Below are 72,089 nucleotides of genomic sequence, written 5' to 3'. Positions count from 1 at the left end.
AGGAAGATATGGATATGGAAATAAAACCACTTGCTATTGTATCCAGTTTAGGACTAGAGACAGGCACAGATTTAGCTCTGAGCTTACTGGGCTCAGGAATAACAAACCTGGCTCAGGAGAAATTCCTCCAGTGTATCCAAAGGCAAGGTGCAGGAAAAATGACATTTCTCATCTCTATCCCGGTTAGTTTCATTTAATTACTTCTCATGATGACCCTTGGTACATGGCTTTGGTCACCGTGAAATCTAATGAAATCAATTGTCCAAAGAACTCTCCACCCCCAAAAACAAAGTGTGATCTAAACACGTAGCCTTGTGACAATGGCTTGATTTAAAGAAATGTATGGGAACATTACATTGAAGGCACAGCCTTCAAATCGTCTTCCTTAAATATTGTATTATATACTTTTATTTGTCAAGAGATGGAGAATATACATATATATATACATATATATGTGTGTATATATATATATATGTGTGTGTGTGTGTGTGTGTGTATATATATATATATATACTATATTTATTTCTGGCAAGAGGTGAAATAACAGCTCAGTTTTTATTGAGCACTTACTATGTGCCAGACATTCTAAACACTTGACATATAGTATTCAATCCTCAGGGCAATGCTACGAGGCATTCATTCTTATTTTTACAGATGAGAGAAAGAGGTGTGGGAAGGTAATGGTTGAAGAGCTGCCAAGTATTAGGGCATGAAAACTAGGCAGTCTGATTCCATTGTGTTACACTTTCAGGAATGTGGCTCTCATAGGTCACTGATCTCAATTAGAGTCTAGAGAAGGAAAGATTTGGCTTATGTCTCCCCAAACTCAGAAGCCTGATCAGGCCAAGTGCTTGAATGTGCCCACCCCACCTCTGCACGAGGGCTATTTTGTCCACTTTTTAACAGTCTCAAAAATGGTAGAACATGTCCAGAAAGATATGCGTAAGAAAAAGATGGCCACCCACCTTTTTTACAGGATACCTCTTTAGAATATAGGAAAACACGTTCCTTCCTAATTTGAGGGTCTCCCCTAGATCTATCATCCAGTCTGATGTGTTTTAGAGCATTTTAGGTTAAGTGCAGATTATAGCCTAGTAAATGAACTGACCTTGATAAGTACTTACCTGTATCTTTCTTTCACCAAAAACATTTAAAATCCCAAACCAACAGTTCTCAAAATGTGGTCCCTGGACTAGTAGCATCAACATCACCTGAAAACTCATTAGAATGTAAAGTCAGGGGCCTCACCCCAAACGTACTCTTTCAGAAATTCCAGAAGTGGGGGTGGGCAATCTGAGTTTGCGCATGGCCCCCAGGAGATTCTGACACACCGCTAAGTTTGAGGACCTCTGTCCTAAACCACCGCAGCATAAGGAGCTGAGGCAGGACTTGGCAATATGTCAAGAGGTAATAGTAGGTTGGAACTGGAAGTGATCTTGGCAATGATCTCCCAGGGCTCGATTCCCTTTTTCATAGAGGAGGAAATGGCAGAGAAAAGCGGAGAAATATAGGCTCAGGGAAGTAGAGTGATTTGCCTGAGACACACAGCGAGTTAATAGACAAAATGGGCTTGAACCCAATTTTCCTGACTCCAGGTCTGAGGCTTTTCCTCTACCACCAGTGCTCATTTGTCTTCTGACGGTTATATTTCCTTCAGTGATAAGTTCCCTATAACCTGTCTCTGCAGTCTCTCCATGGACAGAACCTCTTTAAAGTGATTGCTGCACTCGTTCCCCTGAATCCTTCTTCTGAAGACGATACACCTGAGAAGGGGAGTGAACATGTACTGCCATGGGAGAGTTACTCTCTCACATAATCTTGTGCCAAAACTGTCCAGCCCAGTGAACACTTTAGAACTCCTGACATTCAATGTTTTGAGAGCTTGTAGAAGAACTTACAATCCATTCTCTGAAGAACCATAGGGTGAGCTTTCAACTCATTGACTATAAGGATACTCAGGGAATACAAAAATCCTAAATGATGCCTTTTAGTTAGGGTTTCTAGCTTTCTGAGTTTTGCCAAAACTTTTAAATATAATAGAAATCTGAAAAGACAAGTAACTTAACTTTCCTGTGCCTCAGTTTCCTTGTCTACATAATGCCTCACTTAAAGAGTGCTATGCAAATTAAGTAAAATGATACATGCAATGATATTTACTACTTTTGCATAGATGTCTAAGAATGGTTAGTTCATTTTCCCTCCTTTTTTCCTGATCTTGTTGGTGTTAATATCTGATAGTTGATTGAATGTACAGTGCAATTATTAATGACTTTTCAAAGACTAACATAGGAGCAACTCATATTGTTTCAGAAGAAGTTGGTGACTGATGTCTCTTCTTCATTTTTCTCTGTGGTTGCTGTAAGGGATTTGCTCTGTTTTGTATTCATTGGATTCATATGTCCTAATCTTTCCTTGATCATCTTCCTTCATGGGACAAGAAAAAACAGATCATAAACCTTACCAAAGAAGAGGAGGTCATATGTTTGGCTTCAAGAGAGTGGACACAAAGGGACTAACTCTGTGCTATGCTCTTGGGGTACATCAGTAATTTTTAAGCTAATGATTTAGGTCCATGTTGGATTAAAGAAACTTTATCGTATGTGATCTTCCAATGGCATGTTTTGGATGAGCATGAGTGAAATGCAGGAGAAAAAAGCAGTCCCTAGAATTGTGTTATGTTTGCCCACATTCCACAAAGTTCAAGCATGGATTTACATTTCTTTAAAGAATATATATTTAAAAACTGTAGAAATTGGGTAGAAATTGGGTTTTATGCTGCTTTGGCATGCCAAGCTAACCTTTTCTTAAAAATCTGTCTGTGAATCCTCACCTACCATTTCACTTACCTTCTAGCTTTTTGTTTTATTGATATCACACGTATCATTTTCCTTTGAGGCACCCTTGCCCAGTGTGTGTTTTCTAACCACTGGGGCAGCCTGCCTGACCTGCAAACCCAATTCTTTGGCTATCGTCAGAATTGCTGAATATTCACCATTACAATCTGTGGAATTAGGAGATAATAACAGTATTCACAATAAACTACAGTGGTTTGTGGTAACATACTCTGTCCCCCACTGGGTGTCCTAGAACGCTTGTGGAGGACCCAGCCAACGTTCCAACTGCCTTGTAATACATCATGGAAGCATCTGTTTTATTTCATTTTGTTGTTTTAAGAAAAGTATCCTAAACATGTTTTGAAGTATATGTTCCGCTTCCACTTTACTGTGCACTAATTTGGTTATGTAAAAGCTGACATTGCCTACCCAAACACTAGGTCAAACTCTGAAAGTTAGTTTTGACACTTTCCTATGGAAAAGTAAAAACATAATTGACAAAAAGGTAATAGAAATGGGTGGTTATTCAACTCCAGGAGACCGAGGGAAAAGAAAATCACTTTGAGAGGGTTAACTTTCTCAGAATCAGATATTGGTGCAAGCTACGGTTTCATGTCCCCCACCCGCCTGCCAGAAGGGCAGTGAGAGAGGTGAGGGCGATGCTGGAGATAACTGGTGGTTTCTCATGCAGTTCTGTTTACCGCGGAGAATGGCTCAGATTCATGGGGTGGCTCATCTGTTTGTTTCCCAGGAGTGTCCTCCTCATCAGGTACAAATGACTTGTTGTTCCCCCCGTCCCGTCTGCCTCCTTGGTGACGGATAGACGAGAACTGTTCCCTGTGCTCTGGGACTCTAATGTGATCTGGGTCGCGCTGGTGGCAGGAGGGGAGGGAGTGGGGGAGGCATGGAGAGGAACAAGGGGAAGTTAACACTAGGGGAACTACAGCCTTTCTTGGAAAAGAAAGTGTGTTTGTGTTCTAGGGCTGGTGCCCTTCTCTAACAGCTGCTATAATATTGATCTAGCCGTGATTCAGGATTCGATGTTAACATCACCCTCGTCAGTGGGAAAGTGAGCCAGGGAAATGGAGAACTCAGTATTTCTTCTGATGAAGCAACTCAAAGAAACTAAATATTACAAGGAAAGTGGGGGAAAGAACTCCACTTCTTTGAGTTTCACAGCAGATACGGGAACCTTGAAACGAATAGTAATACTTCTAGCTTTTACAGCTCCCCGAAAACCAAGGAGTTGCAGGCGCGACTGTACATTAGTCAAAATCACCATGTCAGGGGACGTGATATCAGGATGCATATTAAGCAGGAGGAAATTAAGGCAAGAAGATTAGAAACTTCCCCAGATTCCCATACTAATACCGCTGGCAGAGCTGGGGACTTAGAACTCCTCATTTATCTCATGACCTGTGGGTTGGATGGATGGCCACCTCACAGATGCTTGTGGGACACTGAAAGCTCATGGCTCTCAGCCCTCAAACATTTCCACTATTTGCTTGTTAGCATGCCTTGAATTTCCACCACTAGCAAGACACGTGTTTGGAAAAGTTATTGTATCTCTACAAGAACCCTGTTTAAAGAATGTATGAATAACCATCATGCTTTGAGTGTCTGCGTGTGTTGCCTAATCATTTTTTATACAATATTTGAAAGACCCCTGCCAGGTAAGTATTAATATCTTAATTTGACAAAAGAAGCAACTGAGGGCCATTAGAGTTCAAGGAACTTGCTGAAGGAGGCAAATGAAGCTCAGAGGATTTAAATAATTTGTTCCAGGTCACAATGATAAGAAGTGCTTACGCCCGATATTGGGAGTTGTCAGGTTCCAAAGCTTGTACTCTTCTGCGGAGCCATGCTTCATTTTTTAGCCTTTTCCACCAGAAACTTAAACCAGCTGTGCTTTTACTTGATAAGTGTTTCGAAGACGAACAGACTAATCACCTTGGAAACTTGAGTGAGATTGAGAGAGAAGGGGAGAGAGGCAGGTGGTGGGCTTCAGGGAGTTGGGTGGAGAAGAAGAGGGGAGGTGGCAAATGTCGAAGAAAGGCTGTGCCTCGTTCATAATCGTGCCTGGCACATGCCCCTTCAGGAGAGAGCCCCCTATGTGGTCCATTCCCTTCATCACAGCCTGCCTATGCAAATGGATGTAGTTGCAACAAACTTCATCACACAGAGCCATCTCTTTAATTCTTGGCCATCACTCCATTGGCATCTAGACTATGAGCTGCCCCAGGGCAAGGACTATGTCCCACTCACATGTGAGCCACCACTACAATGTCCTGGCACATATGAGGTATTCCATAAATGTCTGTGTGACAGAAAAATTACAGAAGTGTTGATAATGACTTCCTTTTACTTGCTAGCTTTATCCCCAGGACCTGGAGAAGATGAAAAATATGATGATATGATGTGGAGGCAAGAAGGAGTAGTGGGACCTTACTTTTTTATTCATTTAATGATATTTATTAAAAGCAAGGTATTGTGGGAAATGGCAAGATTTGGAAAACTCTTTGGTGGCACTTATATCGTAGTTGAAGAAACAGCAAAATAAAGAACAAAATATAACAGAAATTAAGGTGCCTAAGCACAACTCAATGAATACAATGCAGGTAGAGAGACAGCATAGCAGAATAACTGGTTAAGTCAGTATGAGCAATGTTTATAAGAGAACATGACATATACGACCTCGACCTTGAAGGATAAGTAGACAGAGGACAGAGATCGCTGGGGGTAGCTATTCTGGCTGTATAAATAAGGTCAATCAGAGGTGACTTCATTTAGAAGAATGGCAAATAAAAAATACACTAGAGGATAGAATATGTGGGTGATGTAGTGGCAAATGAGAGAGAAAAGTAATTTATGGAGAGCTTTAAACCTTATTTTAGAGGAAGAAGGCAACCAGTAAAGATTTTTGAGGAGGAAAACAATGTGATTAGACTTGTATTTCAGAGCCACCCTATAGATGATATGGAAAGGAAATTGCTCTGTGAAAGCAGGCAGGCTAAGTGATTTCTTGACTATTTTCTTTGATCCTAGGGTGAAAGTCCTTTGCAACATTTACTTTGCAGAGGCCATAAAACCACATCAAAATGAATCATGCACTATCATCCTCTACATTTCTGGTTCCAGTGGGTCTGATGCAACGCTAAGGTTTACTGAAATTTCAGGTAATCAGAACGGGAGGGAAATCATCTCAGCAAACACAGGTCATTTGTGTGGAACACCAGATCAACTCACAATCAAAGTCTGTGTCAAGGAGAGCAAGAAGCATCACCAGGCAGGTTGTGGAGAGCCCTCCTATCTCCAGTGCACTGTGTCACACTGAGCAGGGGTCCGTTTTGTCACACTAAGGATAGCTAAGACTTGAGACACCTTCTGCCGTGAACCTTGGCACCTTGGCCCCAGGAGTACTTCCCCTGGTTTGGGTGGTTTGTGTTTTTGTTCCATCAGGCATAATGCTGCTGAGCACTTAGAGGCACATTTTCTGCACAGTGTGTAGGGATTTAGTGGTACAACTCCCATTCACGTTAATGGAAATCCCGCCAGGAAATCTCCATGCCGGGCCACACTGAAAATTCACCCCTGATTGTTCTGTTTGATTTATTTCACCTGTGTCTTCCTCTAGTCTGCTCTGAGAATGTTTGTGGGCCCATTAGTGTTGGCCTGCACTTGGTGCTGAGTCTTAAGCCTATGTAGAAGTGGGGACACTCAGTGGCATGTTTCTTGCTGAAGGAAAGGGCACACCTGGCTGAGTTTAACTGCGGTTTTACTTGAAGCCATATAGGTTCTCAGAAAGCCAAGGATATTGCTCTCAGGACAGAAATATGCTCACATTCAAAGGTGAATTCTGTCGTGCTCAGCACAGGAGTGAGAAAAAGACAGCAAATCCCCAATATGATGGGGAGACCCTGAAACCACTGACCTGGGGATTCAGGACACAGTGGAGCCCAGTCCCAAGAAGACACAGGCTGGTCAGGTGTCCATGCATGGGAAAGCCTGGTGAGGGGAAATAAATTATCTGACTCCAACGTATGGCACAAAAGAGCGATTACCCTTCTCATACCATGTGCCCTTTTGAGTATAGCAAAGATTATTGCTAAAGGTCCTGAACTGTTATGTATTTTGTCTCTAAGATATACAACTTCTTTAACTTAATATTTTATTTGAGAGTGGCTTGACTTGCTCTTGCTCACTTAGGGACTATGACATGCTGATTACTGGATTTTTCTCTTCATGATATTGGAGCGCGGTTGACAGGTCTGACACCAGGACTCAGCTGACAAGTCATTTCTGTTCTTGGCCACTGTCACGTATCCTGTCTGATATTCGTGCTGATCTGAGCACCCTTTGTCTTTATACCTTTTCCATGTGCTCTTGTGTGCTGACAATGTGACCTAAAGATGTGAGCTCTGACCCTTCTTTGGGAATCAATGCTGAACATTTAGCCAAGACTTTGGAGACCTCTCTTCAAATTCAGTACTGAAATCCTATCTTACAGCCCCCTCATCATGTAAAAGTGTGAATAAGACTATGGAGTCCAGAGTCAAAGTGCCAGGGCTGATATCCTCTGTGTGTCCACGAAAAATTACTCAACCTCTTCAAGCCATGGTTTTCACCTGTGTAAAATATGGATAATAATAGTGTCATGAAGTGGGCACAGTTCAATGAGGTAATCCATGCAAAGAACTTAATGCTTTGTGTCCCTCATAAAAACAACTCAAAAAGTGATCGTTATTATTAATTACCATTACTTCTGCAACTCCAAATAATGCTGTGGGTATTTGCTATGTAGAAGCAGAAACAATTTAAAAGGAATTTTGAGTATGCTACTTTTCATTCTTTGTTTTCATCTTTACATAATGTTTTAAAAAAACTTTAAAGATTAGCTAGAAGAAGAAGGAAGAGAAGGAGGAAAAGGAGGAGCAGGAGGAGGAGGAGGAGAAGGAGAAGAAAAAAGAGGAAGATGAAGAGGAAGGAGGAGAAAGAGGAGCTGGAGAAGAGAAGGCTGTTGCATTGTGCGTGCATAACATTCCATGGTTTACTCTCAACAACCATGAATGATGAACAAAAAGATATACCGTCCTGGGGCGCATGGGTGGCTCAGTCGGTTGAGCGTCCGACTTCAGCTCAGGTCATGATTTCACGGTCTGTGAGTTCGAGCCCTGCGTCAGGCTCTGTGCTGACAGCTCAGAGCCTGGAGCCTCGGATTCTGTGTCTCCCTCTCTGTCAAAAATAAATAAACATTAAAAAAAATTTTTTTAAATGATATACTGTCCTCATTTCACAGGTTAGGAAACTGAGTCACAGAATGGTAAATAGCTTTCTAAATGCACATAGCTAGTGTGTGATGTAACTGAAACTTAATCTCAATTTTTCTTTCTCTAAACACAGTGTATTTTATACTTGCAGGGAAAACACACAATGAAAAGGAAAAAAAGTAAGATTTTCTGAGCGAAGGAAATGGAGGAAAAAAATCTGGAAAAACTGATGTAATTCACTATCAGAAGAAGCCAAACAGCATCGTTCTGATGCCCTTGTAAAACCAATGATCTTGGACCTGTAGATGTTTAATTGGAAATGATTTGGAAAAACACAATTCTCATTATGCAGTAGCAACTTGTTCCCTTAAGGGTAATTTCACTCTTAAATGATCTCACATTCCACCCAAAAGATATAAGCAAGAATACTGTACTGCAGCCTTCTCAAGGAGCAGCAACTCATCTGCATTTTTATCATCATCATGAATTATTTATTAAGAAACAAATTGCCTGTAGGGGCACGCTAAAAAAACTGTCCAAACAGACCTTGAAAATCTCCTACAACTCATCTTTGTCTCTGCAAGTTAATAATCTAATGCAATTCCATAAAAGTAGATACATATACAAACAAACAAGATAACATTAAGCCAAATGGGTCAACAATAAGCAAGTTACACTGTATAATTGAGAGCCTCTGGATCTCTACTAGGGATTTTATTTTTCATGCCAGGTTTGAGTCTGAACGACTTTCTGAACTGAAAGGAAAAGCAGCAAATGGTGTGGAGACTACTTATTTTTTCATCCTCTTGAGGACTGGTCTGAAGTCTTGCGTTGTACTTCCAGCACTTGTCATAGAGTTGACACTTACTAGATGGTGGGTAAATGAAATTGAAAAAATTAATTGGGATAATAGGATAGGTACACAATTAGATGGAGCTATATTGGCAGTGGGAAGATTTCTAAAATATCCTGGAAGACTTCACCAAAGAAGCGACTGCATTAAACAAAGGAACTTGACCATTATGTCATGCCTGGTGAGCTTCTGTGGTGGTCTAGCCACACAATCTCAACTCTAAATTGCTGGGCAAAGAAAAGTATGAATGTCCCTAATACTCATTCTCAAAGGAAGAATAGAGATTTTTAAAATTTATACTAAAAAACCTAATCAAATTTTATCTTTAATAGGATTATTACCTAATGAAATTAGATGTGAAAAGCTCAGTTTATTTTGTTGGAGAAAGTTCAGTTTATAAATTAGTTTACCAACAAACTAGTTCTTTGGCCTCCATTGATCAGTTAGATGTGAGGGGAAGGGCGGTATTGTAGATTGATCCCTAGAGAAGAAAGCTAGAAAGAATTTTTCTTGCATCAATTAGCTACCTCACTTAACTCTTTACCTTCTGGATCAGAATGCCATTCAAATGAAAACTTTAACTGAAATAAACAAAAGACAAACTGTCTCCTTAAAGGTCCCTATAATCTTGAGTTTGAGAGCTCCTCAATGTTCCAGAATCCCACGATTCTTTTCTCTTTATCTACCCTAGAAAGCGTTTTGATTCACTCACAAGAAGCAATATTTTTTCTCCTCCAATAAATGTCTGTGTTTCGTGCCTTCTCTTTGGACATTATGTCTTAACTGCATGTACACTTGAAACCAGTTTGGCCACCCTGACTGATATGGTGGTTACCAGGCAGAAGAGTTCCACTAGCTTGCATGTCAGCTCATACACAGCAGGGAGGTGACTGCAGGGGCCATGGTGGTTCCTAATGAAAGGTGGGATCATTTAAGCATCATCTGGGGTGGAACTAGAATTCTCAGAAAGACTCATGAGAATTAGATGGCCTTCTAGTAGATCTTGAGCTTGTTTTAAAAGCTCTCTGTGACAAGAGAGAGTGTACTTACTAGCAAATGTGTCTACTTTCCCTTTCCTTTATATGGCACCCCACAAAAATGAAGATACTTTGGCCAAGCTCATCATTTTGCACATACACGTGCACCTACCAACGTTCCAGTCCGCCCTCTGTGCCAAAGACATTTCAGTTCTCCCTTGCCCCCCACCTAACAAGGGAAATAGATCCCAAGGAAATTTTGGTATGGACTCCACTGTTGTTATTTGGTTTGCTTAATAAATACTGAATCTACACACAACAGGGGGATGAGGTTCAGGACAGACAGCTAATAAAAGCTCCAGCAGAAACTGACACAAAACATAAAGTGGCAACAGTATTGCAATCATAGAGGGGCCTTATGTTATTCTTCTTCTATCCAATTGCTAATGGTTTGGGAATCTAGCGCCTCTGTACCAACTTTTGAATTGCATTGAATGTGTGTGTGTATGGTATTTTTGGTTTTTGGTTTTATTTACTAAATTTATTTACTAAATTTTTTATTTACTAAATTTACTAAGTTTGGTTTTATTTACTAAATTTACTAAATTTCTGATTAAACAGAAATCAGAACCAATTTAGAGAAATAAGGTTGATAGCATAAATTTCTCTGACATCTCTTGGTATTCCTTATTTCTTCACTTATGACATCACTATCCTTTTATCTCTCTGAATAATGTGGACAGCAAGTCTTAATCGTAGCCAAGAAGATGTAAAACTGAAAGATTGAAAACTTATTCACCAATGCATGTTTCTTCCCCCAATAACTAATCTTAGAGCACTTAACCTGTACTAAGTAACTCCTTTTTACATGTTGTTATTTTATTTAATCCTCATAAGAATCTTAAGAGAAGATACAATTATTATGAATTTAACAGATAATGTAGAGAAATTAAGTAATTTATCCAAGGCCACCCAGTTCATAAGTGACAGATCCAGGATTCAAGTCCAGACAGTCTGAGTCCAGAGCCCCCATGCTTAGCTGCTTTGCTATGCCAATGTTTCATGTTGGTTTTTAATGGTTATTTATTTTTGAGAGAGACAGAGCATGAGCGAGGGAGGGGCAGAGAGAGAGGGAGACCGAGGATCTGAAGCAGGCTCTGTACAGAGCCCAATGCAGGGCTCGAACTCATGAACCGTGAGATCACGACCTGCGCTGAAGTCAAATGCTTAACTGACTGGGCCACCCAGGCGCCCCGCTTCATGTTGGGCTTTCATCTTCCATCCAGCCATTACATACTAGTCTCCACCACACTCACATGTTTATACATCTGTGCCTTCTACCAGATTTTAAATATTTTGAGACTAAGGATTATGTCCCTAACCAAATGTGTAATTCCCACCTTACTTCAAATATATTAGGTGCTCAATAAATTCCTATTAAATCAAATTCATTCTTCATACGGCTCCTCACAATTTACATGTTCTCAACATACTGATCAATTAGCCGTAAGTTCTCTTTTGAGCTTCCGACCAATTCCAAACCAGGTGCCCTCTGGACACCTCTAATTGCGTGTCCTCCAATCCAGCCTAGCACAGGCACCTTTCTCTGGCTTAGTTCTTCTCTGTGTTCTCTCTGTTTATGGTATCCCTATTCACCACGTGGCCAGTTAAAAACTTAGGAGTCGTTTTCCACATCTCCATTTTTAACACCCTTTCCCAGTCATCCAGGAAAAAAAAAATGAAGCCTTTTAGAAAAGGTATCACACATTTTATCACATTTTAATATTCATGCTTCTTTTAAAATACGTGTATTGAGCACCTGCTCTGCTCCAGGTGCGTTTCTAGGGACACAAAGATACAAAGTTGAATTCAATGAGGCCATTCTCTGAGAAGACGTAATCTAATGCTAAGGGAAGAGGTTGGATATAAAGATGGATTATATTCTGTTAACCTTAGAGAGAATATAGCTTCACGAAGTCAGGATTTTAAAAAAGATTCCAAGGGCGCCTGGGTGGCTTGGTGGGTTAAGCGTCCGACTTCAGCTCAGGTCATGATCTCGCGGTCCGCGAGTTCGAGCTCCGCGTCGGGCTCTGTGCTGACAGCTCGGAGCCTGGAGCCTGCTTCAGATCCTGTGTCTCCCTCTCTCTGACCCTCCCCTGTTCATGCTCTGTCTCTCTCTGTCTCAAAAATAAATAAACGTTAAAAAAAAAATTAAAAAAGATTCCAATGTCTGGCACTGTGCCTGACATATAGTAGGTGACATATATGAATTTTATTTTTTTTCTTTTTTTTTGACATATATGAATTTTAAAAATAAATGAATTAGAATACTACCTAGCTGGTGCATTGTGGTACTGATGCCTGTTCCCATGTAATTATTTGACTTTGGTTTTTCTATGGCAGGTTGTTGGATGTCATCTCTCAATCTAAATTATAAGCTGTCTGGGTAAGAGGTTGGATCTGTAAACCCACACGGTTCAAATCAGTGCTTCAGGGTCAATAGATACTCCAGAATTACTGAATGGAGTGGACACATGGGCCTTATTGGTAGAAAATACCAATATAGACGGGAGTCATGGGGCACCATGAACATTTTCACTTTAACTTCCAGTCTGTGCTGTGTTTCAGTAAAGGGTCATTAACATCAGGCTTGTCTTCAGGGTTTCCACCTGGATTATTTTATTATAGGGTTGAGGTTAGGAAACAGCCAGTTTAGGACACGATCACTGACTGAGTTGAGAAGGCCACATGCTTCTTTTGAGGCAGGATTGGAGCCCCATTTAGTTAAGTGGTAGATCGACAGTGAGTGAAACTCAAGGAAAAGCTTGATGGCACCTGCCAAGCCTGCCCCTTCTGTTTGCAACTCAGATTTGTTGCAACTTCACACACGTGTGAGACAGTGGAGAGGAGACTAGTCGTGTTATTTGCTTATTTATTCAGCGCCAGAGGCAGTGAGGTTCTTTTATTCCCTTAAGCAGTTAAAACGAATAGCACATTGGAGAGGGAATTGTGAACACTGGTTCCTATAAAAGAATATGTGAACTGGTTCTAATAACGCCAACGGTTACCTGACATACATTCTTCCTATAGTGTTTTAACAAGCTGGACTATTTTTAGGGAAATTCTTTGCCTTGAACTAAATTTATGGCCTTAAAGTCTTCTCGACTATTTTTCGTGTGTGCGTGCTCCAACGGTCCAATTTATAACTGACACCTTTACTACCTACCAGCATATCGGTTTCATCTCCCAGAGGAAGAGAAAACCAGACCCTGTGACTAGTGAACTGGATTGAAAATCTAGTCTAATGCTGACAGATAAATGCACTAATTTTCTTCTGTGACCGGTTCTGCATTGCAGGGTGAGCCTGCTTCTAACAACTCCCTCAAAAGGCTCTGTAACCCGTCCAAAAGATGATGTCAAGTGCTACAAGGACCCAGGTCAGCCCTGCATCATAGGTAACAGTTACCCCAGTGATAAAGTTACCAGGCAGGTTTTGAATGAGATTGTGTTTTTAAATGAAAGACTGGCTGGAAATGTAGACTTGGACGAAGCATTAATAGAGGAAAATTTGAGACAAACAGAGGTTAGCGTTTGGTTTCTTTGTGGTGTTCAGCAAAGGTCAGAAAAGGTTCTAAAATAGAAGGAACCCAAAGTTTCAATGAGGAGTTGTGGGATTCTATTAATACATGAGCATGTAGCCTAGACAAAGTGAACTCTAGGTTCAGCCAAGAGCTGTTTTGTGACATGGAAGCTCCGGTCATTCAGCTGGAACCGGTCACTTAATTTGGATAAACCCCTGAGTAGTTGAAGACCTGCTGAGTGTCTTGTTTAATTTTATTCTAAGGGCGAAGTGACGCCCTTCTACCCCCATGCCAACTGTTTAGGTCAAATGGGGAGGGAAGACATAAACAGCAGGCACGGAACCTGTCAGATAGCCTTACAGATTAACTTTATGGTTTTCCTCCTTTACTACTGGAGTCCTGGCTGTGGAGGCAGCTCGTGAATCAAGCAGAACCCAAATGGCAGCCATGTTCCCATTATCCATCTGCTGTGTTTCCTCACAAAGGTTTAAGTACAAGATTGATTGTGCGTATCTGACAACGTGAAGTACCCGTGAGTAAAGAAACTAGAAACAGTTTCTCACTCTGGACAAAAGGAAGCAGACATATATCCAGAAGATAAATGGTGAAAATCCAGGCCACAAGTACATAGGAGATACCTGTGTTATTAAAAAGGAAAGGAAGCATCGAGAGATCTGGAATTTGAAATATATGGATTTAAAGTGCCTATATGAAGTTGATATAGGAAAAAAATATATAGCTCTCTTTAAAGCAAACATAACTAGCGAGAAACCACATCCCACTAAAAACAAGCTTTATGTAGAGAAGAGTAAAGAATTTTAAAGGCACAAACCTAAAATTACACTAACTATAACTAAAAGGAAGAACCAGATTGTTTGCTCAAGTGAAGAGTGTATTACTGTTGGCATAAATAAAGCTAAAATATTTTCAATTTTAAAAAGACAACAAAAACTGGGAGCTGTGTAGTGTGGATGGTAATTAACAAGGGGATTAAAAACACAGAAGCATGGAGCATCTGTGCTGCTGGGCTCCTCTCTGTGCAAGGTGGGGAGTAGACTTACGGACACTGGCTCCTGCAAACCCAAGAGGACTCCGTTTCCTGGTGCTCCACCAGCCACTACCCAGCCTGCTCTGACACAAGCCACCTACACAAGCTCGGCCTCACTCAGGACAGCCAGGAGGTCCATGGTGGGAAAGTTGAACTCTGAATCCTTCCTCCGTGCTATGTGTTTCTTTCTCTGTGTTTTTTTTCTTGTTTGGAAAGAAAACTGTTCTGTCAATGATTCTGGATGCCACAGGATTTTAGGAGGGTGCTCTTTCTCTCCCTCTTCATCCTGAAAGTTGATTTTGCTTGAAATCTCCCCAGTAGGAAGACAGAAGAAAAAAGTCAGAAAAATAATACGGTCACATTATAATGCTTTCCCTTCGAAGCTCCTTCCCACATTTTATCTCATCCAATACTACCCTCTAGGTGAAAAGCCTGGAGTTCTTAAGCCCATTTTGCAGATAATGACCCTGAGGCTCAGAGAGGTTAAGTGTCTTGCCCAAGCTCACACAGCTGCTACGTGAAGTCCAGGACAAGAACATGAACTCCCAATCTTGTACTTCTTCCAGATCACGTCGAATTTCATCACAATAAGCATATGCTACTTTCTACAAAGAGCTTTAGAATAATATAGATGGCAAAATGTAGCTTTCAGTTCTTGATTGCTTGTGTAAATCGTTACTGCTGCTTTACTTTCACATTCAAAGTGCTTTATTTATTATCCATCTTCTTGAGAGACAGATAATTATGCTTTTGTATGTTTTTATTTGATAACTAAAGGTTTTAGTTATATGCTATTTATGTGTCCTTGGTATTTCTCGATGGATAGATATATAGATAGACGACAGATAGATATCAAAAAGAGATATATAGGCATAGACTTTTTGGTATTGACAATAATATATTCATTTTGATTTGTTTCCTAAAGAAATAGTTTCACTTGATAGTATTTTGTGTTTTTCTCTGAATCTCATTCAAAACTTATGCAAATTGTTAATGTCCACAGATTTCTGAAGCAAGAGTTTAGAAGGAAATCTTAACCACGGTATACCCAATATCTTCCAATGATTTTAAAGTTTCACTAGAGGGCACTCCCACTTCATGGCCAGGAGGCAGCAAGGACAAAGGATGCTTAACTCCTTGTACCTACTATTTTGTTTTCTTTCTCACTGTCTCTTCTCCTCTTTATGGTATAAAGAACATAGTGAAATTATACAAGTCTTCCTTGAAACATACAAATAGAAATGAACTACATTGAAAAACTAGCAGACATCTACAACTCTGAATATTGTTCACCTTGTGACATAGAGCATGTTCTTGGAAATCTGCATTGAAGTTTTGGGTGATAACCTAAGTAAGAGTACAAGATATAGTATGAGATGTTAGCTCAGTACATCAGGAAATATGTCTTTACTGGGCCACTTGGGGGAAAAAATTGTTGCCCACACTTATTTCCAACTTGTAAGATCTTCATGGTTCACCTTTTCTGGTCACTCTTTGGGTAAACCCAAATTACAAAGGTGTGTGGGGTTAGGAAATTGGGGAATTTAAAGAAAGATCCAAATGGACAGTCAAATGCAATTGCTTTAGAGTAAATTAGACATTGGGCCCTGCTCTGTAGTTCATATACTCTTATGTATCAAAGATCTGAAGATAGTTTAAATCACATATGTTAGCAAAACAATAAATAGAGCATTTCTTGTGGGAGGAAAATAAGATATTTCAAAGTCAGAAGGAAAGTAGCCTATTGCCAAGTGTAGAACCCCACAGAGCCCTGGGGCTTGAAGTTTTAAACTGATCTCAACCCTTTGGGGGTTTGAATTTCTTTACTGTTGGCAAAACACAACTTCCTGCTTCAAAGAGAAATGGCATTAAGAAGGCCTCTTACATAGAGATTCAAAAAACTTCTTGGACGACAAATCACTATTACAAAACACCATTTTGATGAGTTTAGTACAGATTAATCAAAAACATATGGATTAAGTTTTTCTTTACTATTATATTGGTTTATGAAATAAGGAAAAAAGGGAGGACATGGTAAAATATGTTTCAGGCTTTGCAAAGCCCCCAAACATTTAAAAAGTGAGTAAAGGTTCTGATGACCCAGGGAAGCAACCAGATTTTCCCTGTGTCAACTTAACCATCCTTATTTGATTTAAATTTAAAGGCAGAATAAACATTGTGACTTTCTACCATGATTATCCACAGAGAGAAACGCATATTTGCTTCTCAACCAAGGACTTATAAACTTCAATGGAAATGTAGGTTTATGTGTTTATTTCGCAATGATGCAAACGCAATTATTCATATGTCCTAAAACGTTTCCTATTATTTGAATAGAAGGCAGTGCTTCTACAGTCTAAGCTGAGGATTGCTTGAGAAATTTATCTGAAAAAAATAATTACTGGAATTAAATTCTTTTCTGACAGTTCTATAAGTAAAATATATGCGACTTAAAAGACCTACAATGACCATCACTGGGGAAAATTCTCACTGCAATGGGTGATACCAGGACAACTTTACCACCAATCACCAAACCAACCAAGAGTGAATAAGCCTTACACAAGTTGTGCTTTAAAGGAATATCAAATAAAGGGCAACACAAGCATAGGTAATAATGAATCAATAAAAGAAATCACTAGAAATTGATAGACCATCCTGATTTTTTCCCTCTAGTTCAAGTAATCATTTAGAAATGTAGCACAATTTTAAAAAATGAAATAAAAATTGGGGTGCAACTAACAGATTTCATAAGTCATGAAATATAAAAGTGTTCCCTCCTACAAATAAATCAAAGGATATTAGAAGTTGCCTTTATTTCTGGAAAAAATACATATAATAATAGCACATTTTAATATATCTATATTTTTTCCCTGATTAAATGTTTGATAACCATTTGTAGCAAGATTAAGCAAATTTAGGAAGTCCTGTTTCAAAAATATTTCCAGTAAATGTTATCCTTTGACACAACCAAATAAAAAATGTTTTCCCCTGGGAGTGTGGTGATGAACAGTTGGTCTATAATCAAAAGGTACTTGCTAGAAAGCGTGTCCAGCTTTCCTTTTAAACACGCACATGGAAAATAATACCAACTTCTGTCCAGCATTGGATTTAGCCCATTACCATATACGAATGTACCTGCCTACCAACTTCCAGATTGGGCAGGTATTTTACTAAGGTGAGATATTTCTGTCCCAGGTCATAGCTTGAGTGTTCTCCCTTTCAAGGTCCCCAAAGCTTCATCTGTCACTCTTATTGTCAAATGTTCTATTTTTCCCGTCCCTGCCAGCAGTGATTTCAATTTGGGCTTGACTTCAAGACAGGCCACATTGTATCTGTGATGTCAATGGAAAGGGGATAAAAGTCATTAAAGATATTTGTTATTTTGAAAGGTTAAAAGAGTTTTTCTTGGTGGGTAACACTTTCTCTGGAAAGAACCTCAACTAATTGTCTGACCAGGGAATGGGCACCTAAGTGAGAAAAAAATATACTTAATAAAGCATTGGCGTCTATTCTTTTTCTCCTTTTATTGTCCAGTGCCTCTGGGCCTGGTGGGCTTTCTGGAGGCATCTAAGCTCAATATTCCTTCAAACAGCAGAGCAATGATTGCACTGCCGGGCTGATTCTCTTTCTGTCTGCCCTAGGTAAGAGATTCTCGCTTCAAACACCATTCATTGTAGAAATTGTTGTGAGGGTTCCAGAAATTGTGTGTGTGTCCTTAAAAGAGCCCCCAAAAGACAGAATTAGAGGTTCATTTACGTTCTGTTTTGTTGTGCTTAATACCCATCTCACCTAACGTCCACTGTTCCATAGCAATAGTGTAAGAAATTAAGAATGGGACACTTTCTATAGGGACAGTAGAAACCAAATGATTTGGGTTCTTCTCAGAAAGGTAACAATTATAAAAAGCAATGAACTCAAGAACAATAGGCCAAACTCACACCAACATATAAAAGAACCGATTTGTGTTGTTGACTTTTGTCAGCTTATAGGGGAAAAAAACCACAAAACAAAAAGACAACACTTTTAGTTATATTAGATTTTGGTTGGTTTTAAAGGCCACTTGTAGATTAAGAACCATCAAAACAGAATAGGCTTGCACTTGAGTAGGGAAGAGAAGATACTTTGTCTGGATATCGCTCACACGGGGATGGCAATGATTCTCCGACAGTCACCGTTTTCTAAAATGTGGTTACCCGAACACATCTGAATAGCACAAAAGAGAAAGGAAGATTTTGATGTGTTGAGGAAAGTTGTTTTGACAAATGTCAACGCCTGGGTCTTGCTGGCTGAGGCCTGTTGTTAACTTCCCCAGCCTGCATGCATGCTATAGCTTATGCCACTCTGTCAGGGGAAATTGGACATACCCAACACAATTTCATTTCCATTTCTCTACAACATTACAAGCTTCCTTGGCAGCAAAATCACATATTCTTATCACAAAAATAAATGAGAGAAAAGAAGACATACGTTCCTGTCAAGTTATGTCAAGACATATTTGGTATGTATTTCACTTCACTATCACTGACAGCAAAGATGTCACGTATTCTTAATACAAAGTAAAGAAGTATTTGCCTTTTTTTCCCCTGCTAGGCATCAATTTCATTTTATTCACTTACAAGTGCCAGTGACAGGAAGGTGTCTTTTTAAAACAAAGCTTTAAAAAAGGCAAAGAAGAAAAAAGTTTTTGCGTTTTGCTGGATTTCTGAATGGACACATTGTACATGAGTTTAATTTGACAATATCATAACAACCACGATAATAGTCATCTATCACTGCTTTATTTCCCGTTTTCACAGCACGCATTCATCGTTCTGATTTACTTCTCTCCACGCATGTGATGGGATCTAGGTTGAAATAAGTCATGGAGATGTTCATTTTCTGCTAAAGGTGCCAATGGAATAAGAAAGCAAAAATAAAAAAAGGAAGGAAGGGAGGGAAGAAGGGTGGGAGGAAAGAAAATAATCAGTTCACTCAAAAAGAGAAATAGGTTCTTAATACTAAATAAAACAAAAATCTTAAAAGACCTAAGTGTAATAAACTAGGGAAAGTTAACATGGAATTGTCATCTGGACAGTTCATATTAAACGGCATTTTACTTCATTATGTTTTACTTAATTACGGTATTTTGATAAATATGCATTAGAGTTTAACTCAGTGGCAGAATGCCTGCCTTAGCCACCTTGCTGGAAATGAGTGGAGCTCTAGCTTCTGAGAGTTGACAGCTGGACCACCCTCACTAGGCCAGCAGCACTCAGGAAAGGTGGGGCTTTCCCCAGCCAGCCTTGCTGTGTCCTCAGGAGGAGACTTTCCCGAAACACTTGGATTATTGCTCTTTGAAAGCCATATGACTCCTATAACTTATACATAAATCCATGGAATTTAAGGGCTGAGAACAATTTTAGAGATTGTTTAGGCAAACAACCTAATTTTGCAGCTTAAAAATGAAAACCTAAGGCCACTGAGATCAAACTGACAGTTTGTAATGAAGTTAAACTCAGAGGAATTACTACTTAATCTGATAGCAATGAAAGACCATTAAGATTTCTATGGAGGGAAAGAATATGATAAATATGACACATGTATGTCACTGCTTTTTAAACATTTGAATTTCATAGTTGAAAAAATTCTGAGAAATTCATAGATCCACAGAAATGCACACACAAGCAGCAAAAGTGGGAGGAACTATATATAGTATTGCAACTTTTCCACATGTAGTCACTGAATAAATATTTATTAAAATTTCATCAAAAAAAATTTTAATATGAAAAAATTTGTAAAATTCTCGTTTTTCCAGGACTGAAATTTAAACAACTCCCTGGAGATTCTGATTCCACAGGTCTAGGTTGGGACCAGATTTGGGGGAACCACTGATTTATTCTACCCTGTCCTCCAAAGCAGGAAGCTTTCCCCTAATCTCTGAGAGACAATGGCAGAGACTCTGCTGGGCGCCTGTTCCATTTGGGGCCCTTCCTCCTTGAAAGAGATTCAAAAAAATCTGTGTCTGAAAAGAGCTAGAGGTTTGGGGTCCAAAGATGGGCATCACAGCCTCAGTTCATTTTTCTCACATATAAAAAGAGGATTATAATAAGAAATTCCCATACCTCAGGGCTGTCATGAAGATTAAATGGGAATATAAATATGAAAACATCTGTGTAAAGTGTAGAACACTCTACAGATATTAAGTACTCTTAATAGTGTTCAGGAGCTGGCATTTGATTTACCAATTCTCTCAAGGGTTAAATTAAAAGCAAAATAACATCCCCCCCACCCCCAAACACACACACACGTGTGGACACATGACAAAGTTTCTCAAAGTAGAACATGCTAAACCAGAGATATTTTGTTCTGGAAGGGACCTGAGGTTATTATTATTATTATTAGTTTTAGTTTTCTTTATTGTAACATTAACTGAATACCAAAGGGGCATCTTGGAATCACACAGTAATTTCTTGGAATTCTCACCAGGAAGAAGCACCATGATTGCTCTCTTCCTGACTGATGTTTCTATTGTAGGATTAGAAGGCATTCCTTTTCTATGAACACCAAAGACACAAACTAATCCAAGGTATTGATAATCTTAGCACCCATACTACCTGGCATGGACAGCATTACGAGTTAATTCAACTTGTGTTAGAGATGAAAAATATATTTCACTTCATAGATGAGGAAACAGACACCGATTCACTGAGGAAGAATGATTTAATCAACATAACACACATCTCTCAGTCCAGTGTTCTTTCTGAAACGTCATTGCTACGAAGAACTTATCCCATTGATCCTGTCCCACCTATGCATGCTCCTTAACATGCACAAACAACACATACATGATCACATATTCATACATGAAACATATAAAGACAGAGAGGTGATGCATGATAATCCTGCTTCCCTTCCTCCCCTGCCCCTCTCCAAGGACCAGGTACATTCAATCATTTGTTCCTTCCTTTGTTGATTCTTCTACTAATGCTTTCATTCAACTATCAAGTGATCCTCAAATATTTGGTGAACTTCAATGTGCAAATCCCTGGGCTTGGCAATAGGAAAATAGGAAATAGGAAAAGCAAAGGCAGTGTGGAAGCGGAGACTCATATATGTGGAAAATAAACTACCAGTGGAAGTATGGAGGTCCAGTTCAAAATGCAAGAGTTGTTTTTGGCAACCCAAAGAATCATATAGATGAACAGAAAGTAAATTTACAGCAGCTCAAAAAATAAAAGGTTAGTGAGAAATAAGCATCTATGAAAAGCAAACAAATAAGCAAGTAAAACCAGTTAATTAAGGGCTCATTAAAATGCACGTTCCAAGATATCAGGGACTGGTCTGTCCTATACACTAGTGTAGCATCGGTGCTGAGAAAATGAGTTGCACGCAGTGGGTGTTCAACACAGATTAGTAAACTGAATGGTATAGGTGTAAGATGTCCGCTCCTAGAAACTAAGTCCTCAGTACCTAATCCTAGCATAGGAATTTTATCCACAATTAAGTTGATCTGAGATGCCACACTTGTCCAATGTTTGACCCAGAGCATTGGGTCTTTTCATCACGGCTGGTTTTGAGGAAATAACAGAATTTGAGGAGTGATTCTCATGTGATTTCATTTCTTCAGGAATGAAAATACACCACTTTTTCAATGTTTCAATATTCTTAAACAACTTTAATGATCTGGAGAAAATTATTAAAAAGGGGGCACCTGGGTGGCTCAATCAGCTAAGCATCTGACTTCAGCTCTGATCATGATCTCGTGTTTCATGAGTTTGAGCCCCGGGTCGGGATCTTGTGCTGAGAGCTCAGAGCCTGGAGCCTACTTCGGATTCTGTGTCTCCCTGTCTCTCTGTCCCTCCCCCACTCTCACTCTGTCTCTCTCTCGAAAATAAATAATAAACATTAACATTTTTTTAAATACATAAGAATATATTTAAATGGGAGTACATATTTTTCCTTTTACCCCAGGCTCCATCCAATATGGCTTGGCATGGCACTTGCCTTAATTAAAAATTTTGCTATTTTTTATTGTGATATTTTTGCATTAATTTTGATTTTTTAAAATATTGCATCAAAATAATACTCATCTCGGTTACATGTTCACACTCCACACCCCTTTAAAGCTTAGTGCCTTGCTTGCCTTAAGCCAATTCTAGTCTAAACAACAAGGCTATTCTCACTGCTTCCCTGCTGCCTTTCCTGGGCTTCTCTCTACCTCTGGGTCAGACTAAAGTGAGATGGAGAGATTACTAGATGGGTTCTAAGAAGTTGGGGAATACTCACACTTTGAACAATCAAATTATATTTCAAATGCACTACAGTGCATTATAAAGGTGAATTTATTTGTGTGAATTACTTTAAAGCAGGGGGCATTTTGTTTTTATCATATATCTGTTTTTAAATGATGTTTGTTTTTTGTTCTCAAAACATGGCATACATCTACCTTCTTGCTCACTGTGACTATTTGTTATTTTCATTCCTTTTTTCCACTTGTTAATATAAGAGAGACGGAGCAAGAGGTATGAGAGATGGTATGAGATAGACACTCACCAGTGGATGAAAAGGGGGAATAAGTGGGAAGTGGCATCTGTGAATAGCCCCAGAAATCAGAAACTCTGACCAAAAAGAAGGCTTAAGACTAAGAGGTCTGGGCCTAGGAGAGGAAAGGGTTTGGAACTCATGATTCAGAACTAGTTTTAAATCTTCCCGTAATAGAGTTAAGTGGAATTTGTTATATGCAGAAATAATCTGTTCCTTTTAAAGGTATAAAACAACATAACTATGCAGGATAATTTTATTACGTTTTTAAAATAAATTATAATAAAAAATTTAAAATAAATTATAAAAGTATTACATGCACGTGGCTTATAGAGTTAGAAACATTACAATACAGAAGAAAAGAAAAATCGTTCATAATCTTACCACCCAAAGATAACCATTGTTAACATTTTTATTACTTTCCTTCCAGCCTTGTTATTAAATATATCCAATATCACACTTCTTTTGCAGTTCTGTATGCTTTTTTATTTAATAGTATAATCTTGACCATTTTCCTCATATCTTCAAAATTATTAATATGTATCATTTCTACTAACTGCATAATATTCCAGTGTGTGGAATAGGTCTCCTGTTGTGGAACATGCAGTTTATTTTCAATTACTGCCATTACAAAATTCTGTAATAAATGTCTTTGCACATAATTCATTGGCTTAATTTCTGTTCATTGGTTTAGGCCAGATTTCCAAAAGTAGAAATAAAATTGTTATTTTTGAAGAAGATATGAATTTTTAGCTGTTTCAATTTCTTTTAGGTATAACTTAAATACAATTTCACACTCTATTATATATGTTCTCTACTGGTCTCTGCTGATTTAGTGTCTATGAGAGATACCAAGGTTATTATAATTGGGAAAATGTATCAGTGAAAATGCTAATGGCAGATATCTTGATTGGAAATTTTTCTGGTGAGGGGCACCTGGGTGGCTCAGTTGGTTAAGTGTCTGACTCAGGCCACGACCTCATGGCCTGATTTCTGCTCAGGCCACGACCTCATGTCTCATGAGTTTGAGCCCCATTTTGAGCTCTGTGCTGACAGTGCGAAGCCTTGCTTGGGATTCTATCTCCTCTTTCTGCCCCTCCCTGCCTAAAATAAATAAACATTAAAAAAAGAAAGAAATTTTTATGGTGAGGGTCTGGGTGGCTCAGTTGGTTAAATATCCAACTCTTGTTGTGGGTTGGAGCCCTGCATCTGGCTCCACACTAAGCATAGAGCCTGCTTAAGATTCTCTCTCTCTCTTTCTGTGCCTCTCCCCTACTCTTTCTCTCTCTCTAAAATGAGAGAAAGAAAGAAAGAAAGAAAGAAAGAAAGAAAGAAAGAAGAAAGAAAGAAAGAAAGAAAGAAAGAAAGAAAGAAAGAAAGAAAGAAAGAAGAAAGAAAGAAAGAAAGAAAGAAAAAAATTTTCTGGTGAAATCAAATGCTATATTTTTTCTTTTGAATATAGATTCTTTGGATTATTAAGAGTTTGCTTGTTTATTTATAATGCTTTATTTACTTTTTTTTTTTTTAACATTATGCCCATGAAAATAAAGAAGAGATTTGTGGAAATACAGTCTCCTTTGTATTTCAACTTCTCAGATATTACTGGGTCCAAATCAGGGTTGGTCCTCTTGATAGCCTGCATTTAAATAAATGACCATGTTTCTTTTTCTTCTCAATTTTAGCTAGTCTGGTATTTTCAAAAATGGTTATGTAGACAAATTTCTAAGTATGTCCTCAAGCTGCTGATTCTTGCTTTTCTGGGTGACCACCCCAAGGCTCCCTGAGAAGCCCCTTGTTGGCCCCACACACTGGCTGGTCACCAGGTCCATCTCTCAGGTGTCTGTACAAGTCACCACGGGACCAAATTCCCTCAGGCTTGTGAGGAGCAGAGATGGACAGAAAGGAAGTTTTTCAAGAGCCATCCAGTGGGCAATGTGTTTACTGTAGTTGATGTAGTTGAACGAATTATTGGTTCCTTGACCTTCTTACCTCCCTTGCGCCTAAAAATAATCAAGCTAATCTTGTGTTCAATACTTACCGTGGATCAGAAGCTATGCTAAACTCTTTACAGACATCATCTATTAAATCCTCAAAGCAATTTTATAAAGTGGGTACTATTATTTCCAATTTACAGATAGGAAACTGAGGTCAAAAGACCCCAGAGCTCAGACACCAGAGTCCATGCAGCCACTGCGCTGTGCAGCCAGCACCCACATTCTCACAGCTCACTTTTACTCCCTGACTAGATAGGATCTGTTAGGTGTCTAATGGCAAACTGAACTGATCCAATGAAGGACAAGAGAGAGATCAAAAGTGCCTTGCTTAGTCTTTGGGATGGAGGAGTGGGGAAGAGGCAGAGCAACAACCAAATGTCAAGGTGGGGCTCCTCTCATCCCTTTCCTGAATCTCTTCATCTTCTTAGAAACTTCTCTGCCTCCCTTCCTCTCCCCCAACCCATAGCTCTTTCTGAATCGATTGCCAAGTTTTCTTCTTCAGCAACCTAATGGCTGCAACTTCTGCCTAGTGCTTCACATTCTTAACAGCGCCCCCTCCCCGCCCCGAGACTGAATGGGATGCTTCTTCTTTCACCTCCTCAGAGCTCCCTTCTGCCACCACTAGCTTGCTCAGCTCAGTATTCACAAAGGGCCTAGTAGGGCTGGGGTATACTACATATAACTGCTACCCCAGCCTTTATTTCCAAAATCAAACTCCTTCGGGGAAACAGTTGTGTGGTTGCAGAAAAAGGCTCCAGATCAGAGCACTGAAAGCCAGTTCTTTGTGCTCCATTTGCTATGAACTCAGCAGACATTTTTTGAGTGCTTCCTGTGGGCCTGGAGATTGTTTAGACAAAGGAAAATATGCCAAAATAAGAAACATGAGTCCCTGTCCTCAAGAAACTCCAAGGGGGAGCCATGAAAATTTGATGAAGTAAACTAACCAGAGTCTCAATTCTATCATCTGTAGAAGGGTAACTAATAACATTTTCATTGTCTGTTCCATCTGCTCACACAGCTTGGTGGTATTCACCTGCCCAACCTCCACCTCTGAAGGTGTTCTATCTCTCAGCTGCTGGCAGATTGCTGTAAAACACAACATTGATTGTGCCACTTTTTTGACAATGCCCTGTATACTTTATGGTAAAAATCTTACTTAATATCTTGGTGTGCAAGACCCTTCAAGACCTGATACCTGCCTGCCCATCCTGCTTCAGCTCTCTCCATCCTCACATGCCTCTGCACACAACCAGGTCAACTATTCCATGTTGTCTTCTGTCTCTTCTCCCTGAAACCTTTTCTGATCCCAAAGCCCACTCCTTTGAGTTCCCTCAGTGTCCAGTGCTTTTGTCTACCAGAGTGTTTCTCATTCCTTTAATCTCCTCAACTTGACTGTGACCTTTCAAGGATGGAAACTGTGCCTAACACAGTGTTTATGAGTGTTTAGCTCCTAACAGGTGTTTAGTAAATGCTTATTGAATGAATGAAGAAAGGAAAACTCCAAATGACTCTGAGGTTATATGGAGTGGTTGCATTTCAACAGCTTGATCTTCCCAATGCCCTTTAAATAATAACACAGCAGAACTCTTGTTTGGTTATGTCCAGTCCCCATGGTGGAAGCAAGTGAGTATCCCCTGGTGTCTTGCTGCTAAAGGAAGAATCCCATGATTACTCATACATCTCCTCAAGGGAGTAATTGTTCTAGCACTAGAGAGCTCTTGGGCTACTATGGCTCAGAGTATCATTAATAAATATGGATAATTCCATGAGAGCCTTGAATGACCCAGAACCTGAACACCTGTCCTATCCTGGCGCCAGCATACAGGGTAGACATCCCAAACAGCGAATTGACTCAAGACAAAGAAGTAAGGAAGATTTGCTGGGAATTGGCTTGAGATATAGAAATCTTCAAGGCTGAGATATAGGAGTCTTCAGAGAGTCTGAAAGCTGTGTTGAGTTCTAGTTCCTTTTTCTCAGCCAACTCCAGAAATACTGTCTTCATTCCAATTCCCATAGTTCTTTCACTTCTACCCCAGCCCCAATATCTGTCCAGCTGATTTTCCTGGGACACCTTGGCCCAGATCTCTGCTTTCTTGGCAAATTCCCAAGAGAAGGCCTTGATCAGAAAAACAAGCTCACAAACCACCTCTGGTTCTAACCCCACTCCAGTCAATCCCATCAGCTTGTAAAGTTTTTCTATGCAAATAGGAGTGAACAAACTCATAGCTGTCCCTTATGCTATCAGGCCACTCATTAAAGCCATAGCCAAGAATCCTTTGCCTGTATGACCTGCCAATCACAGACCATGCCAGCCTCTTAGCATGAGCATCTGCTTCATCTATAAAAAGAAATAGAGATAACAATTTAAAATAGGTTCTTCTTTAAATCTTGGATCTAATTTTAGAAGTTCTATTTTTCCTTCCACTTATATACTCTGTTCCTCTTTTTGTTCGCACCCCCCCCCCCCCGCCACACACACATGAGTACCTTGATTGTTCCCCACTGTTATATCTTTGTTCAGGTAGGTCTAACTGCTAGGATTTACTTAGACCCAATTTTTCCTTCAAAGTCAACTTAAGCCATTTTTCTTCCACACTCTTTTAGCACACTCTCTCAATATTCATTCTTAGCACTCATTGTACCATTTTCTTTCTTTCTTTCTTTCTTCCTTTCCTTTTTTTTTTTTTAAAGTGGGCTCCACTCCCAGCATGGAGCCCAACATGGGGCTTGAACTCACAACTCTGGGATAAGACCTGAGTTGACATCGACAGTTGGATGCTTAACTAACTGAGCCATTTAGGTGTCCCTCGTTGCACCATTTTTTTTTTTAAATTTTTTTTTAACGTTTATTTATTTTTGGGACAGAGAGAGACAGAGCATGAACTGGGGAGGGGCAGAGAGAGAGGGAGACACAGAATCAGAAGCAGGCTCCAGTCTCCGAGCCATCAGCCCAGAGCCTGACGCAGGGCTCGAACTCACGGACCACGAGATCGTGACCTGAGCTGAAGTCAGACGCTTAGCCGACTGAGCCACCCAGGCGCCCCTCATTGCACCATTTTCAAATGGTATATTAATGTGTCTGTTTCCAGCCTAGGCCCTAAGCATCTTAGAGTGCAGGCCATACTTCATTTCGCTCTCTCTCAGTATCTGGCTCACAGTAGATACTCAGTAAATACTGGTTGAGCTCAATTTCATAGAGCTTTTTCTGACCATTGCCTCCCATGTCAATTCCTCCCTTCTTTCAACTCCCATTGTATGCACTACTGAGGAATGCATAGTTTGATGCTTAAATTGTTCTTGAGTTGGTTCATGCTCTGTCAGTGCTGTTCTTGCAATTAGATCCTCAAGGCTGGAGATCATATCATACATTCCTTCTGTCACCCCACAGTGTCAGTGCTGGGTGGAGAGGGGCACAAAAAGTAGTTGAGTTGTTTGCTTTCTTAGAAAGGAAGAACTAGTCACACACTGGTCATGAGCCACAACAAAAATCAGGGAGACCCTGATTTTCCCAGGAATGGTACTATTCCTGTCAAATAAGATGGGTTTCAGTTTTTGCAATGAGCTCCCATTTTCTGAGGAACTTCTATGAGCCAAGCATTTTATGGAACATGTTACATACATTATGCTCCTGGATTTTCATGAAAACACTGTAGGACAGATATCATGGTCTCCATTTTACACATGAGGAAATTGAAATTTGGTAGGGTTTGGTGATTTGCCCAAGGCCATCCTGTTAGAGAAGATCCAAGAGCCAACCCCAGTTCTATGAGACCTTACAGCCTATACCCATTCCATGCACTACAGAGTTTAGCCTGGCCAAGCACTCTCTGATTCTTCTTTTCTATTGTTTCTCAATCATGGCAAAAATCCTACCATATATGTCTCCCTTTTTGTCCAGAGAACTTGAAGGAGGCCATGTTGGTATCGGCTTTCCAAGGTGAGTGAATTTCTCCTGGTGAGCCTGGATGTCCAGTTTATCATGGGGCCATGGAAAGCTTAGAGACTCCTAAAACAATCTGGTTTACACAGAGTCCAAGAGGTTGGGAGTGACCTAGGGCCAGCAAGAAGGCCCCCAAGGGTCAGTGCTAATTGGAGCAGATGCCCCAGGGGTACATAGCCCAGACTGTTCCCAAGGAGTTCAGCTGGAACCAGATTGCCTCAGGAATGTGAGTGAGGCAAACAACTGCTTGATTGTTTGAGCCCCTACACTTGGTACGGGTGCTGCTTCCCAGCTAAATGTAGGCCAACAGGATTTCTGAAAACTGTTTGCAAAGCTGAACGCAACACTTCCTTCATTTGCATTTAAAAAATAAACTCAGCCTTGAAATGGGCATTAGCCAAGCCCTTCCTGAAAATTGAGAAAGATTGTAATGGTATAGCTCTCTGCTCCCCAAATGCTCCTCTCCCCAATTTGTTTGCAAGCAGGAGGTTGTTTTATTTTATAAGCCTCTCTTTCCATTAAACTCTAGTTCCAGACCTTGAACAATGAACTGCAGCCTTTTCTTCTAAGGTGAAAGTGTCTTTACTGAGGGGCTTGCAAAGTAGTATTAGAATTTCTCATCAGCATTACCCTTTTAGACCCTTCGTCTTAAATGGCCTGCATTTTAAGTGCATGTTCATAATCATCCCCAATCCATAATGTTCATCATTCATAAATTAAACCTAGGACAGCACCTTGATGTCCTTCTTGCTTTCATAGTGGAAAGACTCAGTATCAATGAGAAATGACCAACACATTCTCCTGGCTAGCCCATCTTCTACTGCCCTCTTGTCCACAACCCACGGGTACACATGATCAAATGAGAGTTTTGTGCAGCATTTACTGGTTTTGAAGAAAGTCATTGTTCTATTACTAGTTCTGTAGCTTGTGCACTCGATATGGTCTAAAAAGTAATATTGTGAGCATAATCAAATATAAACTTGGAAAATGTAATGCCATCATTCCCATTTTTCCAAAATCAAACTCATTATAGAAGTACCAGAACATGACATCCTGTATCTCATTGACTTTATCACAGGGATAAATCTGTCTGCATGCAGTGAATTAATTAATACATATGAATTATGGTTCTTAGATGAGTTTTGAAGACGAACTTGATCTTTTATTTTTCTCCTTCTGGACTTTATCTACATAGCCATTTCCTTAGGCATCAAAGATGACACCACTGACTTAATTGTTCTCTGTGGGCAGGTGTGGCTGAAACGGACAAGACACAAAATCAACACGTGGTCAATGCACTTACAAATTAAATGATAGGGACAGTTTTCAGAAACCTGTTCTTTTTTCCCCTCCAAACTTAAAACATTTCCCTCCAGTTAAAACTTACATTTATCATCCCGTAAGATGGAGTTTTTAAGGGAAGTGTTAGGTAGAGACATCTCTTAGATATTCTTGCCTTAAAGGGACAAATAAGTACAATTTTTCACTGATTTCAATACAGTTTTGGGTTGTGCTTGCACGTTGGTTTGATGGTATTATTTGTAAAAACTATGCCTCTGTTGGAATAACTGGTTGGGGGAGAGGAAGACCCTTCTGGAAAAAGTATGAATTGTTTTCTGTGTCTATAATCAGATTACTTATAAATGATATGCCATGTTGTATAATGTTCGAAATTTTGCTTTCAGACACACACACACACACACACACACACATTTACTTTGTGGTTGAATTCACTCGGGCTTCATTTTAAATCATGTAGGTCTCTGAGCCATTTCCACCAAAATGTGGTAAAATGCAGAAGTTGGCAATTCAATTTTATTCAGCCTTTCAAGAAGGAAGGCCCAGATAAGCTTTGCTTGTTCATGTCAGTGATAATATTCATCAGTGAGGCCTAAATCTAATTCTGTAGGCTTGCTACTGCTTTGTTGTACTGTCATTTCTGAACCTCAATCTCCTCTTTCTCTCTTTCTCTCTCTCTCTCTCTCTCTCTCTCCCTCCCTCCTTCTCTCTTTTTTAATCACAGCAAAAAGTTTCTTAAGGGCTTAACTTACAGCCAAGTGCCAGCTCCCCCATTTAATTTGTCCTGCTTCCCCATAGCACTTGTACTTTATGTTCAGGCAGAGGTGAGGTCAGTTCTCAGGGCCCGGCTCTCTGGACACCCTCAATGATGACCTCATTAGAGTCACAGATGTTTGCTGCACTTCGGGAGATCTGGAAAAAACAGAGCAGTAAACTAGGCCAGCTTGCAGTAAGGCTGTTACCCACAATTCAAGATAAAATGCTGGATAGTTCCCACTAGGTTCTGGTCGGCTAGGAAACAGCAACTTATTAATCTTGTGTCAGAGAGCCAGCTGCAGCCGTGGCAGTTACCATATTTCACCACCAACTCCGTGTCTGGACAGCCATTGTCTTTTTTTTATGAAAAAACTCTACAAATCAGCTGCGTTCTCTCTCTCCCTCTCCCTCTCCGTTCCCCCCCTCTAACTTAGCAAAGCCCCTGCATGTCCTCCTTGGAGAAATTGCACAGCAGCCCTGATAGAGTTCGGGTGCATCGTCAATCCTGTGGTTGGTTTACTAATTCAGAGAGACTGCTTACTTTCCAACTTTAATGATATTCCCTCAGCATATCACTTTGGTTGCCTGGCGACCGGATTTGAGCTAGGCCTCTCATTTGATTCCCACACATCAGACCCTGAAAAGCACTTTTTTTTTCCCCCGTCCCTCAGCTTTTGATTCTTTCTCCTCTGAAACCCTTCCCCCTGCGGTGTCAGTATGGGTGGGCAGAGCGGTAGTAGAGGGAGGGCAAGGGTGAAGGGCGGCCTAGAGCGTACTGGTCACACATCAAGGCCTCCAAACAAAGCCTCCAGGAACCCTTCCTGACAAACACAAATTCCCCTCAGAAAAAGCAAATTTGGCTTTCCCTTCATAGTGTGGGTGTCATTTTAAGACTTTCCTTCGATACTTTATTAAATCTGATGCTTTTCATTGTTTTTCATGCCATCTCTCACAAAAGACTTCCTATTATCAACAAGTTGCTATAGGAGTAAGCAAACAAAATTGTGAAGAACTGAAATAATCTAATAAACACCAGCCTTTTGGCCATGTCCTCGTGGGTTTTAATATTACAATGTATATGTTAGCATACGAATTGTCTGTCTTAATTTTACCACAGTGCACTGCTTTTCCCACCACGAAGAAATGTTTTATGTTAAAATCCACACGCTAACATCCAAAGTGTTACTGCAAAAGAAAATGAAAAATGTGTCCCTTTTGGTCTTTTTAAAGGAAAAGAGAGATGCTTCTCTCTATTGTTTGAAAAGGCTCAACATTTTCAGTTTTCAAAACTGCAAAATTGCAATGATCACATGTACGTGAGTTTTCCTTCCAAAAAGGAAGGAAGTAAAAGAAAAATTCGTATGACGTGCCATTTGACTTTTTCCATAATATTATTTCAATTGTGTAAGTGAAATTTTATATGCTGTGATCACGTCCTCAAAAGAGCACAATAACAAAAAACAGTTGGAGCATTTAATGAGCTACTTAGTTTACTGATTACAGTTAGTGCATAATCATATTGATACATACAGACTTCCAGTGTATACGTATAAGATGTATGTATGCATATAAATACGTGTCTGCATACCTAGACGTGTTTGTAGATTGCTCTTGAAATATTAAAATTTCCATATGCGTGTCCTTTTTGATGACCAGTCTATTGTAAAATGTAGTTCAAATATTCTTGTTAGAGTTTATTTTCTCACAGATCCCTGAAGGATTTGCTCATGTAACTCTCATTCTCGTGTGCAAATCCCCTGTGTATTGATGGGAGAATGGACTCCTAATTCCTCACTAGAGCTGCAAGAAGGATTCTTAACCTTTACTCTCTTGTTGTTGAACTTATATAAAGCTGACAAAAGTTCTTTACCCCTTTCTCAGCAATGATTAAAAATGTGTACAAAGTTACTATTTTTCTAGTGACACTTTTTGGATCCCTCCTCATACACTCACCCCTTCCTCCATTTCCTACATCTACAAGATCTAATACATGCTACGTTATTACTTACTTAGTTATTAGGTGGCTGAAGGAGATGGTTTCATACTGTATATTCCTACGCGTGAAATAGGAATGTCCTCAAACTAGTGGTGAAGCTTCATTTTTCTTCTGTTCAAAGTTGTAATTAATACATTATTTGCATTTTAGCTGTGCAGATGGGCAAAGCACATACTATTATAAATTCTATTGATTCAGTTATTCTAATATTTGGTAGTGTCATATTTCACGTAGGCCAAGAACATTCTGATTTTTTTTATTCAATATCTACTGGGATATCGATATTAAATGAACACTATATAAAATATTTCAATGGTAAGAGCTAATAAAACAAGAGAAGCAGTCTCCCTTCAACTTTATTTCTTCCTTTTGTATTGAATGATTGCTACATCAGACCAAGAACACAAAATTCAATATAAAAATATATTCAAGATAAAAATTCAGTATAACCATGCTAATGCTCACATTTGGGCATATATTGATGTATATATCATCTCACATTTGGGCTATGTTTAAGGAGGTAGAGGGTCAAGTGGAAAAGAAAATCTAATTGGTTGCTGGGTGTGGAGGACTATTTGGATACTCAAGGCAGAGTAAATGGAATGACTTACCCCTAACTTAAATAATTGTGAAAAATATCTCAAATATCCTTACCAAAAAAAAACAAACAGTTAAAACCCCCAATAAAGAGTCGACCTGAGTTTCTGTGACTCTTCATGATAAAATATTAAAAATACTAGAAAATTGGTGCCGTGGTCTTTCCTAATTTCAATGCAAAGTACAATTGTTATTCTATTTGCTCTTCCCCCTACTTCCTCACTCTACTGGAATCTGAGCTAAAAATTGTAAAAAAAAACAGGAACCCCTTAAGAAAAGATTTCCTTAAAATATTTTCAATCTTGCAAATATCAAGTTTCTAAAAATCCTGTGATGGAAACCTGATCATTTCTAGTTCCTTTTCAGAGAGTACACCACTGGATAGGCATTTATTTTTGGATGCTTGCCTAAATCGTTTTGTCTGCAGTTCCCACCACTAATAGCAACTCACCTAGGCTGCAGAATTGTCCTCTCATTCTAGAGACCCTTGTGCATATAAAAGGAGCAGAGAACATGAATAGACAATGAGTGGTGTTTCACTCTTTTTCTCTGTAAAAGACAAGACAAAATCAAGTCTGAGTTTGGAAAAATAAAGGCTTATTGATCTGGTTAATAAATGGATAGCCATCAGAAATTCAGAATTATTTTGCTGTTAGTTATTTTCATGGTGACAAGGTGTGCATTTATGGAAGATGAAAGCCCAGGGAGAGGTAAAATATCTTGGATTCATGATTCATGATTCCTGACCCACTTGAGTGCTTCATTTGTTAAAAACGAATCATGAGTTATATTATTGTTATCATCAATATATACACTTAACATAGTTATATTAAAAATAATAAATATGTCACACTCGCAAGTGGCACCTACCTTTTATTTATAATGCTGCTGTTGTAAACAATACCTATAAATGATGAGTTGTGTGATAAAGAAAAGAACAGGGAGATGGAAAAACCTGGAGATGTGTCCTTAACCTTGTCATAACATCCTGAGCCTCAGTTTCCTTAGCGGTAAAGGCAGGCAACGTCATATAAAAACTTCAAATAGTCCTTACTATTTGCCTTTTGCTATATGGTTCTGTGGCCTCTATGAGGAAGGGCTTTACTAATGATAATTCCTATTTGTATGTCACAAAGAGAAGAAGAGGGTTCATGAACATGTGTGTGAGTATGTTTAAGAACCACATGAATATCTCAGCCTTTCTAACACGATGCCACTCAAATGGGTCTATATGGTGAATATCTGCATGATCACAGTTTTAAAAACAAAAGTTCATGAAGGGAAGAAAAGGAAGTAGAAAAAAAGAAACCACCACCCAATGCAGACTCCCAGAAGAAACCGGAAACCCTTCAATTTATTTCTCTTTGTGCATCTAAAGCTTTGAAAAGTCCAAACAGACTTCTTTTTGAACATTTCTAGCAGATCTCACTGTTCCTGTTGTTGCATGCACTGAGTTTAAATTCTCAGCACAGATGAACACAGCCCAGCGGAAGTTCTAATCCTCAAAAAGTAGACAAATAACAGGGAAACTCCAACGGCCCCTTAATACAGCTGAGCTCTCAGGCCTCCCCGGGATGCGGGACTCTGAGTGGTGCCGGAGTTGGGGTTGCTATTTTGTTTGTCCCCATGAGCCCCACCTCAGCATGCCGATGCACTGATGTCAGAATTCTAAATGAGCTTGCTCAGAAGGGCCCAGATTAGCCTGGTTGCTAGGATCTCGCCATTCCAACCCCCTTTTCCACTTCAGTGGACTGAGCTTTTGACACTATGAAAAGCACCATTTAAAATTAATTAAAGCTTCTTATTTGGTACCAAATCTCATCACTGCCGACTACATTTAATATGTTTTATGTGTGGCTCTAAGTCCCTGTAGCATCATGTGTTGTATGATCCTGCAATGAAGCGGCTGCAAGTGAGAAAACACAGAAGCTACCCAAATTTAGCCCTTGGGTGTTTCATCTGGTGTGTTAAACCACAAAGCTAGTCTTCCGGTCTCTTGGGTCATGAAAATTTCGTTGAACGAGAGAATGGTGTTCCCTCTGGAACTGAAGACAGGAGACCTGAGTTCTAGTCCTGCTCAGTCACCATGATGGGCAAGACGTGGTTACTTTTGAAAACTTCAGTTTTCTCATCTATAAAAGAAAGGGGCTGGTCTGCAGTCTCAGACTTGGTATTTGGTGTGAATGGTTTTGGATTCTGAGTGGAGGAGGCAGGGCTGTATGACAGGGTAAACTCTCAAGTCTGGGGGTTAAACCGATCTGGGTTTAAATCTCAGTTCAACAACTTTCTGTGTAGCACTGAGCAAGTAGCCTAATCTCTCAGACCCCCGGTTTCATCATCTGTAAAGTGGGGTCAATAATTATACCGCTCTTCAAGCCACTTTGTCACTTACATGGGCCACAAATTATTTTCTAGTCTATTAGCTTCAATAATTCTTCCCAAAAGTCAGAGTCCAACTTGTCCATCTCGTGATTGTTTTTTCAAAAAAAATTAGATTAAATAATAATAGTAATAACAATGAAGACTCTTTAAGGTGCAGGAAAGTCTTGTAGGCAGACAAAAAGATAGTAAAATCTTTAAAAAAAACCATGACAAAAATATTACAAGTAATTTGCTTGACTAAATGCAATCTGAGTTTTATCTGCCTCCAGGAGTCTTGTTTTGTTTTGTTTTTTTTATGGTGTCATTTTTAATACAGTTTGTTCCCATTGCCAAATTATATTATGCATTTGTTTGGACTATGACAATCCCCCCTCACTCTTTTGTGCCTTTGATTTAACTGGACGGAAAAAATAAAAATCTGAGAAGAATAGTAATGGGTATCTTGACTTCACACCAGAAGATTTGTATATGTGGGAGACAAAGTTTTGCTGTTGTTGTTGTTGTTTTTTATTGATTGGTGATTCACATAAGAAATATATGTTTGTATAGAACCAATCTCAATGTATATGTAATCCAGTACCTGAATGTTTTAACGACTTAGCAAAACATGCCACATTTGCTATTCATGAAGAAAAAACTTGACATTTTAACAAATAGGGTGTTTCTTAAAACACCATTGTAGTTTCATATTTTTATATTTTTATACTGCTTACACTCTGAAATACAGTTTTAGAAGCATCATAATAAAAACTCCACAATGGGAGAAAAATAGATTGACATACACGGTAAGTGGTGAGTAGCCTTCCATTTACCTGATGTAGCAGCTGAAAACACACGGTGATCACTCTATTATTAATGCTTTAGGCAAAGTCGGGAATCATCCCATGTTTTAAACAAGTGGCTAATTCGAACTGTAAAATTCTTTGGTTACAGAATTTCGTTGAACTGTCCTAAATGAAAATGCCCTGCAGAGTTTTCCACGCAACTGCGGCTTTCACGTTTAGGTATTGATTGGAAAGTTTATCAGATTTATGTAATTTCTTAATTCTAAAAATTCTGGCAAGTGAAAACCTCCGCCTCTCAGTTTTCTCATCTGCAAAGTGGGAAACATGGTAACATAATATAATAATAATAATGCTGACAACCGTCTCATGAGGTTGTTGTGGTGCGGTAATTCATGTATCATATTTGCAGTGCCTGCCATATATGCAGGTTTTTAGTAAATAGCATCTCCCATCCCTGTTATTACAACAGGGCATTAATATGGGTTTAGACATTATTGTGCATACCACAAGGTTGATCACATCTGGACCATCGCCACCAACATTATGTATAGTTTGGTTTACTGGGAAATCATAACAAAAGCCTGAGAAGCACCTGATTATTTCAAAAAGCACCAGAATGCTTTTCTCAGTGTAGGAGTCCTACCAACACAAGGTATTTTCTTGGAGGAGCAAATAAAACTTTCCTTGGGTAGAATCAGCCTTAACATTTAATAGCCAGCATACAGCTACTTTCAAAAGAAAGCCCTACTGTTCTGGATCTTTTGTTTCCTGAGTATGACTGAGAATCCCTGTGTATGACTGAGATCAACAGCCAGATATCCAGCAACTGGCAGATCAATTACTATTTGTCTCTAATGTTGCTGTTTGCAACTTAGCAAAACACTAGTATGTTTGCACGGTCCCCTACTTAGGTAAAACTATGAATTAGTTAATAAAAGAACCAAGTAGAAGTGAAGAGGAAAAAGTTATGCACTTACTAGGTACACCTTAAAAAAAGGAAATAAATATGTAAATGTTTATTCCCCCGGTAGATGATAACAGAATAGCCAGCCATTCAATTTAAATTTTATTTGTGTATGTTTCTTTGTGTCTTTTTCAAAACCCCAAGAAGTTCAACTTGACTATTAAATGCTTTTTGGCAGCAAAAGGATATACTGTGTTTCTTAATGCAGTGGCCTAACAATACAACTGTTTGGTAGCAGTGGAGGACAACTGTGGACATGAAATTTGAAAAAAAAAAAAAAGATTGAAGTATGTCTCCAAACAGAACATGTTGTTGCTAAATATTCCTTCGACTACAGTTAATATAAATGAGTGTCCTTCTAAACATATATATGTACATATGTACATATGCATACAAAAGTCTTGACATATCATTCATCTAGTATTGCATGATGTAAAAAATAACATTAGTACTTAATTGCTTTTTCTCCCATGTGGTGGTTAAAAAGTTGTTTTAAACCGGAAAGGAATAATCAAATTACTGAAATTCTGCTATCAAGCAGACTAGAAGCAAACTTTTCTGTTTTCACTCCGAGAATCTGTAATAACATAATTAATGACTACAGATCATTATTTTGACCTGCAACTTTAGAAGAAAGCTGGTTTTGTTTCTCATAAGTGTGGTAAGAATGAGGTAAACTCACTAATACCTGCTTAAGGTTAGTTTAAAAAATGATCTTTTAAACAATCTCAACCCAGAGTCAAGATGTCACTAACAAAGGGATCCAAACCATATAACTTGCACTGAATTGAATATGAATGAATAAAGGTTTTATAAGTCAAAACATAACAAAGCCGTCCATTTGTACATCAGATTTCCAAATTAGTGTTGCTACTAGAGGCTATCTGAATCAAAGTGGTAAAACTATTCCATCAGTCTCAAACACAAATATTACAATTAAGAGTTATCTGTTATAATGACAATCAAATAATTACCCATAGAGAGTCCAAAATTAAATGCCATATTAGTTTGATATATAATTGATCAGTTTATTATTTCTCAGGTGATGTTTCTGTGTTTGCCACTCCCATGACCTTTTGTTAGGCTCCCCTTTAAACATAGATTCACCTCAAATAAATCTTTAAAGAGAAAAGCAGTGAAAGAACGCATTCACCTTCCCTGCCAGAATAGAATCAACAAAGAAATAATCCTTTGTTGCAGGCTTAAAAAAAGTTTCTCCCAGTTCTTCCCTTTACCCCAAAGTGTAGGAACTTCTGCTTTCCTTGTTTTCCTAAACAACTCTTCCTCCCGCCCCCCCCCCCAACCCATAGGCTTTAGGAAGTTTGCTGATCCTATCAGTTTAGGAGCAACTACATTCACAGGAAGGCCTTGCACCCGGGATCATTGTCTCCTTTCTGAAAGCTGGATGAAGACATCAGACTCTCTGTTTGTCATTGGTGTATGACTGAGATTAAATTACTGGATAATGGAAACTGATAGACCCGTTCATATTTCACCCTCAAGTTGCTAAAAATAATTTCCACCTATGTGCCAATCACCTCTTTAAATGCTAGCTCAAATACTAGAGTACCCATGGGATAAGGGAAAGTTTTGTGGTCACTGGGAGAAGACCAGTCCCTCATTTTGAATTCAATATCTAAATTTCGAACATCCTTAGCTCAAAGGAAAGGATTGCAATGGCTCAGTTTGACATAGTTAAAGAATACTAATGATTTCACATTTAGAAGTTGTTGAAATATTTCCAATTTGAGAAGAAATTTGTTTCCTGTGAAAATGGGTGAAAACTCCATTAGCCATCAAGAAAACGATACTCCCATTGGGGCATCTGGGTAGCTCAGTCAGTTAAGCATCTGACTCTTGATTTTGGCTCAGGGCATGGTCTCTCAGTACATGAGTTTGAGCCCTGCAACGTGCTGACAGTGTGAAGCCTGCTTGGGATTCTCTCTCTGTTTCCCTCTCTCTTTGCCCCTCCCTGTCTCTCTCTCTCTCTCTCTCTCACACAATATATAAACTTAAGAAAAAGATACTCCCAGGTTTTGTCATTTGGAAAGAGGAAGGAAAGAAGCCTATTGTAATGACTATGTCAGATCTTAAGCTATGGGAGCTTTTCACCTGCACCAGGTGAGGCAGAGGAAATTCCCTTATTTGGTCAAAAGAATGAATACTAGTTTCTACTAGTTAATTAGGCAATTAGTATAAACAGCTGGTATGGCCCAAACCGCTCCAGGGGAAAAGTCTTTAGAGTCAAGATAGGCAAGGGATGCTTTCCTTGACTTCATAAATGTACTAAAGGAGGACTAAAAAAAAAAATCAAATCTTCATGACTTTGTGTACTTAGCCTCAAGCAGGACCAACAAACAATAAATAAGCAAGTATATTCTAATCCATTACGGTAACATAATAAAGAGCAAAGAAGAACATATCTATAAACAAAACAAAACAAAACCAACCAGAATCTTTTCTTCTGAAGCGAACCAGGCACTACTGAGCTTAAAGCCCCCTGTGCCTCATTCATCCTCCTGACCTGACCCCTCTGACCTCTGAGAAACCTAATACATTTCCTGTTTCAGTCATGCGCCCCAGAAAACTCTTCTTTACATGATATGTAGTATTTCCTTACTTGACTACCAATCAGAAAGTCACCATATTATAATGCATATAGAATGAGATGTGTCTGTTGTTTGGGTATGGATGGAACTTGATATCAAAAGTAAAACACAAAAGAGAGCTGAAGTTTTACAAGCCAGGTAAGTGTCAAGTGAATGTAGGGGAAAACAGTCTGCCAAATGTGAAGTGTGATACGAATTAGGGGATTATTGCAATTCAATTGTTTTCTTTAAGTGTCTATTTCCAGTAGGAAATAAAATGGACTTTTCAAGAAGATTCTCTTAGTTTTATGCTCTTTTGTAGATTATACTTTATTTTAGAAGTGCAAAATTATAAGAACTAAATACTGAAATAAAAATAATAAAGAAAAAACTCTATCTTTCATCTGTGACATTTGCATTCTCAATTCTTTGCAGGAATTCTAAATTATATGGCAGACCTGATTTTCTTTGAGTAACTTTTGCTTGACATCTAAGTCACAATAAATGGTTTGGGGTATCAATTTCTTAAATGTGCTTGATTTGCTAAGAAAGAAATCATGAAACCAAATATTACCCAACTTACCATCCTATGTGGAGGGTAGACAGTAGGTTATATTTTTCAAATTCACCATTTCAAACACCCCCTTCCACACCCCGCAATCCCGTCCTCAGTATAGGGGAAGAAAAAAGAGGGAGCTCTACTTAACTCAAGTTAATTCTGTTTAATTCCACATATTTTATCAAAATGTTTAATTTAGAGGTAATAATTTAGTTTAAAGATAGCTGTTGAGACAAACTAAATGTGCTAAAGAAGTTGATATCAAAAATGTTGAGTGTCAGTGAAACTTAGCTGAAAGCCAATAGGATTGGCCATCTAATGGCGATTAAGTATGCTATAAATTTAAATCTTTGAAATAGTTGTTGAGATTTATTCAGGCAGACAAACAAAGATAACAAAAGTCTTTTGTGTGTTTGTCAGTCATTTCCACTCCTCTGTTGTTGTGGTGTCAAATAATGTCAGTTATTTAAGGGCAATTACTGTAATTTTAAATTCTCAACAAATTAAACTATAAAGACTAGAAGTCCAAGAAGGACTCTACTCATTTTTCCACCACATTTTCCATCTTCCATTTTTAAAGGTAAGTTTTAATTGTTTGAATGTTTAGAGAGAAAAAACCCACAATTTTTCTATTGGCATTTTGTTTTGGTTTTGTTTTCTGTTTTTTAAACTATCCGTGTTTGGATATTTCTTTTACACTGAGTTACATTTTATAAAATTTTTCCAATGGCACTATGCTTTTTTGGTCGAGTAAGTGAAATGATCTTCAACTAAACTTCATTCACTTTTTAAAAATATTTCAATAGCTTTATTTTTAGCCTTCTCATATTTAGCATATACAATTTAATGAACTTAGGTTGGAGTCTAGGAAAAAAAAATTATACAAGAAAGCAAAATAGATCTTGAGATGAGTGAGAAAAATATGCATTTAAATTGTGTTTGATAATAGAATGTTCTACCAATAAAAAAAAATCTTGGAAATGAAATGTAAGCATAATTAATTTGAATGGGATCATTAAAGTAGTTTCATAAAATAATTTAAAGTGAAGGAGGAAAATAATTACCACCCATCATATTTAAGCTATGTTGACAAAGTTTAAATGTTACATAATTTAAGAGGAAGGATTCAATACATTTTATATTTCATGAGATCTTTTTTTAAGATTTAGAGCAGCATCTAGGATTTCTTTGCAGTAATAAAGACAATGATCCATTATGTTCTTCTATTACTAATTATTCTGTAAAGATTGTCTGTTCCAAAAGATAATTAGAAAGGGTGAAATTTAATTCCATTAAACAGAACTCAGCTGGGACATAATGAAATTTTGCTGTGAAGTTGAAGACTTTGAAGCCAAATAAAAAGCTTTCACATAGATAGAGTAAATGAGATTATAAAACTCACACCTTATTCATACAGGGCATATTTAAGACATACCAGGACAGGATTATGTTTACTCATGATGAGTTTTAAGTGTTCAGTTAGTACAAACATTCATAAAGTAGGTTTCTTCATTTTTCCTTGAGAATTTTAGTGATGGGCAGAGGTTCTTCTAGAGTTTAGATTTGTCCATTCATTTATTCAACAATAATGTGTTGCCTATTTTCTCTACACCTGACTCTAGACAAAATAATGAGTGTACCAAGATTCATAGGAAGATAGTGGCTGTTCTGAAGGAGCTTTTGGTAAAATCCAACATCTATTTATGATAAAAACTCCCAACAAAGCAGGTATAGAAGGACCATATTTCAACATAATAAAGGCCATAAATGACAAGCACACAGCTAACATCATATTCAATGGTAAAAAGCTGAACACTTTTCCTCTAAGATTAGGAACAAGACAAGGATGCCTACTTCTTCCACTTTTATCAACATAATTTTGGAAGTCTTAGCCAGAGGAATTAGGCAAGAAAAGGGAAAAGATGCACCCAAATTGGAAAGGAAGAAGTAAAACTGTCACTATTTGCAAATGATATATTATAAATAGAAAACCCTAATGACTCATTAAAAAAATTGTTGGAACTAATAAACAAATTTTGCAGGATACAAAACCTATATCCAAAAGTCTGCTGCATTTCAATACATTAACAAGGAACTATCCGAAAGACCAATTAAGAAAACAAGTCCATTTGCAAAAAAAAAAAATAAAATAAAAAATAAATAAATAAATAAATAAAAAAAAAAAGAAAACAAGTCCATTTGCAATGGCATCAAAAAGAATAAAATAACTAGAAACAAATTTAACTAAGTAGGTGAAAACTACTGTATGTTGAAAACCATAAGATATTAATGAAATAAATTGAAGAGGACACAAATATAGGGAAAGATATTTTGTGCTCATGTATTTGAAGAATTAATATTGTTAAAACGTTTATACTACCCAAAACGATATAGAAATGCAATGCAATCCCTACCAAAATTCCAATGGCATTTTTCACAGAAATAGAACAAAAAATCCTGAAATTTGTATGGAACCATAAAAGACTCTGAAGAGCCAAAGCAATCTTGAGAAAGGAGCAAAACTGAAGACATCATACTTCCTAATTTCAAACTATTTTCCAAAGTGATAATAATTAAACAGTACGGTATTTGCATTTAAAACATTCACGTTGATCAGTGAAATAGAATAGAGAGCCCAGAAATAAGCCCATGTATATATGATCAGTTTATGACAAGGAGTCAAAAATATACAATGGAGAAAGGACATTCTCTTCAATAAATGGCATTGGGAAAATTATACAACCAAAGGAAGAAGCAAAGGAATGAAACTGGACAACTATCTTACGCCATGCACAAAAAAATTAACTCTAAATGTAAGACCTGAAACCATAAAACTCCTAGAAGAAAACAAAGGCAGTAAGCTCCTTCCCTAAGTCTTGGTGATTATTTTTTTGTGTCTGACACCAAAGGCAAAAGTAATACAAGCAAACCTAAGCAAGTGGGAGTATATCAAACTAAAAAACTTCTGCCCAGATATGAAAACCATCAACTAATGAAAAGGGAACCTACTGGAGGATCCTAGGTGGCTCAGTGGGCTAAGTGTCTGACTCTTGGTTCCAGCTCAGGTCATGATTTCATGGTTCATGAGTTCGAGCCCCAAGTCAGACTCTGCTGACAGTGCAGAGCCTGCTCAGAATTCTGGACCTCTCTCTCTCTCGCTTTCTGCCCCTCACCTGCTCATGTTCTCTCTCTCTCTCTCTCAAAATAAATAAATAAATTTTCAAAATTCAACGTTTATTTATTTATTTATTTATTTATTTTTGAGGGGGACAGAGAGAGACAGAGCATGAACGGGGGATAAATTTTCAAAATTAAAACAAAAAAAGAAAAGGAAACCTACTGAATGGGAGAAAGTATTTGTAATTTACATATCTGACAAAGGGCTAATATCCAAAAATATGGCAAGAATTCATACAACTCAATAGCAAAACAAAAGCAAAAACAAAAACAAAAAGACCCAAACAATCCAAATAAAAAATGAGCAGAAGATCTGAGTAGACATTTTTCCAAAGAAAACATACAGATGGCCAATAGACATGTGAAAAGTGCTCTTTATCACTAACCACCAAAGAAAGGCAAATTAAATCACAATGAGATATTACCTCACGCCTGTCAGAGTGGGTATTATCAAAGACTGTATATAACAGTTGACGGCAAGAATGTGAAGAAAAGGGAAACCTTGTCCACTGTTGATGGGGATAAAAATTGGTGGAGCCACTATGAAAACAGTATAGAAGTTCCTAAAAAAATTAAAAACAGAACTATCACACAATCCAGCAATTCTGCTTCTAGGTTTTTATCTGAATAAAATGAAAACACTAACTTGAAAAGTATGTCCCTCCATGTTCATTGCAGTATTATTTACAATAGCCATGATACAGAAGCAACCTAGATGTCTATTGATGGATGAATGGATAAAGAAATTGCAGTATATACATAAATGCAATTGAATGTTATTCAGCCATAAAAAAGAATGAAATCCTTATCATTTGTGACAATGTAAATGGGCCTTGAGGGCATTATGCTAAGTGTGTCTGATCACTCTTATATGTGGAATCTAACAAATACATGAATTAGTTAATTAATTAATTAATTACTAAACAAACCCAAGCTCATAGGCATAGAGGACAGACTGGCAGTTGCCAGAGGTGAGGGTTGGAGGGTGAGTGAAATGGGTGAACTGTTTTTGTTTTGTTTTTGTTTTTGTTTAACTCAATTGAATTTTTTTTTTTAAGGGCAGAAGATGGACCAAAGAGAACTAGGCCTTTACACAGAGAATATAGACTTACAGCATAAAAGAAAACCAAAAGCATTGTTGCCTCTTTGTGCACTAGACCTAGCAGAGAGGAAAGGGGGAATCCTTAGTCTAAAGGAGAGTAAGGGTGCCTGGGTGGCTCAGTTGGTTAAGCGTCCAACTCTGGATTTTGGCTCAGATCATGATCTCATGGTTGTGAGACTGAGCCCCATTCCCAGCATGCAGCCTCTTAAGATTCTCTTTCTCCCTATCCCTCTGCCCCTCCCTGCCTTAAAAAAAAAAATGAGTAAGAGTTTATAGCTCCTAACAAGATCAAAATAATACTGAGGGAAACAATTTTCTGAAACACTTTCTTCAGGTTCAAGAGATCTTTGTAAAGGCTTGTATTCATTTAAGAGTGGGTATATGGGGGCGCCTGAGTGGCTTGGTCGGTTAAGCGTCGGACTTCAGCTCAGGTCATGATCTCACGGTCCGTGAGTTCAAGCCCCGCGTCGGGCTCTGTGCTGACAGCTCAGAGCCTGGAGCCTGTTTCAGATTCTGTGTCTCCCTCTCTCTCTGCCCCTCCCCCGTTCATGCTCTGTCTCTCTCTGTCTCAAAAATAAATAAACGTTAAAAAAATTAAAAAAAAAAAAAGAGTGGGTATATGTGATTGGTAAAATATCCTCTCAAAAGTATGCTTTTAACAGTCAATTAGGAATGACATTTTATTTATTTGTTCCCTAAATTAATTGAAGTTTATGGGTATTGAATATAAAGATTGATGATATTGTAACAGGTTAAACTTCGGTTCAGGGTTACTTGTACCTAAGGAGGCCAGGCCCTGAATCACTGAGAATGCCTGGTCATTCTCAATAATGTCTCAGGACTACACTCATTTGGCTTCCAAAATAAAGAAGTCCCAATGCTATCTATCTGGGACCCATGTAAAAATCAATTCTGTTGTGTTGCACATGTTGAAGCTAGAGGAATTGTTCTATCTATTTTTATACCTATCAATTCCTTCTACTATACCCATAGATGAAAAAGCATATGACCCTGTGTAGTAAACAGATAACAGCCCTCAAAGATGTCTACATCCTAATCCCCAAAACTGTGAACATGTTACATTACTTGGCAAATGGGAATTAAGGTTGCAGATGTAATTAATGTTGCTATTCAGCTGATCTTGAGATGGAGAGATTATTATGGATCATCCACATAGGCCCAATGTAATCACAAGGGTCATTATAAGTGAAAGAAGGAGGTAGAGGGAGAAAACCAAACAGATTGAGTAGGAAAAGGTCTTGACCTAATATTGCTGACTTGAAGATGAAAGAAGAAGGAAGGAAGGCCATGAGCCAAAGAATAAGGGTAGTCTCTAGAAGCTGGAAAAGACAAGAATATGGATTCTTCCCTAGAGCCTCCCAGAAAAATATAAAACTTTACCAACCCCTTGATTTTGGCCCAGTGAAACATATTTCGGACTTCTGACCTCCATAAAGACAAGTTTGTGTTGTTTTAGGCCACCAAGTTTGTGGTAATTTGTTATAGCACCGATAGAAAACAAATATACTCTGAGAGCAATTGGCAGCCATCTTACCATTATAGTACAGAAAGCAAAGCAAAGATAAAGAAATCAGGCCGTTGGTGTATTTAGCCACTGAAGCCTACCATATTTCTGGGGGAAAAGGAACAAATATTCCTTACAGAAGGATTCCAAATAATAAATGCAGAAGCAATGAGGGAAATAGAAAATCAGCTTTAGAACACCATAGCAATAATCGCTCCAAACAAGATCTAGTGATGAGTGTCAAAATAGTTGGTGAAACTTTAGTGAGAAATATGATATTTACATAGATTTAAAGTATCCATACCCTCAAATATGTATTAGTGTAATGGTTTTAAAATATGTCCACAAATTCTTTGATACTCTACTCTCTAGGTGGTGAGATTAACCCACCTCCCACTGGAGTGAGGGCTGGACTTAGTGATTTCTTTCTAACAACTGAGTATGGAAAGAGAAAAATGGTAGCTTTAGAGTGGGGAAACCCAAATTGAATAATATTATACAAAATACTTGGCTAGTATTCTTTAAAATTGTCAAGATCATGAAAATTAAGGAAAAACTAAAACTACCATAGATTGGAAAAGACTAAGGAGACATGAAAACTTATGCAATGTAGGGTCCTAGAGTAGATACTAGAACAGAAAATACCATTGGGGGAAAAACTGGTGAAATTTGAATAAAGTCTATTCTAAATAAAATACTAGTTAATAGCATTGTACCGATGTTAATTTCTTAATTTTGATAATTGTACTGTAATTATATAAGTAAATAGGGAAGCTGGATGAAAGTTATATAGGAACTCTCTGTACTACTTTGTAAGTCTTCAATAAATCTAAAATTATTTAAAAATAAAAACTTGAGGTGCCTGGGTGGCTCAGTTGGTTGAGCATCCGACTTTGGCTCAGGTTGTGATCTCACATCGAGTTTGAGCCCCATGTCCGGGTCTGTGCTGACAGCCCAGAGCCTAGAGCCTTCTTCAGATTCTGTGCCTCCCTTGTTCTCTGCCCCTCCCCCACTCACATACAGTCTCTCTCTTAAAAATAAACATTAAAAAGTTATAAAAAATAAAAATAAAAATAAAAACTTAAAAGTAGATAAATAATTCAAAGGAAAAGAACAAACTAAGAAAAATATTTTATACAGCTGGCAGAAAAATGACTGACAACCTCACTATGAAGGGGCTTTTACAAATGCATTGCAAAGTATGCAAAAAAATACATAAGCAATTTATAGTGAGAAATACAAATAAACCTATAAGAATAATAAACTTACTAAGCATCAAAACATAAAAAATAAAATCTTGTCTCCTTTTTTAAGCCTATCGAATTAAAGATCTAAAAAAGATAATATTCAAAGACAGTTCTTTGAGGTTATGACAAGAATAGGTATTCTCATGTATTTTTTTTTCTTTTAATATAATTTATTGTCAAGTTGGCTAACATCAGTGTATACAGTGTGCTTTGGGTTTTGGGAGTAGATGCCTATGATTCATCACTTACATGCAACACCCAGTGCTCATCCCAACAAGTGCTCTCCTCAATGCCCATCACTCATTTTCCCCTCCTCCCGCCTCCCCCCCACAACAACCCATTTTTTTCTTAATAGAATATAAACTGGTATAACTTCTGTGTATAAATTATCAACATAAATAAAACTTTTAAAGTACACAAATCTTTGAGGCAGAAATTCTGCATAGTGTTGTTATAGGAATGAGTACCCATTGTTATTATTTTTTTTTTACTTTCTTCTTTATTGCTTGCTGAATTGTTTTCAAACAATGAGCATGTGTTACCTTTAAAATTAGTTTTTTAGGGGCGTCTGGGTGGCTCAGTCAGTTAAGCATCCGACTTCAGCTCAGGTTGTGATCTCTTGGTTCATGAGTTCAAGCCCCACATCAGGCTCTGTGTTGACGGCTTGGAGCCTGGAGCCTGCTTTGGATTCTGTGTCTCCCTCTCTCTTTGTCTGTTCCTCCCCTGCTTGCACTCTGTCTCTCTCTCTCTCAAACATAAAGATTAAAAAAAATTAAAATTAGTTTTTTAGAAGCTATTTATAGGCTTACTTCATTTTAGTGTGCTTCACTTCACTCAACTTTGCAGATGTTGACTTTTTGTACAGATAGGTTTGTTGCAACCCTGCATCAAGTAAGTCTATTGGCACAATTTGTCCAACAGCATTTGCTCATTTTGTGCCCCTCCATCACATTTTGGTAACTCTCACAATATTTTATACCTTTTCATTATTAGTATATTTGTTATGGTGACTTGTGGTCAGTGATCTTTAATGTTATCACTGTAATTGTTTTAGGGCACCCCAAACTGCACTCATATAAATAAGATGGCAAACTTAATAAGTATAATGTGTGTTCTGGCTATTTCCCCATTTCCCTCTTTTTCCTCAGCCTTCCCTATTCCCTGATACACAATAATATTAAAATTAGGCCAACCAAAAACTCTACAATGACCTTTAAGTGTTCAAGTGAAAGAAAGACTTGCACATCTCTTACCTTAAATCAAAAGCTAGAAATGATTCAGCTTAGTGAGAAAGACAAATAGAAAGCTGAGCTAGGCTAAGTTGTGACTGCAAAGGCAAAGTTCTTGAAGGAAATTAAAAGTACTATTCCAGTGAACACATGAATGATAAGAGCAAAACAGCCTTATTGCTGATATGGAGAAAGTTGCAGTGGTCTGGATAGAAGATCAAACTAGCCACAACATTCCCTTAAACTAAAACCTAATCCAGAGCAAAGATCTAACTCTCCTCAATTCTACGAAGTCTGGGAGAGGTGAGGAAGCTGCAGAAGAAAAATTTGAAGCCCAGCAGAGGTTTGTTCATGAGGTTTAAGGAAAAGAAGCCATCTCCATAACATACACGTGCCAGGTGAAGCAGCAAGTGCTGATACAGAAGCTGCAGCAAGTTATCCAGAAGATTTAGCTAAGATAATTAAAGAAGATGGCTACACTAAACAATAGATTTTCAATGTCTTCTATTGGAAGACAATTCCATCTAAGATTTTCATGGCTAGAGAGGAGAAGTCAATGCCTGGCTTCAAAGCTTCAAAGGACAGGCTGACTCTCTTTTTAGGGGCTGATGCAGCTGGTGACTTTATGTTGAAGCCAATGATCATTAGCCATTCCAAAAATCCTGGGGTCCTTAAGAATTATGCTTAATCTACTCTGCCTGTGCTATAGAAATGAAACAACAAATCCTGGATGACAGCACATCTCTTTACAACACAGTTTACTATTTTAAGCCTACTGTTGAGACCTATTGCTCAGAAAAAAAAGGTTCCTTTCAAATTTTGACTGTTCATTGACAATGCACCCAAGAGCTCTCTGGAGTTGTACAATGAGATTGATGTTATTTTCATGCCTGGTAACAGAGCATCCATTCTGCAACTCAGGCGTCAAGGAGTAATTTCAACTTTCAAGCTTTATTAAGATCTACATTCCATAAGGCTATAGCTGTCATAGACAGTGATTGCTCTGATGGGTCTGAGCAAAGTAAATCGAAAACCTTCTGGAAAGGATTCCCCATTTTAGATGCCATTGGGAACATCTGTGTTTCCTAAGAGGTCATAATATCAGCAGTAACAGGAGTTTGGAAGAAATTGATTCCAGCCCTCATGGATGACATGGAGGGGCTCAAGATTTCAGTTGAGCAAGTAATTGTAGATGTGGTAGAAACAGAAGGAGAACTAGAATTAGAGGTGGAGCTTGAAGATGGGACTGAATTGCTGCAGTCTCATGATAACACTTTCGCAGGTAAGGAGTTGCTTCTTATGGATGAGCAAAGAAAGTGGTTTCTTGAGATGGAACCTAGTCCTGGTGAGGATGCTGTGAAGATGTTGAAATGACAACACAGGATTAGAATATTACATAAACTTAGTTGATAAACAACAATAGCCAAATTATGGAAGGACCCCAAGTGTTGATTGACAGATGAATGGATAAAGAAGAGGTCATATATAGGTGCGATGGAATATTACTCAGCCATCAAAAAGAATAAAATCTTGCCACTTGCAAGGACTTGGGTGGAGCTACAGTGTATTATGCTAAGCAAAACAAGTCAATCAGAGAAAGACAAATACCATATGATTTCACTCATGTGTGGAATTTAAGAAACAAAACAGATGAATATCTGAAAGGATGAAAAAGAAAAGAAGAGAGATGGAGGCAAGCCTTAAGAGACTCTTAACTATAGAGAACAGACTGAGGGTTGATGAAGGAAGGTGGACAGGGAGATGGGCTAAATGGGGGATGGGCATTAAGGAGGGCACTTGTGATGAGCACTGGATGTTGTATGTAAGTGGAATCACTGAATTCTACTCCTGAAACCAATATTACACTATATGTTAACTAACTAGAATTTAAATAAAAACTTGAAAAAAAAACTTGGTTGATAAAGCACCAGCAGGGTTTGAGAGGACTGACTCTAATTTTGAAAGTTCTACTGTTGGTAAAATGCTATCAAACAGCATCACATGCTACTGAGAAATTGTTTATTAGAGAAAGAGTCATTCAATGCATCAGACTTCATTGTTGTCTTATTTTAAGAAATTGCCACAGAAACTCCAACCTACAGCTGCCACCACCATGATCGGTCATCAGCCAGCATCATCTAGGCAAGACCCTCCACCAGCCTAAAGCTCAGATATTGGTTAGCTTTTTTTAGTAATATTTTTAAATTAAAGTATGTACGTTGTTTTTAGACATAACATTATTGCACATTAATAGACCACAGAACAGTGTCAACATAACTTTTATATGCACTGGGCAACCAAAAAATTCACTGGACTTGTTTTAGTGAGATATTTGCTTTATTGTGGTCTGAAACTGAACCTGCAATATTTCTGAGATGTGCCTGTACTTGAAAATAAATAAATACAATGGATTTAAGAGACTGAAAAGTTATATTCCAAAATGGTAACTGTGGTTATTTTTTGTGTCATCAGATTACATGTGATTTTCACATTTTTCTTTTTCTTTATATTTATGTAAGAAACATATATTGCTTTTTGCATTAAGTTCTCCCATACATAAATGAAAAGTGACATAAAAAAATGACCAGCCAGTATATCTTAACTAGTCTTAGTTATTTATCATCAAAATCATTTATGCCTGTCTGTATGTGCTGCCCTGCTTGTCTTCAGGTTTACAGCACTGCCAACCTATATGTATCACAGGCCTTGGCGATCTGTTTTTGAAAAGAATATCTTTGATCCAGGTCCACAGCCATAGGGAATGGACGTTGAGTTGACATTGGTCATGGTTAGGAACAAAACAAAATCTTCTGTTGAAAGCACCACTATTTTTATCGACATCAAGATGACCTTAAACAGATAATGAGCAAAACATTCATATCAGGCTTAAAGGGGAAGGGAAATTCCTCTTTCATTTTTCAGAAACAGTTTGAGAACACTACCACTGTCACTGTCTTGTAAAAGAACTCAGCTCTAGCTGATAAAATACAAGGCAGACCAATTCATTTAGGCACAGGGGAACATTCCACCAAAGAGCTCTTTTGCTAATGCAGGTCTGAGTACCTATCTCAAAATTTTGGTGCTATCACTGACCTTTACTTTGGCCTCAGTGTTCTTACAGACGCAAGTCACAGAAGCAGGGGCTAGTGGAAGGATAGTCTGAGATTATCTGGCACATAAATGTCTAATTAACTCCTGATGGGATACTGTTAAATTCCCCCCTTTTTAACAAAATTCCATTCAACCTTTACCTTTCGAAATTTTTAAAGTACTGTGTAAAAGACAAAAACTGTAACTGAGCATCTTAATTACATAATCTTACTTCTGTAGCAGTGTTTGAAAATAGCGTGTTTACCTTTTCTCATAAACAATCAATTAAGTTGCTCACGACAATGATCAGCCAGGCAAAACATGCACAAATTCAGGCCCAAACCCTCAGTTTCCAAAAGGAAAAAGATTCCCACAGGGAAAGATGATATTTACATTACATAAATGATGCTAAAGTAAACCCTGTTCATGTAGGTGGAACACATGAATAAAATCCTTGGAACAGGCCAACAGCAAAGACGTGTTTCAGAAAGAAGACAAATGCTATGTGCCCATAGCACAGGATGAACATCTCTACTTGAGGGTCTAGATCTGAGTTTCTTCCCACAGACAGCTGAGGGCGCCCCTCCTCCCACCTTCACCCCATCTCAGGAAGGCAGAGCAGTGTAAAGGAAAACAGATAGGCTTTGAAGTCAGTCACAACTGGGTTTGAAACCTGTTACCATTAGCCACGTGGCCTCATGCAAATGAATAATTCCTGTTGTGGTCCTCAGTTTTCTCATCTGTAGAATGAGGGATAGTAGTACATTCTTAAAGGGTTGTTGTGAGAATTCAATATAGTTACATGTAAAATGGCAGGCACCTTTGAAACGGTAGTGATCATCATCATGACCTTCACACCCATGGACTGACTCTCCATCCGAAAATATGGTTCTTAATACCTTGCCCTGAAATATTTAAAAGGAACCAGTACAGAGCTGAGGGCAAGAGATCTTCTTCTCTATTACGTAAGCAGAAAGAAACACCAGAACATCAACAGTGTCAGCAGCACTAACGTCACCTCCTAATGATCAAGTGTTGTCTGACTAAAGATATGGAAAATTCTTAGTGATGAATTTTTAACAGTGAAATTTGACTTACCTCTTGTGTTCTGCTGCCCTAAATCCATTTTGGAAACAGGCAGAGCATAAATAAATAAACACTCAACTCTTCCCTGGATGTTTGGGTGGAAGCAGGTGGCGACTGAGAAGACATGGGTCGATGTGTGTGTGAAAGTTAAAAACAAATGTCTTATGAGGCGACTAACTTGAGCACTCAGGATGGAGATCTTTCTTGGATGGGAACCTAGGTCACTTGGGTGTCTTTGCTCTATTGTCAACATTAAAGGTAAATCGACAAGCAGTCCTGCTTGGTAACTTCCTCTATCCTTTGTTTAACCATTTCCCTCCCCATTCCTTCATGGTGGCATTGGGATTTTCTCTCACATGATTATTCTTTTCCTGCCACAATCTTTGCTCTCCCCTTTCTCTGCTGGCCCCCAGCTGCATGTTGGCTCTCACATTAACTTGCCCTTAATCTTCACCATCTTTTGTTGGAAAACAACAAAGAGCATCCAATGCTACCCAAATGCCTTCCCTTTCTGCCCTCTACAGCAGCCTAACATGGGCCTTCGCAATAATTAGTCTGAGCGGATTGTTAAGGGCACACTAGAGGACACTGACAGTTCACTGAGAGCCATTTCCCCTTAGCATCACTGAAGGAACATTCCATTTGAGCTCAAACATGTTTGGATGGCTGTGTTGAGATGAATCTTTCTTCCCCGGGTCATCTGCTCTGTACTCCCAGACTGTTACAGAGCTCATAACGTCCTGTATTGTAATTAATGTGTTTGGGGAGCCGTGTCTCCCTCAGAATAGTGCTGGATTACCTACAGGCAAATTAAATAGACACATATGGCTCTGGTGAAGCAGAGGCACTAAACCAAACAAACAAGTAAAAACACCAACACCAAGAACAAACAAACAAAAAGCAACAGTATAGAAATGGCAATTTGAAGTTCTAGAAAGAAGCAATTTGAATTTACAGCACTTCACTTTTGTTTCTTTAACACATTTAAATTGTATTTTGAATTACATGTAGGCAGGAGACACCACAAACCTGGAGGATTTAGAACCTGCTCAATTCATACTGTGTCTGGACTTGGTGAGGATTGGGGTCTCCTTCAATCACCTGAAACCTTATTCAAAATCCTGTGTTTGTACACGTGGACATTTTTTCAGGGGTGAAAGCCAAAGGGCTCTTAGAGCCTGAACTGTTTAAGAACCACTGCTAATGTGAGCTAGAGAGCAGGGCTGTTTGCTTTATCTTCGTGTATCCAGGGCTAGTGCAGTGCTTGGCAAAGTGGGCACACAGTGCTGGTTGATATGCAATGGCTCTATCTCAGCACTGAATATTATTTTTTTCCACATTTTTTAAGTATCAAAGAGATGTAATTAGTGATTCTGTGACCCTACTCTGTTGTGGTTACTTAACATTTTGGTCTACCTGGCTTGAACACACATACACACATATACACACACGTGCACACACTTTTGTTATTTTTAAGTTAGTTTCTAATATTTTAACAAGCTTACAGTAGCCCTAGTGTTGAACTTAGAATAGCCCTAGGAAAGCGTCATTTGCTGGGTTTTAGCATGGGGATTTGCTACTCGTCAAGTCAGAAGTGTTTTTGGGTACTCCATCTTCTCATCTGTCAATTTAAAAATCACCCTGTTAAAATTGGCAGGTGTTGCCTGAAAGCAAAATAAAATTCAGAGAATTTTATCCCCATTTCTCAGAGGTTCTTGCCTATCCGTGTGTGTTAGGGTCCCCTGGAAAACCTGTTTAACATGTGGATTCCAGAGTCCTACCCACATAGATAACTGGTCTGGAATCCATTTTTTGACAAAAGCCTCAGCTGATTCTGACAAGGATACTCTGACTTAAAAAACACTGTTCTGTGTTAGCTCACTCTCCGCATTAATATTTATTGAGGTATAAATGCAAAGTTAGGGGGGAATAATGAGCTTGTATCGCTCTTAGAACTTTCCTTTGAGTCTGCATTTCCATGAGACTAAGTGAATGTGGAAAACTGCTCTAGGGGAGAAGCAGTCGGCCCTGTTTGAGACTTGTAGGGTTTTGTTTTGTTTTCTTTTGAACATGTGGGTAATTTCTAAATGAATCAGGAAAAGTCTAAGTAACACGGCGGAAAAACTTCTCGCTTTATACTCTGCTTCATCTTTGGTGCTAGAGCCTATTAAATTTTAACACTGAAACTGATAAGACCCGCAGCCGGTGGATTCCTGAGGATGATGACAAAGGTTGGTAGCACTCAGCCACTCTGTTTATTTGTTTGTTTTTACTTCCTGCAGCTACATGCTAAGTGTATTATAGCTATTTGTGGAACCCTGGCCAGTTGTTGCAGATAAACGTGTTGATAGTACACAGCCTTTCTTCTCGCACACACTCCTGACAAGGGCAGACTGTGCTTGGTTTTGTTTTGTTTGTTTGGAGAACATTTACCAGGTACTTGTATGTGAAAACTACAGCTAGTCGATTTTACATATATTTCGTGTACTTCTCAGAATGTCTGCAAGCTAGGGCTATTGCTATTGTATCTATGGTGTATTATTAGGCTGACAGCAGTGGTACCCAATCAGCCCAAGGATTGCAGCCTCCATGCTCTGTGTAGCTGTCTCCTTGTCTCCTGCTGGAGCAGTGCTCAAAGGTCCAATGGAGCACCATTTCTTTCATGCAATAATAATACATACGTTAATATTTTTTATCGGGGCATAATCGACATAAAACATTTAGTTTCAGGTGTACAGCACAATGATTCAATATTTGTAAATTTCGTAAAATGATTACTGCAATGAGTTCAGTTAACATCTGTCATCATACAAAGTGCCAAAACTTTTTTTCTCATGAAGAGAACTTTTAAGATTTATTCTCTCAGCAATTTTCCAGTATGCAATACAGTACTGTTAACTATAGTCACCATACTGTGCATTAGATCCCCAGAATTTATTTATTTTATAACAGGAAATTTTTACCTTTTAGCCTCCTACACGCATTTTTGTCTACCTGCCTTTCCTCCCAATCTCTGGCAACCACCAATCTGTTCTCTCCGAGTTACATTTTTTGTTTTTGTGTTTTTTAGATTTCACATATGAGCGACATCACATGGTATGTGTCTTTTTCTGTTTGACTTATTTCACTTAGTAAAATGCCTTCAAGGTCCATCCATGTTGTTGCCAATTTCATTTTTTTTTTATGGTTAAGTAATAGTCTATCATGTATCTATGATATGTGTATATGTCACATCTTCTTCATCCGTTCATCTATCAGTGGATGCCTAGGTTGTTTCCATATACTGGCTATTATAATTAATGCTTCAATGAACATGGGATGCATATATTTTTTCAAGTCAGTGTTTTTCTTTTCTTTGGATAAATACCTAGAAATGGAGTTGTTGGATCATAAGGTAGTTCTCTTTTTCATTTCTGAGGAACTTCCATACTGTTTTCTGTAGTGGCAGATCCAATTTACATTCCACCAACAGTGCACAGTATACGTTAATATTTAAAAATAAATAAATAAATATCGTTTCTGATTCTACAGAGGAGAAAGCTGAACTGAATAGGGTTACATTACTTGCCCAAATTTGGAGCCAATAATTACAAGCAGGATTTGAACCCCAAAGCTTGCAGAGTTGTTCAACAGGGTGTGTACCAGGCCTATTTTCGATGTTTTTCCGTGGCTGGTCACGTCCCCTGCAAGACAGAGGGTGATTCTTGGGAGGAGAGCGTATCTTCTAGAGAACTTTCTTCCAAGGGCACAGGAGACCAGGAGCTCCTTGAAAGATGCAATTTTACCTTATTCTTATTTTTCCTTTGTGTGTGTGGCCCAGCACCTGGCCCAATAAAAGCTGGTCCCTCTTTATTCATCAAAATAGGTAAACAGGTACATTTTAATATACCTTTATACAGGTACATTTAATATACCTCTTGTTTCCTTAATTTTAGTACCTGAGTTAGTGATGGCTAACTTCCATGGAGTACTTGCCAATTGCTTTACAGGCAGTACCTGTAATGGGCTAAATGTGCCCTCCATCTCCACCAAACTAATCCATATGTTGAAGCCCTAATCCTTTCCCTTTTTTTTGTTTCAACTTTGAGGGCATTTTTTTCATTTTAAATTTTAGTTAGTTAATATACAGTGCAATATTGGTTTCAGGAGTAGAACTCAGCAATTCATCACTTACATGCAACACCAGTGCTCATCCCAACAAGTGCCCTCCTCAATGCCCATCACCCATCTAGTCCACCTCTCACCCACCTCCCTCCATCAACCTCAGTTTGTTCTCTACTGATAAGAGTCTCTTGTGGTTTGTTTCCCTTTATTCTCTTTCCCACCCTTTCCCATATGTTCATTTGTTTTGTTTCTTAAATTCCACACATGATTGAAATCATATGGTATTTGTCTTTCTCTGATTGATTTATTTCTATTAGCATAATACATTCTAGCTCCATCCACGTTGTTGCAAATGGCAAGATTTCATTCTTTCTGATGGCTGAGTAATATTCCATTGTGTGTACACACACACACACACGCACACACACACATACACACATACACACATATGTATATATGTGTGTGTATGTGTATATATATATATATACACATATATATACAACGCACACACACACACACATACACACATATGTATATATATGTGTGTGTGTATGTGTGTGTATATATATATATATATACATATATATACAAACATATCTTCTTTATTATTCATCAGTCAATGGACATTTTGCCTCTCTCTATGGTTTGGCTATTGTTGATAATGCTGTTATAAACATTGGGGCACATGTACCCCTTTGAACCTGTATTTTTTTATCCTTTGGGTAAATATCTAATAGTTCAATTGCTGGATTGTAGAGTAGTTCTATTTTTAGTTTTTTTGAGCAACCTCCATACTGCTCTCCAGAGTGGCTGCACCAGTCTGCATTCCCACCAACAGTGCAAAACAATACTGGAGGCATCACAATTCAAGATTTCAAGCTATACTACAAAGCGGTGGTCATCAAGACAGTGTAGTACTGGCACAAAAACAGATACATAGATCAGTGGAACAGAATAGAAAACCCAAAAATGGACCCACAACTATATGGTCAACTAATTTTGACAAAGCAGGAAAGAATATCCAACAGAAAAAAGACAGTACTATCAACAAATGGTGTTGAGAAAACTGGACCACAACATGCAACAGAATGAAACTGGACCACTTTCTTACACCATACACAAAAATAAATTCAAAATGGATGAAAGACCTAAATATGAGACAGGAAACCACCAAAATCCTAGAGGAGAATACAGGCAGAAACCTCTTTGACCTTGCCTGTAGCAACTTCTTACTAGACATGTCACCGAAGGCAAGGGAAACAAAAGCAAACGTGAACTATTGGGACTTCATCAAAATAAAAAGCATCTCTAGCCTTAAGAATGGGAGAAGATATCTGCAAATGACGTATCTGATAAAGAGTTAGTATCCAAGAACTTATCACACTCAACACCCAAAAACCAAACAACTCAGTTAAGAAATGAACAGAAGACATAAATAGACATTTTCCAAAGATGACTTTGAGATGGCTAACAGACACATGAAAAGATGCTCAACATCACTGAGCATCAGGGAAATGCAAATCAAAACCATGATGAGATACCACCTCACACCTGTCAGAATGGCTAAAATTAACAACACAGGACACAACAGGTATTGGTGAGAATATGGAGAAAGGGCAGGGGATCTCTAACCCTAATCCTCTTGTGATGGTATACAAGGTGGTGCTTTTTGGAGGCGCTTAGAGTTAGATGAGGTCATGAAGGTGGGGTCTTCATGACGGGTAGTACCTTTATAAGAAAACACCAGAGAACTTGCTCTTGCTCTGTCTCTACCATGTGAGGACACAGGAGGAAGACAGCTGTCTGCAAACCAGGACAAGGGCTCTGATCAGGAACCTAAGGGCCTGGCACCTTGATCTTAGACTTCCCAGGCTCCAAAACTGTGAGAAATAAATTCCTGCTGCTTAAGCCACTCAGTCTATAGTATTATGTTATGGCAACCCAAGTTAAGACAGTACCCTATGCGGGGCGCCTGGGTGGCTCAGTCGGTTAAGCATCCGACTTCGCTCAGATCATGATCTCACAGTTCGTGGGTTCGAGCCCTGGATCAGGATCTGTGCTGACCTCTTGCTCAGAGCCTGGAGACTGCTTCAGATTCTGTGTCTCCTTCTCTCTCTGGCCCTCCGCCTCTCATGCTTTGTCTCACTATTTCTCAAAAAATAAATAAATGTAAAAAAAAAAAAGACAGTACCCTATGAGCTGATACTGAGGTACAGTGAGCTTAGCAACTTTCTCAAAGTCACACAGCTGGGATTTGGAACAGGCTAGTCTGACTCCCCAAGGGAATGGTTGTTCACTGTGCTAACTTGTTTCCCTACCTTTTGAGGTTTGAAGGGGCACTGAAATATAAAGCAACATCCTGTTGCAGAAATATTTGAGTAAACGAAGGTCATGAAAAGTGTCAGTTACAAGTGGAATATAAATTAAGGTATAAAAATATGACAAATAATGCTGCGAAAGGTAGGTCACAGGCAGACCTCGAGACCTTGCCTTGATTCACGCACAGGCATTGATGCCACCATTTTCCATTCCCCCTTCCTAATTCTGATCACCAATTTTGGAAGATTACTGTAGGATAAGTGCTACTTCCAAGAAACTGCTGATTCGGAGACATGGACAAGAACTCTGCCTACCAAAATATCTTGCCTTGTCACCATCTGGTCATGGAGGACTAGTGACCAAATCACAGACTTGAAATTTAGTATCTCTGAATGCATGTCCATTCACCCATTTGCCTTGTTTTGTGGTTTTTGGTGGGGGGGAGCTATGATGTATATCACAGATTGCTTATTTTCAAAATAAGAAATAATAGTGGGATTCTGCCTCAAGGAAACTGCCAAGATCATCTCACAGAAATGACTGAAATTGACATGCAGTTGCAGAGTCCTTTAGTTACTAAAGAATGGGTGACAGACAGAAGCACTCTCAGGTGGAAGGTGTCCAGGGTTAGACCTGGTCTCTCACACTCCACTCTGCCACTTCCCATCCTTGTGACTTGGGGCAAGTCGCCTAATCTGCACATGCGCCTCAATTTCCTTGCATATAAACTGGGAATATGAAAACCTGTCCTTCGAGCATTGTCATGAGGTTTAAATGAGATAACCTGTATCTGGCACATACCAATGCACAAATAGCTTTGCAATGGCTGTTTTGTTTTTTAACTAGACAAAGACAAATCTTCCCCACTGACATATTTTTCTATAGGAAAACAACAGTATATGCTTTTAACATAAATCTACATCTGACTTTTGTATAATAATGGACAGGATAAGGCACCAGAAATCTTTTAGAATTTTTTTTTTTTTAGGTGAGCTCTATTAGCCTGCATTAAAGAAGCAAAAACCTTTCTCTACAGACTGAGAAGGAAAAAGACAGGGGAAAAAAAACTGGCCAGTTTAAACAATGAGGGATATATTTTTTTTTTGTCAGTATCTTAAAGAGGCTTTTCTTATACAAACAGGAGTATTTGCTGGTCAGTACCCAGATTTTTTTTTCTTTTGATGTATATTAAAAAAATTAAAAGGAATATTCTTAGAAAGACATCTGTGCCTGGGGTGACTCACATTTGATCAATCCCTGTGAACCGAGCTTTTCAGGGGATGTGCAATTATTTGCTCAGTTAGGCTTAAACTTTTTATTTATCTAATCACCCCCCTGTAATGCTTTGATCTGAACTTCCAAGGCCTATTTTTCAACCACTTTAGCTACATATTTTAAGTCTTATGGTCTAATCAACCCCAGCCCGTAAAACATGCAATGTCCTGTTTAATGCATCCTATTAGGAAATCAGCTGCCACATGGATTTTGAAATCTCCCACTTTGTGACTGGGTGAGCTGTTTGGAAGTGTCATTAATGTCATTATTCTGGGAGAGCAGGAGAGAACCGGCAGCCAACTGTACCCTCTGCATCCCGGCTGCTTCTCTCTGCTAACTCTTGCCGAGTGACTCAGAGATGAATCACCGATTTCTGCAGGTGTATGCTTGGGAGTCCTGGAAGCCTTCCACAGCCCAGCGGGGGCACATGTTTGCTTCATTAATTCATGGGGTTAGTCAGTACTTCCAGCTAACTTAGTCTGATTGTACAATAATGTAAAAAAATATATACTGTGTGTGTCTATTTGCGTGTGTGTTTATATGCCACAAATACACTGCAACTTAGAAATTGAAAAGTAAAACCTGTCATTGAGTAATTAGAAAGTGTGCTGACTTAAAATCTTTGGAAAGAAAAATAATTCCTATGTATGTCATTTTTTATTGCACCACATACTTTTGGTAATGGTATTCTTCCTTTTCCTATCTCCTTGATTGGGCCATGTAGGGGACAAGGACCTATCAAGACCTGATGAATTACCAGACTGTAATTTCTTTCTCAGCCTAGAAGCTTTTTTATTTGAGTATCTTCAGACACTTTAGCCTGTCAGAGACTTTTTCTTTTTAAAGAGAGAACATTCAATTTTTTTCTATGGAAACAAAAATGTAAATATAAATATAAAGACAAATATAATCTTTACTTTGTTAACCTCTGAACAAACCTTACTTTTATATGGGAGCAGTGCCTAATGAAGATAACAGCCATCAATTAAATATAGAAACAAGGTTGAAGAATATTGTGATAAAACCACAATGCATAAATTCACCAAACACCAATGGTCTTTAATCATGATCTACAACACAACATAGTACACAATGGTAATAGCTAACGTTTGATTCCTTCCCATGTTCTAACACCAATTAAAAAGCTTTACATATACTCATTCTTTTACTTCTCAGAACAACCCTGTGATATTGGTACTATTATTGTCCTCATTTTATAGGCTAGAAACACTAGGCTAAGACGCTTAAGAAACTTGCCTAAGGTCTCACACAGATAAAGGATGAAGCCAGGGGATACCTAGGTGGCTCAGTCGGTTAAGCTTCTGACTCCTGATTTCAGCTGGAGTAATGATCTCAGGATCCGTGGGTTCGAGCCCTATGTCAGGCTCTGCCCTGACAGCTCTGAGCCTGCTTGGGATTCTCTGTCTCTTTCTCTCTCTGCTCCTCCCCTGCTTGTGTTCTCTCACACTCACCCCAACCCAGCCCCCGGAAAATATACAATACAATACAATACAATATGAAACCAGAATTTAAAGTAATAAAAACAAAAAAACAAAGAGTATTTACAGCTCTAAATCCCTTCCTTGCCTCTCAGCTGGGTAGATTAATGCCATGTCTAATCACAACCAAGCAGAAATCTGGGTTTTATCTTCTGGAGAGGTACCTGAACTATAGGATACCAGGCACATACTCCAACCCTAACATTAACTGTAACCCTAAATCATAAACCCGAAACACCTAACCCCTAATGCTAATTCTAACCCTAATCTTAAGCCTAACCCTCTGTAGAGCTCTCTGAACTGCAGTACACAAGGCACATATCCTCACCCTGACCCTAGTCCTGCCCCTTACCCTTTCCCTAACCCTAACCCCAACCCAAACTCTAATCTTAAAGATGTAGTAACATTCCTATACATATACACATGTATATATAGGAATATTACTCAGCCATTTAAAGTATGAAATCTTGGCATTTGTAGTGAAATGGTTGGAGTTACAGAGTATTATGTTAAGTGAAATATGTCATTCAGAGAAACGCAAATACCACATGATTTCACTTATATGTGGAATTTAAGAAACAAAACAAATGAGCAAAGAGACAAAAAAGAGACAGAGAGGCAAACCATGAAACAGACTCTTAACTCTAGAGAACAAACTGATGGTAGCCAGAGGGAGGTGGGAGGGGGGATGGATGAAATAGGTAATGGAGACGAAGGAGGGCACTTGTGATGAGCACAGGGTGATGTATGGAAGTGTTGAATCACCATATTATACAGCTGAAACTAATATTACACTGCATGTAACCGGAATAGAAAAGTTTAAAAAATAAAACATGAAAAATAAAAATAAAACCAGCCAATCAGCCTCCAGAACCTGCATTGTAGAACACTGTGCTATTATGGTCTAATGACAGGTTTTTAAACAAACACTGCAGAATCTTTATATCCAAACGGATCCTGCCCACTCCAGAGTTGTCACCTATGTACACTCTAGGTTATTCCAAATGTTGCCATGGTTCAACAAATCTACATCTTTCTCTCAAAAAATTTTTTTTTTAATTTTCCTCTGAGTCTATGGCTGATTGTTCAAATATCACCAGTAAAACATTTACTCTGACCTCAGATTTGAGTTTTGGAAACAGTCAAAAGAAATTCAGAAGCAGGTTGGCGAAGAGAGGAGGAATCAAGTTTGGTAAGGAGATTATTAGTTAAACTGTCTCTAAAGATAATTTTCAAATGGAGGTTCTAAAGTTCCAAAGATATTTTGTATAGTGGCAACATCATTAAAACACACTTGTAGAGGCATCTGGGTGGCTCAGTCAGTTAAGTGGCATCTGACTCTTGATTTTGACTCAGGTTATGATATCACAGTTCTGAGACTAAGCCCTGAGCCAGACTCCATGCTGAACATGGAGACTCCTTAAGATTCTCTTTCTTCTTCTCCCTCTGCCCCTCCCCTCCCTACCATGATCTCTCTCTAAAATAAAATAAAATAAAATAAAATAAAATAAAATAAAACTTGCAAAGATCATTCTAAAGAGCATTAGATAGATGGAGAGCAGTAGCATAAATGTGTCTGATACTGTATTCATTCTCTAAACATGTGACACCACACTATTAGGTCATGATTCAGTAGCTGCTACTTGGTCACATGAACTGTCATAGCCCTTTTGATTCTTTTCTGTGTACAAATTTATATATACATATATAAATTTTATATAAATATATATAATTAACTCTCTCTATATATAAAACTATATGTCACTATCCTAGCAAGAAAGTGACAGCCAATCAAAATGGATAAATAAAGGGATAATATACAAGGTTACTTTCTTGCTTGCTTAACTCCTGCTGATGCCCCATTGACTAAACCCCACATGAATCTAGGCAGCAAAGAATCTGTCTGTTGTCCTATAGAGATCACCTTTCTGGGGCACAGGACATGATGAGAGAGGTCCCAGAAGGGCAAAGCACAGGGACCAATTGTACCCAGGCGGCTGTCTCCAAATATGGTTGGCAAAAATCCAAATTTTCTCTTTATTCTCAAGCCTGTTTTCCATCTGGATCATACCTTTCCTAGAAGAGAGGAACTGGAACATGGTAAACATGTTTCATATACAGATTATTTCTTGGTTGCTAAACTGGCCTGGGGAATGGAAAGAGAAGAAGAATCTGTGCTTTATTGAGTGCCTGCTATGTGCCAGGTAGTTAACTTCCATTAAAAAAAAAAAAGACTCATTATAGGAAGATAGCGTTGCTTTACTTATGCGGTCTTCCCCCCCAAAATCCATAACTACTGTCTAATTATGAGAAAAACATCAGACAGATCTCTCTTGAGGAACAATCTATAAAATATCTAAGCTGTCTTCAAAATATGCTCAAAACTCTCAAGGTCTTCAAATACAAGGAAGTCTTGAGAAACTATCCAAGTTTCCTGGAAGAGAAAAAGGACAAAACAATGGAAATCCCCATAAAGGATGGACTTCAGCTCATAATGACATCATTAATTGTGACAACTGTAGCATACAATGTAAGATGTTAATAACAGGGGAAATCGGGTACAGAGCATATGGGAATTCTCTGTACTATCTTCACAGCTTTTCTGTAAATCTAAAGCTACTCTAAAATAAAATTTGTGTTAAAAAAGAAGAAAAAGTCCTAGTGCTTCACTTTACTTGGAGCGTAAGAATGAGGATGAGGAGGAACAAGGGGAAGGGGGAGGAGGAGGAGGAGGGAAAAGAGGACAAGGCGGAAGAAAAGGTAGAGGAGGAGGAGGAGGAAAGACTCCATTTCTTGGTTCTTTCCCTCATGGCCATTATGCTGCACAGCCAGCATTGTAGCAGTCAGGGGGTCCTGCCACTTCCTGACTAGACACCTTAAGCAAATGCTTAAATGTTTTCACCTTATGATGTGAAGTATTATATTAGATTACTGACCCTTAAATATTCTGAGACCATAGGGCCTTAGAATTTAATATGAAGGACACCAATAATATTTCTCTTCAAAAGTCATCTCCCCTTCTAAAAAGACAAAAAAAAAAAAAAAAAAAGGAAGTGGTGTATGCATGATTAAGAAAAAAAAAGGACTGGGACACTTGGGTGGCTCAGCTGATTAAGCAACTGACTCTTGATCTCTGCTCAGGTCATGATCTCACAGTTTGTGAGATGGAGTCCGCATCAGTCTTTGCGCCGACAGTGCAAAGCCTGCTTGGAATTCTCTTTCCCTCTCTCTCTGCCCCTCCCCTGCTCGTGCATGTGCTCTCTCTCTCTCTCTCTCTGTCTCAAAAGTAAATAAATAAGCTAAAATAAAGGCACTTAAGCAAGTATTGCAGCAATGAAAAATTAACATATATCTGATTTTAATAATAGAAATAATAAATTCTATTCTAAGAAATAATAAATTCTACTCCTAAATATTTACTAGAAGAGTGTTTTCTGTCTTCTTCTGATGCCAACCACTCGCCTCCCTAAAACATATATGTACATCAACATACACTATACCGTGAATCACATACTATGACGTGTGTACCCGTGGGGTATAGGAGAGCCACCTTTTGGTGTACAGGCCTCTGGTTCACCATCAGAGCCCAAACGTCCTGTGAAGGCGCATTTTATTTCACTTTGCATTGAACCTGAGTCTCTCCCGGTACTGAGAAACACTTGCTTGGAAGGTCCAAGGCAGAGGGAGTGCCTAGTACCTGCCAAGCTGGCCTGGACAAGGCAAAGTCCCTGATAGACAAGCAGGCTCTGCAATGCTCCCTGGGTCAGTCTGAAATTTTTGTAGTACCGTTAACACCATCCCAGGCTGCCCACCTTGCTCTGTCTTGTGTGTGGCACTGTGTGCGGGGCCCTGTCTCACTTCGGACTGGCGAAAGGGGCAGTACAGCACTGGCAAGGAGGCTTGGCTTTGTCCCATTGCAGGAAAGCCCACCTTCTCCTCACGGAGCACAAGTGAGCACAGAAGAGAAGCAGCAGGTGGAGTGAGAAGTGTGAGGACTTTGCAGCCTGCAGAACTGGGTTTGGATCTGCCTTTACCTTTGGCTGCTGTGTATCCTTGGGTCAGTCTCTTAATGTCTGTTTTCTCATCTCAGAAATAGGATGTGAACCAGAGATAACGCTTATAAGGTGTCTGACACGTGATGAGAGTTCGTTAGATAGCAGTTATTACTGGCAACTGCAGGCATGGCCTCTTGTGTGAGGACTATCGTTTTTCTTTCTAGAACCCTGACCGCTCATTTGCGCTAGAGTAACTAGGAGCACTTTTCAGTTAGGTCTTTAGCATTTCATTTTTCTCTGGCTTCTTTCCTCTTACTAGACCGAATCTGACGATTGTTTGAATCCCCTACAGTCGTCTGAAAGAGACGCACAGGAGGTACGCTAGGTAATCTTTGTTCAATGAATAAGGCTTTTCATTAACTTTTGAAGTTAACTCCATAGCACGTGTACACAGGAATGCAAGAGTGTGTGAGTGTATGCACACACAGACCCACATCCACCACATCCTCTCCACACACACACATATGCGGCCCGACAAACACATCCTTTTGAAAAGCAATACGGGCAAATTTGTAACTCAGTGAGCCAAGCCACAAGCCCTGTGGATTTCAAATGGTTCTTTGCACCAACTTAAATTAATTTTTAAAATGTGTGAATGAATGGATGCTCTGAAATTGAATATTAAAGCATTCTACAGAAAAGTGCCAAAGAATAGCTGCATATATCCATGAACAAATTTCCAACAATAAGGGGGCTTTTGAAGTTTTCAGGAGAACATTGTTTCCAATGCCTACTTCAAACACGAAAGCGAAGATGTGCCAAATTCTGAAGTACTCTCCCTGCTTCCATTAATGGGAATTCAATTCTGTCAAGATAATGCTATTCTAATTGCTCACCAAAAATAATGGCCACATCATATTTATTATTAGTCCTTTTGAATTCTAAAGAATCCATTCTGAAACATGAGGTTCATGCTACGTTTCCCAGCACAGACTTGATCAGCACTTTTCTTCTTCAGTTTTGGAGCATTTTCTCTGAGTATGACAAAGATGTACATGGGAAGTATGTCTCCAACACACCTCTACGAGCTTGGAAATTTTCCCGAAAGGAGTGTGATGTGGAAAAGCAAGGCTATAGAACTATGTGGTTTATTTTTTATTAAAAATAATTTACATACAATACCATGTTAGTTTCAGGTGTACAACATAGTGATTTAATATTTATATACATGATGCTATGCTCACCACCATAAGTCTAATCCCCATACAGAGCTGTTACAATATTATTGACTCTACTCCCTGTGTTGTACATTTTATCTCTCTGTCTTATTTATTTTAGAACGGGAATATTTGTTCCTCTTAACCCTCTTCCCCCATTTCATCCATCCCCCCTTTCTGGCAACCATCAGTTTGTTCTCTGTATCTATGAGGCCGTTTCTGTTTAGTTTTGTTTGTTCATTTGTTTTGTTTTTCAGATTCCAAATAGAAGTAAAATCATATGGTATCTGTCTTTATCGGTCTGACTTACTTCACATAACATGATGTTCTCTAGGTTCAAGTGGCTTGTTGCAAGTGGCAAGATTTCATTCTTTTTATGGCTGAGTAATATTCCATTATGCATATCAATATACCACATCTTCTTTTGAGGAACATTCATCTATTGAGGGACATTTAGGTCACTTCTATATCCTGGCTACTGTAAATAATGCTGCAATGACCATAAGGGCACAGATATCGTTTCAAATTAGCGTTTTCGTTTGTTATCTGGAGGTGAAATTGCTGGATCACATGGTGGTTGTATTTTTTATTTTAACACAGTTTTTTGTAACTTAATACCGGTAGTGCACCAATTTACATTCCCACCAAAAGTGCATGAGGGCTCCCTTTCCTTCACATCGTCACCAACATTTGCTGTTTCTTGTTTTTTTTTTGATAATAGCCATTCTGACAGGTGTGAGGTGATACCTCATTGTGGCTTTGAATTGCATTTCCCTGATGGTGAGTGATGTTGAGCACCTTTTCGCATTACCTTTATGTCTTCTCTGAAAAATGTCTATTCAGATCCTCTGCTGTTACTTTAATCAGATTTTTTGTTTGCTATTGAGTTATATGAATTCTTCGTATATTTTGGATGTTACCCTCTTATTGGATATATCATTCATGAATATCTTCTCCCGTTCAGTAGGTTACCTTGTCATTTTGTTGATGGTTTTCCTCACTGTGCAGAAGCTTTTCAGTTTCATGTAGTCCCGATTGTTCATTTTTGCTTTTGTTGCCCTTGCCTGAGGAGGAAGATCCAAAAAAAATATCCCTTAGACAGATGTCAAAGAGCTTATTGCCTGAATCACTGAATTCTACTCCTGAAGCCAATATTGCACTGCATGTTAACTAACTAGAATTTAAATTTAGACCTTTTAAAAAGAACTTATGCCTATGTTTTCTTCTAAGAGTTTTAGGGGTTCAGGTCTTAACATTTAAGTCTTTAATCCCCTTTGCATATGGTGTAAGAAAATGATCCAGTTTCATTCTTTTTCATGTTGCTGTCCAGTTTTCCCAACACCATTTGTTGAAGAGACTGTCTTTTCCCCATTGGATATTCTTGCCTCCTGTGTTGTAGATTAATTTGACCATATAAGTGTGGGTTTATTTCTGGACTCTCTATTCTGTTCCATTGATCAATGTGTCTGTTTTTGCCTCAGTACCATGTTGTTTTGATTGCTACAGCTTTGTAGCATAGTTTGAAATCCAGTAGCATAACACTTCCAGCTTTGGTCTTTTTCAAGATTGCTTTGGCTATATGGGGTATTTGGGGGTTCCATACAAATTTTAGGATTATTTGTTCTAGTTCTGTGAAAAATGCCCTTGGTATTTTGCTAAGGATCGCATTGAATCTTTATGTTACTTTGGATAGTATGGTTTTAACAATGTTAATTCATCTAATCCATGAACACGGTTTTAGAGAAAAAAAAAGCAAAGACCACTAGCTTTTCAACTTAAATCTAGCTTCATCACTTAACAAGCTCTGCGACCTTAGGAAAGTTGTTAACTTCTCAGTTTTATTCCTTCAGTGGTAAAATATGGGGAAAAATACTCATCTCCCATGGTTATTAAGCATTTTAACTGAGATGACAAACAGGAAGTGGTGCATAGTTGAAACAGCTAGAACACAGAACTTTGGTCTGCAAAAAAAATGGATAATTAAAGAACAAAAGGTAGTTTATAAGAAAGAGCCTTGCCTTCTTTGGAGAAGCCTAATGCTGCCTGCTGTAGGTGCTGTGTCCAAGGCTAAGAGCTGCAGTGACCACTAACCTCTCTAACCCCCTTTAGTCTGGGAGTAACCAAGAGATGAAAGGTCTGACAATGCCACATGTGACCATTTACCAGTGGTAAAGACATATGGTCTGCTCAGGAAGATCCCCTTCTAAGAAAGGCATTTGCCAGGTTTCCAGGAGCCAGAATTCCCACATCAATGATGTCCTTGCTATGGGTTAGAGACACAACTATACCCTTACTATCTCAACCATTCTCGCAATATTCTGTCAACCTCCATTACCTGTGTTTATCCAGTGCCTAGTATTATGCCCGGCACAGAACAGACCTTCACTAAAGAGGAAGAATCTAATGGAAGAAGGAAGTGAAGAAACAAATGGATGAGCTCTCTGTCCTAGTCTTCTCTTTATGTCATTCTCTATGTTTAGTACTTCACCAATCCTTCCTGCTTTATTCAGGTCATCCATTTGGCATTTACTTATCCCTCAGCAATACTCACCTCCTCAAGGAAGACTTCCATGATCTACCATACCCCCATTCCCAGCCTAATGAGAATCCACTGCTTGCTTCTTCCTTGCAGCTCAAAGAGTATGGTGTTTGGATAATGCTTGTGCACTTAAGCTGTCCCGTGTTTTTATTTATTATCTCCCCATTAAACCCTACGAGGGAACGAATTGTCTTCAGCATCTTGAAAAATGTTTTCTTAATGAGTTTTTGGTTTATTTAGGTAAGGGCCTAAAATACTATGAGCTTTATTTATACAAAGTAAAACTAAACAGTAGTCCTGCCCTCAGAATGCTTAGTTGGCAGGGAAGGTGAGATCGATAGCTGTAAAGTAGAAAGCAAAGAGCACTGAAACACTGATATGGATGAAGATAGCAGGAAGAGAAGGGTCAGTTACATCTTCCAGATGGCATAATGAGGGCATATTGCCGGAGGAAGCACCGCTGAAGTCAGGTCAGGAAATATGGTAGGAAAGGCACTCCTGGTGGAAGAGAAAATATGTGCCAAGGCATGGAGGAGGCTCATGACAAACAGTTAGATCCCACTTTACAGTTTCAAAGGGCCTTTCCTTCTCTCATTGGTTCTGCACAACAGCCGGGTGTTGAGGACAAGGCAACGGTGACCTGGCTGCTTCCACAAAAGGTGCAGAAAGGCTACAGGACTCACCTATAGTAGCAGTTGAACTAGGATATGATGTGACTGTTAGCAGAGCTGAAGTCTGACTCTGGGTCCACAGTGAAAACTCCCTCTTTGGAAAAAGCAATGACCCCCATGGAAATCAGGCAGTCCTTGCTTATTGGTGACCAATGGCTTGGAAGAGGGGGGCAAATAAATGACGCACCTCTTGCTACCTGGAGGGCAACAATCTAAGAGGCTTGTGGGTTCCTGGAAGGACCTGAGGACCCTGGGTGTTAGGGGTGAACACTGATCACAAACACTCCTCTGGGCCAACTCTAAACAACGGAGGACCATGTGAGGCAGGTGACATGCCCGGGGGTAGGGGGGAAGGCCTCCTAATAATAATGACCAGTAGCACTAGTGAGCCCTCACTCTGGGCTGGGCACTGTGCTCTTTGTCTTACATGGATGATCTCATCTGATTCTCACAATAAACCTAGCAGGTAGGTTTCCATCCCTCCTTTACAGATTGGAGAAACTGAGGCTTGGAAAAGTGAGGAAACATTTTCTAAGTACACAGCTGGGAGGGGGTGGAGTCCAGATCCAGATACAGGGCTCTTAACTATGTGTGCCATGAACCCCTTTGGCCATCTGGGGAAGCCCATGGACCCCCTTCCCAGAAAAAAATGCCTTTAAATGTATATTATAAAATATGTAGGTTTCAAAGACCAATTGTGTTAAAATTTAAAAATATATTAAAATATTAAAAAGCAAAATTTTATGTAGTAAGATATGGGCTTCTTTGCCAATGGATTAAAGGATAAGAGCTGGTGGCAGGTCATGATTTAGAAATCATGGTAAGTGTAAACAACATTTTGAGATAAGAACAATAACTGTGATGAGATATGAAAATATCTGTGACTTCACCTGATTTCGCCAAGTCATAGGTACCACGAATGCCACTGTTGTTCCATTCAAAACAGAAGAAAATGCTACACTTCAGTTAAAAGTTAGTGAAAATTAAAATGTGTTGTTTCCAGGGGCACCTGGGTGTCTCAGTAGGATGAGCATCTGACTTCGGCTCAGGTCATGATCTCACATTTGGTGTGTT

The sequence above is a fragment of the Lynx rufus genome, unplaced genomic scaffold (genome assembly GCF_022079265.1).
Source record: "Lynx rufus isolate CCGP_SWC_20201006 ecotype Redwood Valley unplaced genomic scaffold, mLynRuf1.p SCAF_5, whole genome shotgun sequence".
NCBI classification, from domain to species: domain Eukaryota; kingdom Metazoa; phylum Chordata; class Mammalia; order Carnivora; family Felidae; genus Lynx; species Lynx rufus.
The sequence above is the reverse complement of the archived record's forward strand: the minus strand, read 5'-3'. Positions refer to the sequence as shown.